This window comes from Nicotiana tomentosiformis, chromosome 11 (assembly GCF_000390325.3).
Source record: "Nicotiana tomentosiformis chromosome 11, ASM39032v3, whole genome shotgun sequence".
In the NCBI taxonomy this organism is placed as follows: Eukaryota; Viridiplantae; Streptophyta; class Magnoliopsida; order Solanales; family Solanaceae; genus Nicotiana; species Nicotiana tomentosiformis.
This window is the reverse complement of record NC_090822.1, coordinates 34186806-34258894: the sequence shown is the minus strand read 5'-3', so window position 1 is coordinate 34258894 and position 72089 is coordinate 34186806. Positions and strand designations below refer to the sequence as shown.

At 38.5% G+C, this 72089-nt stretch overlaps 1 long non-coding RNA gene and 1 other non-coding gene across 2 annotated transcripts; both read right to left on the bottom strand.

Moving 5' to 3' along the window:
• Positions 1-46435: 46435 nt before the first annotated feature.
• LOC117275471 (small nucleolar RNA R71) lies at positions 46436-46542 on the bottom strand. Its single transcript, XR_004505642.1, has one exon. It is a non-coding gene; the product is annotated as a small nucleolar RNA R71 (small nucleolar RNA).
• Positions 46543-53035: 6493 nt separating this feature from the next.
• LOC104091003 (uncharacterized) lies at positions 53036-55888 on the bottom strand. The gene is made up of 2 exons (XR_685034.4): positions 55454-55888; positions 53036-53992 (listed from the first exon to the last, which is right to left on the bottom strand). It is a non-coding gene; the product is annotated as an uncharacterized lncRNA (long non-coding RNA).
• Positions 55889-72089: the final 16201 nt, after the last annotated feature.

Genomic DNA, 72089 nt, shown 5'->3' with positions numbered 1-72089 from the left:
TAGCTCCCAGCTTCTAGTGTCATCGCACTTACGGTGGGGTTGGTCGTAGGTGAAGACTCGCAAAAGCGAGCATTTGGTCACAGGTGCAAAGCTGGCTTAGCCCAGCTGGGATCACAAGTGCAAGGTGAGGGCCGCATCTGCGCATCCGCAGATGCGGAGGTTCAATCGCAGAAGCGAGTGAGGCTAGCCTGGACTAGGGTCGCAGAAGCGGAAGGTTCTCCACAACAGTGGGCTTGCAGGTGCGAGCCCTGGTCCGCATGAGAGGAAATCCTAGCCATAAGTGGAATCCGCACCTGCGATGGTTTTTTCGCAGGTGCGACTGAGGCCTCGTAGAAGCGGTTTAACTGGGAAGAAAAGGCCTAATTTCGAGGGTTTGATCTAACTTTGATTTTTGGACCTAGATAGCTCGATTTATGGCGATGTTTGGAGAGATGTTCAAGGAAATCATTGGGGTAAGAAATTCTCACTCGGTTTTTGCTATATTACACGAATCTATTGTTGTGTTCATCATTTAATTAGTGTTCTTAGTTGGAAATTTGAAGTAAAATTGGAAAAACTTCCTAGACTAGAATTTGGGGACTTGAAAGGCGATTTGAGGTCGGATTTGAGTAATGCTTGTGTGCTTGGACTCGATATCGAATGGGTGTTCGGATTTTATAATTTTAGTCGGGTTCCGAGACATGGGCTCGGGTCGACTTTTTGGGAGAATTTTTCAATTCTTTGCTAAAGTTGTAGATTTATTATTTAAATTAGTTTCTTATAGTTATATTTATAGTATGTAATTACTTTTGCTAGATTCGAGCCGGTCGGAGTTGGAAAGTTGAGGGAAAGGCATTCTTATTGATTGATTGAGCGAGATTTGAGGTAAGTGACTTGTCTAACTTTGTGTGAGGGAAACTCCCCTTAGGATTTGGTACTGTTATGGTATTTGCAATACGTGAAGGCCGTGTATGCGAGGTGACGAGTGCGTACTCGAGTTAAATGTTAAAAATCCAGTTCTTGCTAAGTAGTTTCCTTTTCGATTCCTTAACTGAGTTGCTCTAGCATAAGTAGTCATCATGTTTAGCCTAATGTCGCAGGTCACGTGTCTTAACTCTTACTTCCAATTTGTACAACATGTTTAGTTGAATTACCTGCCTCCTTGATTTTGTATTCAGTCTTTAATTATAGGATTCCTTGTTGTAATTTTGTTGTTCCATTGGTTATGAGTTGGATATTTACTTTTGGGACTACAGGGCGGTACCTCGGAAGCTTGCATATTTACTTTTGGGACTACGAGGAGGTACCTTGGGAACGCCCCTGTTGCATACTTACTTTTGGGACTAGGAGGTAGTACCTCGGAAGCGCCCCTATTGTGTATTTACTTTGGGACTACGAGGTGGTATCTCGGGAGAGCCCATGTTGTTTACCTCTATTTGATGTATTGTTGTTTTTGTTGTTATTTCTTAACTTGTAAGAATCATTTTTTCCTCACATGTTGTAGTTGTCTTCTTAAATCACGTGTTTTTATCTTTCTGTAAATTCTCATTTTTCACTTCTCAGTCATTTCATTATATTATTATATCTTCTGCCTTATTTTCTATTATTTCCAGTAGGGCCCTGACCTGACCTCGTCACTACTATACTAAGGTTAGGATTGGCACTTACTGGGTACCGTTGTGGTGTACTCATACTACACTTCTGCACATTATTTTGTGTTGATCCAGGTACTGCTTACCAGACCAGGTACCAGTGAGCTAGCCTGAAAATGGGGACTTCAAGGTATATCTGTCAGCGTCCTCACACCTCGGAGTCCCCCTCAATCTTTATTATATTGCTTTATTTATTTTCATTAGACTCTGATGTATAGAGATACTTAGCATTTTCTCTTTAGAGCTTGTGACTTATTGATATCGGGTTTTGAGAGTTGTAACTATTTTGAATCGCAATTCTTATTTATTTCAGAGGTTGAGGTTGAGTTTCAGTTTTATATTCAGTTATTCCGCATAATTGTAAGGTTTACCTAGTCTAAGGGACTAGGTGTCGTCATGACATCCTACGGAGGGAAATTGGGGTCGTGACAAGTTGGTATCAGAGCTCTGGGTTCTTAGGTGTTATGGGTCACAAGCATGTTTAGTAAAATCTCGCGGATCGGTACGGAGACGTCTATACTTATCTTCTAGAGGCTATGGAACTGTTAGGAAAAGCTTTACTTCTTTGATTCCTTATTGTGCGAGATTTTGACTTCGGATTCTAAATTTATGTCTTTCTATTCTCCCACGGATGGTGAAGACACATAGATCTGGATCAGATGACCAGACACCCGCGCCCCCTGCTAGAGTCGCGAGAGGTTGGGGCCGGGGTAGAGAGTGAGAACGTCCACGTGGTGCAACCAGAGCACCCGCATGAGCTGCTACAGAAGAGCCACCAGTAGCTCCAGTTGGAGGGCAGGCACCTGAGACGCTTGTTACTGCACCATCCCTCCAGGAGACTCTCGCCTAGTTTTTGATCATGTTCAGTACCTTGGCTCAGGCAGGATTGATACCACTTAGTCCTGCCACATCTCAAGCTATGGAAGGATCACAGACTCCCGGCGCCCGTACCCAGAGCAGTGGGTCCAGGTCGACCAGGTTCCTGAGGTCATACCGATGCAGCTGGTAGCTCCAGTTCAGCCCGAGGATAGGGCAGCAGTTTCTAAGGGGGAGCAACTCGGGCTCAAGAGGTACAAGAAGTACCACCCTCCTACTTTCAGTGGCTTGACGTCAGAGGATGCCTAGGGTTTTCTTGAGGAGTGCCACCGCATCATCCGTACTATGGGTGTTGCGGAGTCTAGTAGGGTTTCTTTAACTACGTTCTAGCTTAGAGGAGCGGTCTATCAGTGGTGGCGAGCATATGAGTTGGGTAGTCCGGCCGAGGCAACTTTACTCACTTGGACTCAGTTCTCAGATATGTTCTTGAGGGAGTATGTTCCCTAGAATCTCATAGATGCATGGCATGCAGAGTTTGAGTAGTTGCATTCTATGATCGTGCCAGAGTATGCGGTCCGGTTCAATGATTTGGCTACGCATGCACCAGCCTTGGTTGCTACTGTTTGAGAGAGGGTTCGTCAGTTTATCGAGGGGCTCAACCTCAGTATCAGATTTAGTATGGCGCGAGAGTTTGAGATGGACGTCGCATACCAGCAGGTAGTGGAGATTGCTAGGAGATTTGAGGGTATGTTGACTCGGAAGAGAGAGAAGAGGGAGGCCAAGAGGTCTCGAGAGTGTGGCACATAATGTGGTACTCGTTCCCCAGCTGTAGCTCATCAGGGTAGGGGCTATGTAGGTCACCCTGTTCATTCAGCACTTCCACCCGCCAGCGGTGCTCCGACCACTCCTAGGCCCCAGGCTCCCTATTATGCACCGCCATTGTCTAGTGTACTTCCTGCATGGGGTACTTTCAGCGGTCAGTCCGGTCGATCAGGCCTGAACCATCCACAGCAACCACGTCCTCCGAGATCTTGTTTTGAGTATGGGGACACTCGTCATGTGGTGAGGGATTTCCCCAGACACTGGAGGTGTGCATCTCCACAGACCACTCAGGCACCGCGTGCTCCACCGGGTGCTCAGGCTATGGTTACAGCACCATCTACCACTCCACCTGCACAACCAACTCGAGGTGGAGGTCGGATAGGTAGAGGTCACCCTAAAGGGGAAGGCCAAGCCAGATATTATGCCCTTCCTGCTAAAACGGAGGCAGTTGCATCATGTTCTGTCATCACATGTATTGTTCCGGTTTGTCATAGAGATGCATCAGTTTTATTTGATCCAGACTCCACTTATTCCTATGTATCATCTTATTTTACTCCGTATTTGGGTGTATTATGTGATTCTCTGAATTCTCCTACCTATGTGTCTACACTTGTGGGTGATTCTATTATTGTTGACCGTGTGTATCGGTCGTGTTTGGTTGTTCTTAGTGATTTTAAGACTAGAGCTGATTTACTGTTGCTCAGTATGGTGGATTTTAATGTTATTTTGGGCATGGACTGGTTGTCGCCCTATCACGCTATCCTTGATTGTCACTCACTCCAAGACGGTGATGTTGGCTATGCCAGGTCTACCGCGGCTGGAGTGGAGAGGTACCTTAGATCATGTTCCTAGCAGGGTTGTCTCATTTCTAAAGGCTCAACGGATGGTTGAGAAGGGGTGTGATGCATATCTAGCATATGTGAGAGATGTTAGTGTTGACACTCCTACCATCAAGTTAGTGTGAATTCTGGCTAGATTTAGTGGTATTTTTGGATCATGTAGTATCTATTGAAGGGATCAAGGTAGATCCGAAGAAGATTGAGGCAGTGCAGTGTTGGTCGAGACCGTCCTCAGCTACGGAGATCTGGAACTTTCTTGGCTTGGCGAGGTATTACCGTCGATTTTTAGAGGGTTTATCGTCTATTGCTGTCACACCTCCTTTTTCCCGAGAGATAGGGGAGTTTTTCCAATTTAAGTGACATTATTCGAAATGAGATTATTTATTTAATTTTAGAGTCGCCACTTGGGATAATTATGGTATCCCAAGTCACCGATTTAATTTAAATCCAAATCGAGGAAAATTTTGACTCTGTCTTAAAGTCTGCGAAACCAGAAGACCGGGCAAGAAATTCTATTAACCCGGGAGAAGGTGTTAGGCATTTTCGAATTTCGTAATTTTAGCACAGTCGGTTTAATCATACTTGGCTTAATTAAATTGTTTAATTACTCATTTTAGAACCTAAGTACATTTATCTTTTTACCGCTTTTTTAAAATATGGCATTTATGGAATTATCTTGAAAATGAGTCACGCGTACGTGTACTTGTCTCGTTTGGTGTGCCAAGAATCATGCCACGCGTACGTGTACACAATTCATAACACTTAATTATTTAAGATTGTTTGGCCAAAGTCGTGCGAACACGTACCTTGATTTATTTTAGGGATCATAGTTATGCCACGCGGACGTGCACATAATCACGATAATAGATTAGAACGTGCCTAAAGCATTCTAAGATGTTCATTAGTATTCGAGTATTAATAAATGTAAAAGAAATAAGCCAACTTATTCTAAATCTTCACGACCCAACAACTAAACGCAAATAAGTAGAAAAATCCTAAGATTGCCTACCCAAATAATGACAGCCTAACATGTTCTTGACGGGTTCTAATACAAAGTATAACAATAAACTAAAGTGGTGCAACATTTAAAGTTCAATTTCTCTTTAGTTTCAGTTAAGATTTGTATCCCACATCCCAACCATAATAATATTTCTTAAGGAACCTGTGATTCCAATGCCGAACCTCGACTCACTAATGTATTCAATGTAAAAATTCACAGACAAAGAATCGTCTTCAATGCAATCAAGTGATTTGAGTAAACTTCAACTCTAACTAATGACAATTAAAGAGAAATATGACACCACTGAAGTTCAAGCATAGTAGCTCTAAAATTAACTCTAAATTCTACAAAGTAATATATGAAACTTACGGAAGCAAACACAATTAATTCCTATTCAATTGTTTCCATTACATATATGACTAAACTAATATTTTATACCTTAACACCAATTGGCAGCAAAATATTAATAGTGAAGCCTTAAATATCTATCTCTTAACTAAGCAGTGTGACATGGAATTTAAAGACTCTTCTAGCCATTAAACCAACCAAACTCAGTATGAGCTAATAGTATATATAAAATAGGATAGCAAATACTAACACATCCTCATCAGAGCAATAAACATTAATCCAAACATTCCATAAAATAGAGAAACAACAGATTAATGGAAGCACGCTGTGAAGTAAAACAGTAAAACAAAGAGGAAATAGACCTGAGTGTGCAAAACCTTTGATTAACCTTTCTTGGAATCAAATACAGAAGGATCCGGCAACGAAATTTTGACGTAACAACAACTAAGAGGCAGGAGCCGCGAACCAAATCGGAACCACGAACAGCAACGGACAACCTACAGCAAACTGGAACGGACGAAGTCCAGATGGAAGCAACTGAATTTTTCTTCTTTTTTTTGTACTTCTCTTTTCGAATAAAAATCAGTGAAGTATGAACACTAAAACTAAACCATAATTTTTCATAAACTTTTCTCCTCTTAATTTTCTGTCCTCTCTACGTTTTTCTACCTATGTGCGTGTATGTTTGAGGGAGATGATCAAGGACTTCTCTTTCTCGTCTCTTGATGCGGCTGAGTCCAGGCAGCTGCTGGACGGTGGGGTGCTGGGCGATGTTTTGAGAAAGAGAGATGAGAGCTTGGTCTTGAGGAAAAGGGAGGGGCGGCAGGTGAAGCTTTTAAAAATTAGTTCAGGGTTTGGGTGAAATATGTATTTTATATGGGAGGGAAAATGAATCTCAACCTTTGGATTGAAAGAGTTTTAATGGCTGAAATTTCGTCTTTATTTCTAAAAGGGCTGATGGGTTAAGCTATTTGGGCACAGGTTTGGCCCAATTTGGGCTATGACTTGGACATTTGATCAAAGCAAGACTTTAGGAGAACTAGTCCAAATTAAATCTTCTTTCTTTTTTTGTGATTTTTAATTTTATCAAATAAAACCTATAAAAAGGTGAAATACAAGCTAAAATACTAAGATTAAATTTAAAAACTATTTAAATACTAAAATCGATAAAAAAATCTAAATATGGTCAAAATTTATGTGCTCACATCATGCCCCTCTTTGCTTGAAAACATGAATGGTTTTCAGGCAAAGACAAGGTGAGTCGTATGACTAATTTTTTGACCATACCATTTATTCAAAAAGGAAGAAACAAAGAAAAGAGAAGAGAGTGCAACCGAGTCCTGGTTTTGGACAGCCTACATATCCCGGGTTATAAGGGAATCAGATCACGTATAGTTCAAGAGAGTGGTGGAATGATGATTCGCTGAGTCGAGTGAGGTTCCGTCGAGGCTCCAGTCCATGGTCATGTTATTACATCAAAATCAAAAGAAGCTAAACATGCCTATCAGTTATGAGTTACAAGATTCTTATCTATAAGTCTTCTAAAACTTGATCTTGAGTCTTGAATAGGTCTTCTTGTAGACTTTTGATTTGAACCTTGATGCTTGCTAGCTGTAGGTGCTCGTTCATTCTTCCACGGCTTTTCTGATCTAAATGGGAGATGCGATGCTCGTGATTTCAGTCATGTCTAGAGCAGTCCACGTCTTTTCATCTGCTTCTGCATTTTGGTTTTTCTTTTTTTTTTTCTTCTGGATTGGGACTTCTTCTTTTGGTCGTCTCGAACCCTGTGCCTCGAGGTAAAACCTGCTCAGACACCAAAACAAACAAACGTATGAAATTTTTCTGCCCCGGTTTGCACTAGAAAAATTTCGTGAGTTATTATCATGATGACTTTTTGTTTTTGGATGGTGTTCCTTTATTGTTAAAAAGATGTCTCAACTAAGGATTGATGTACCTTATGTTTGGAAAATGCGCTCAGGGAATGGTATACCCTATATTGGCAAAGATATTAGGGAGTGGTGGCATTTAAGATCAAATCAACTAGGAAATGGATACCCTATGTTAGAAAGGAGACTAGGGAGTGGAGACCCTATGTCTAAAATAAAATCAATTAGGGAGTGGAGACCCTATGTTGAAAAAAAAGACTAGGGAGTGGAGACCCTATGTTGAAAAAGAAGACTAGAGAGTGGAGACCCTATGTCTAAAAATAAAAATCAATTAGGGAGTGGAGACCCTATGTCTAAAATAAAATCAACTAGGGAGTGAAGACCCTATGTCTAAAATAAAATCAACTAGGGAGTGGAGACCCTATGTCTAAAACGAACCAAGAAGGATTTTTGTATTTTTTAAAGTGGTGGTCAGTTTGTGGCCTTGATGTCTTTGGCAGCTTGGTTTTGGGATCATCCAACTTTGAAAAATCGACTGCGTTGGTAATTGGTTGCAATACTGGGAGACTCTATTGTTGCTTACAAGGGACCTTTACTTTCTGTATCAACTCTGATTGTTTCGCTCCCGGTGTCATTTTCGTTTTGTGGCTCAATCAGCCTTATCCCAATTGGAGATCTTTGCTTAGGTTTCCTTTTCTAATATCTTGAATGACTTCCTACTTTTTGAGCAATTTGTCCGTCAGAGAGAATCACAAATTATCTTTGCTTGCGCCAAGTAGGCTGACAAGAGTCTTTTGGGGGGAGCTTTTGCATGAATCCTCAAGGCATGCTGACAGTAGCAACTGAGTGTGGTGGACAAATTTACTTTGTGCAACTGAAAAACTGGTAGTAGATTTTGAAATCTTTTCTTTCTTGTTTTGACAAGGACGGACTTAGAGTGAAGGACACAATGATGCAAAGAAACAATATTAACAAGAAATGCCCCTGTCGGGAAGCATAGAAGGAAGAGTTTTTTTTTTCAATAACTAGCCTTAATGATTATGACATGCATTTTGGACTCAACGGCCTGATCTATCAAACTGATCTAATCTTTTCTTTTACCATTCTTATGACCTTTGAAGTCGGCTTGTTTGTACCAATTCTTTGCATCGGCCTCACGACTCACTTTCGACTAGTGGTGCCCCGAGGAATTTTCACCAACAAGTCTCTCTCATTTTTCTTTTCTTTTGCTTTCTTGGGTGAGCAACTTGACATTGTTCTATGTCGCGTGACAACCGTGGTCATTGGATACTTCTCTTGGCATTCTTAAAGGCCGATCAGGAGGTCTTTATTTGGAAGGTTTTTGGATAGAGTTGGAAAGAAGGGACGGCATGAGGCTCAAAGTAGACTCAAAATGAGGGAGTTGTAGACTTACAACTCTTGGAATCGACTCTTTCAAAAATGAAATAAAATCTTTGCCCCAGTTTCAGATACTGAGAATTTTTTGGATTTCTTTTTATTTGGTTGGACCGAACCGTATAAGGCTGCCTACGTATCCTTTTTTAAGGAATCAGGTCAAACACAGTTCAAACATCTGACCTAACTATTTTTTTTCTTTGTATTTTTTTTTTTTCTTATTTTATTTTTTTTGACAAACTGCCCCAGCTTTTATTTTCTGGGGGCATGAACCTTTGACAGTTCTTTTTTTCTTTTGTTTTTCACCTTGAACTTTCAATGAGTTGCCCCAGTTTGTGCTCTTGGAGCATGAACTTTTCTTTTCATTTTGTTTGGACTTTTAACTCTAAATTTGATTCCAAAAGAGGGTGGTTAAAGAAAATAACACAGATTCAAAAGGGGTAACAAAGGATATAAAGTGTTTGGGTAGCAGAAAAAGGGCCTCCCAGCCTCAAAAACGCCAAACATAGTATCCATTCGTGCGATCACATCATTGATGAACATGTATGTCTTCTCGGTGTGTCGTGATCGAAAGACACTTTCAATCCATTAAGGTCAAACTTTCCACCAATCTTCAATTACTTCTTCCTCAAACCCGATCTTCACAATGATTTGAAGGTAAAGATCATTAACCTCCACGGGTATAACTATTCTAGTTCCACATGAATTTTGCTCAAGCTTAATTCCAAAGTGTTTTCGATTCTTTATCCATCCTCAAAAGTTTCTTGTTCTCAGTTATCCAATTCAAGCTTAAATCAATTTTCTAAGATCTGGCCAAAAACTCCGCATGCATGTCATGTCACTAGAACTAGCAGAAAAAGGATTAAGCACAGAATGACACAAAAGGACAAACTGTATTTCATTGAGTAAAGGATGGAAAGGTTTAACAATAAGACAAACAATCTAAAATCCGAGTTACGACCCTAAAATAACCCGGATAATGAAAATAGTAACATAACAGATAGACAAGACTCACACAAACAAAATAGAGGGATAGAAAGGTTTGACTCAATAAAACAAATAAAATCTGGATCATAGATTCCTTCCTCGTGAGGAGGGAATGACTTTTTAATTGCTAAGCTTGACATTTAGCCACAAAATTGCTCATCGGAATGACCAGGGCCTTCTCTAATTTCAATGTCATTAACTTCAGTCAGCAAGTTTTCGAGAGGATTCTCATACTCCCTGTCATCACGCATCATCCCCACAAAGTGTGCATCATCATATGCAGGTAAAGGATTCTGCGTGATATTCTGAGTATCACTGTCTTGGATCACAATCAGGTTTTCCTGGATCATCCTTTCTATTTCTCTTTTCAAATCTCGACATCTTTTAACATTGTGCCCCTGGGCATTGGAATGGTATTCACACCTTTTAGAAGGGTCAAAGATTCTTGCACGTGGGTCCGCATGATTTGGAGAAATAGGTGCAATCATGTCATAATGCTTTAATTTCTCAAACAAGCTTGCATAGGACTCTCCTATTGGTGTAAAATTGTTTTTCAACATTTGTTCCCCTCTATACTCCTAGCTTGGATGTGGGTTATAGGACATTTGAAACTTTTGTGGAGGTTGGTGGAGATTTTGCGGTGCTTGTGGAGATTTTGCGGTGTTGGTGCTCGCCTTTTGGGGTGTCTTGGTGGCTGGACAACATACTGAGGTGGAGCAAAAGAGTATTGTGGGTTCTGAGGTGGGTAGTAGTGCTCAGGGGAATCATGGGAAACCAGACGAGGCTGCTCATACCTTCGGGATGTTCTCCTAGGACCTCTTCTTGGCCCTTGCGTCATCATGGTTTCTTCATCCTTATCATCTGTGTCACTAAAATTAACAGATTCAATTTGGACAACCTGAGTTTGCGGCTTTGAGAACTGCTTGACTTATAATTTTGCCTGTCTTAAGGCCATTCTCAACCATTTACCCCATTTTGATTGCTTCCGGGAAGGATTTGCCCACTGCGGACATCATATTTTGAAAATAATCTAGCTCTTGAGCCTGAAGGAAGACAATGATTAGCTTGTGATCATCCATGGGTAGTTTAACTCTAGCTGCTTGCCCTCTCCAATTAATGGCATATTCCCTGAAACTTTCAGTTGGTTTCTTCTTCAGGTTGGAAAGGGAATTGTGGTCTGGAACGATGTCGATGTTGTATTGGAACTGTTTGACAAAGGCCTAGGCCATGTCATCCCAGACATACCAGTGAGATGTGTCTTGATCCATAAACCATTCGGAGGCTACTCCCGTAAGGCTTTCTCCAAAATAAGCCATCAATAATTCTTCCTTTCCTCCCGCACCTCTTAGTTGATTGCAATACATTTTCAGGTGGGCTATGGGTTCTCCATGTCCATCATACTTTTCAAATTTGGGAGTCTTGAAACCAAGTGGCAAATGAACATCAGGGAACATACATAGATCCTTGAAGGCAATATTCTTCTGACCTGCCAACCCTTACATGTTTTTCAACTGTTGTTCTAAGTTTTTTATTCTTTGGGTCATTTCTTCATGTGCCATCTTTCGGGCAGGCTTCTCAATCTTTGCAGGAAGATCAAATAGGTATGAGTGGTACTCAGGAGAGTGGTACTGTTCTTGCTGGGTAACAAATTGTGACTCATGAGTTTTCCTTTGTACCACCGTCGGTTGTGGGATGGTAAAGACGAGCATAACAATAGTGGTTGTCTGATTGGTTGTCAATGGCACACTTTGGGAGCGCGCAACAGAAGTTCTAGTTGTAGTCATACATTTAGGATAAATATTGAACCCGGGTGGATAGGATTGATCAGGCAATGAAACCAAAATGGTAGTAGTCGAAATGGATGTGAACTGTGGGAACCCATGAATAGAAAAAGGAGGTCCTTGGCCATTGGCCCATGCTTGACACATTTCAGTCATTTGTTGCTTCACCACGCTATTTTCCTCAACCATAGTAGACTCTTGTTGAACCCTCTGACCCTGGATCTTGTGTTGTCAGCTTACCACAAACCGACCACCTCAACCTTTCTTTACAATTCAAAACAAGAGACACGTTAGAATGGACTCAGTTGGTCCTTATTATTATCATCATCATTTTTTATTTTTGTAACACTTTTTTTAATGGTCGATCGAACCTGATATGGGTTGCCTACGTATCATGTGGGAACATGAATCAGATCTTGCATAGTTCGGAAAGATCAAGAATAAAGGAAATATAATAACTCTTTTTTTTAATTTGGATTTTGAATTTTTTTATTTTTAAAATTTCCGAAAGAAAGACTTATAAAGAAGAAAGAAAATATTTTTGGATTTCGACTTTTTTGTTTTTCTGAAGTTTCAAAAGAAAAACTTCTAAAGAAGAAAGGAATATTTTTGGATTTTTGGACTTTTATTTTGCATTTATGAAAGAAATACTTCTAAAGAAAAAAAGAAAAAAAAATATAATCTTGAATTTTCTTTTCAATCTTCGAAAGAAGAATGAATATTTTTGGATTTTGAGAATAAATTAAAAGAAAATATTTTTGTATTTTTTTAAAAAATTGGGGTCTAAAAGAAAAACTCTCTAAAGAAGGAATTAAAGGAAAATATTTTTTTTATTTTGTTTTTAAAAATTGTGGGCCGAAACCGATGAGGTCTGCCTGTGTATCTCACATCTGGTGAGAATCAGACCCGCGTAATTCGTCAATTTTAACATAAATGGGAGAACATGATATTGACTCATTTTGAAATTCATTTTTCATTTTCTTTTCTTTTCTTTTTTTTCATAAATTTCGGTAGAGTTTCGGGACACTTCCAAATACCGAGTTTTTCAGAACCGGGTAAATTTTCTCTCCCACCTCACTCTTGGTTTTTCTCTTGATTTTCTTTCCTTAGTCGATCAATATGCAAGCCGAAACAAATAAATGCACAAATAGCACGTATGATGCATCAGGATGGTCTTTTATTTCGGGTACACCTGTCCTAGACGGACCCAACCCCTATGTTGAGTCCCCAAAGTCAAATGCACATGATGCAAACTAACGTTCCTACTAGGGATCCGGCATGCGGCTATGTTGTTCTAGGTTTAAACCTGGGGGTGTATTCTAGACATGGCTTACCCAAGCGGGCAGCTCGAGCCGAGGTGGGGGCAATGTACCGGGAGCACGAAAGTCTACCCGACCTAGTTGTCGATCCAACATCGTTCTATTTGGTACGGCCTCTAACAGAAAAGTGGGTCACGCGTACGTGTGCACCATATGTTTTGAAGACTTAGAAAGGAGACGTAAGAAGACAGTTTAATACAGTTCAAATAATATCAAAGCGGTAAATAAGTGGCAGTTAGCACACTAGGCCAACAAACAGACTAATATCAACAAACAATAAAGCCAAGTACGTATTACATTACAAGCTCGAATTCTGAACCCTAAACCAGAGATTCTGGGTTCTCATCCCTGGCAGAGTCGCCAGAGCTGTCACACCTCCTTTTTCCCAAGGGATAGGGGAGTTTTTCCAATTTAAGTGACATTATTCGAAAAGAGATTATTTATTTAATTTTAGAGTTGCACGTGGGATAATTATGGTGTCCCAAGTCACCAATTTATTTTAAATCCAAATCGAGGAAATGGACCCCCGGAATGCCAACAGGCTTTGAAAGATTTGAAAAGGTACTTGTCAAGCCAATCGTTACTTTCAAAATCGAAGGAAGGTGAAACATTGTTGGTCTACCTCGCAGTCTTAGAAGTAGAGGTAAGTGCAGTTTTAGTCAGTGAGGACGAAGGTATTCAATCTCCCGTTATTATGTTAGTAAAAATTTAACGGGATCATAAACTCGCTACCCGCATTTGGAGAAGCTAGCCTTAGCTCTCATAGTCGCCACACGGAAGTTGAGGCCTTACTTCCAATGTCACCCGATAGCTGTGGTGACCACCTTTCCCCTACAGAACATCCTTCACAAACCCGAACTCTCGGGTAGATTGGACGAATGGTACGTCAAAATGAGTGAATTCGACATAGAATAAAAATCATGGACAACGATTAAGTCACAATTTTTGGCCGACTTTCTGGATTTCAATCCAGGATTGCTGCCTCTAGAAACCACAAAGGTAGTAATGGTGTCAGAATCGACATCGGGAGTTTGGACCTTATTTACGGACGAAGCCTCCAATGTAAAGAGGTCCGGGCTTGGCATAGTATTAACCTTGCCTTCGGGAGAAACCCTAAGGCAAGCCATCAGAATGGTCCCTTTAACTAACAGTGAAGCAGAGTATGGGGCTTTGATTGCAGGACTCGGATTGGTTCGGGGACTAGATTCTAAAGTCATAGAAATCAAATGCGACTTCCAGCTGGTGGTAAATCAGGTCTACAGGATCTTCAAAAAAAACGACGAGTGCATGCAACAATACGTAGTGAAGGTCCAGGCTTTGCTGGCTCAATTTTGGGAGTGGTCGATTACTCATATCCCGAGGGAAGAAAATGTAGAAGCGGATGCACTAGCTAACCTCGGTTCATCAACGAAAATGAAGGGACCGGACTCCGGGATAATAGTACAACTCATGCACTCGGTCGTGGATACAGATAACTACCATGAGATAAATACGACTAATTTGATTTGGTACTAGAGGAATGAGATCATCGATTATCTCGAACACAGGAAATTGCCCGAAGACTCCAAGGCGTCCTGGGCGCTGCACACCAAAGCAGCATGATATAGCATCAAAGAAGGCCAACTGTACAGGAAATCTTTCCAAGGCTCGTTGGCCCGATGCTTGGGAGCGTCCGAAGTTAATTACGTTATACGAAAAGTTCACGAAGTAATATGCAGAAACCATTCGAGCGCAGATTCCTTAGTGCTAAAACTGTCAAGGGCAGGATATTATTGGCTCCGAATGGAAAAAGATGCCAAAGCTTTTATGAAAAAATGCAATAAGTACCAACGCTACTCACCGCTGGTACATCAACCATCAGAACCATTACACTCAGTTATGTTTCCATGGTCGTTCATGAAGTAGGGAATGGACATCGTCGGACCGCTACCGCCGGCCCCCGGTAAGGTAAGGTTACTTTTAATTTTAACTAACTATTTTTCTAAGTGGGTTGAAGCAGGTCCTTATCAGAAGATCAGCAAACGTGAAGTGGTAGATTTCTTATGGGAGAACATAATTTGCAAGTTTGGAATGCCAAAAGAGATAGCATGCGATAATGGGCCACAATTTATTGGCGCGAAGATCATAAAGTTTCTTGAAAATATGAAAATAAAGAGAATCACATCTTCACCCTATCATTCGAGCGCAAATGGTTAAGAGGAATCAACGAACAAAGTGATTATACAAAATCTCAAGAAAAGGTTGGAAGTGGCTAAAGGTAAATGGCCTGAGGAACTACATAGAGTGTTATGGGCATACAGAATGATGGACAAATTGAGCACGGGAGAAACTCCTTTTTCCCTTGTGTACGGAGCAGAAACCCTAATCCCGATGGAAGTATGAGAGCCTACCTTAAGATATTTATAAGCAAGAGATGATATGAACAATGAAGCGATGTTGGTCAACTTGGAGTTACTCGATGAATGCAGGGACTTGGCACATATAATAATGGCAGTCCAGAAGCAGCGAATGGAAAGGTATTATAATCGAAGAGCCAACCTCCGTTATTTTAAAGTGGGAAACATGGTTCTAAGGAAAGTAACTCAAAACACTCGAGAACTCAATGCAAGAAAGCTAGGTCTAACCTAGGAAGGCCCCTACCAGGTTTCAGCTATCACCGGGAAAGGTTCATACGAGTTGGAGAATCAGGATGGAGAAAAGTTGCCAAGTAACTGGAACGTGGCATACCTCAAAAGATATTATTGTTAACAAACATCGCTTGTACTGAAAGTATGTGCTGCAATCTTTTTCCCTTCGTCTAGTTTTTGTCCCAATTGGGTTTTTCTGGTAAGGTTTTTAACGAAGGAGCAACGGAAAGCATACTACGAAGAAAGTTTCAACAAAAGCAATAAGATCTTTAATAGAAAGGCACACAAGCGAAGAACCACTCCGGGGCGGTTAGATAATCTTTGGCTCGATAGCAAAATTCCCACCGGAAAAGTGAGTTTGCTATCAAGCAAAGGTTACCCGACCGTTCACAAGTGCAAACCACTAGAGGATTGTTAGATAAACTTTTGCTCGATAGCATAAATTCCTAAGGGGAAGCAAAGTTTTTTACCGAGCTAAAGATTGTCTAGCAATTCATTAGTGGGATCCTCAAAGGTGCAAGATTTCTAGTATTCCAATTTGCATTCTTCGCATTTGAACACCGGGGGGGGGGGGGGGGATATGAGAATACAGCAGCAATAACTGCCACGTCGAATGGAACACAAAAATCGGGAACATAATTGTATCATCGGGACCGGGTATTGCGCGTCCAGCCCCGTAAAAATAAGTTGTACGAATTAGCCACAAGAAATGGTAATTTTTTTAGCATAACGAATGCTTATGTACTTCTTTGCAAATGGATGGAATAAAGTAAAGTCCTTTTATTTTCCATCTTGTTTCTTGTCTGATCAATGAATTGATTTTATCATTTGAAAGTTAAAACAAGTACTTTAAATGTTAGTATCATAATGAACAGGAGGCGTTCTCTTCAATAGCACAGTAAACATAAGAGGGCCCTCTCTTATAAAAACCCTCATGATATAGGGTTGATTTTGGAAGAATTTGTGCCCGAAATCCAAGTACTTTCAAGGAAAAATATACCCAAGGCTTTACATAATAAGACGCAAACAAAAAAACTTGCGCAAAACACTTAAGCAAAAAAAAAAAAAAGAGAATGCAAAGATTAAAACTTGCATAAATGTTCAAACGAAAGAAAGACTCAAACAATACTTGAGCAAAAGGAGTTCTTTATTTACAATAACGTGCCAAAGCAGCACAGATACAAAAGTTGGAAAAAGAAAATGAAAGCTAAACTGCTGCATCTCCGGAACCCGCAGGAAAAGAAGTGTCCGCGTCCCCAGGGAAGTGGGTAGATCCGCCGATGGCTCAATATTTTGGCCCTCATTAGTTTGGCCTTCAACATCTTCGCCTTCCGTTTCCTCTTCAGTTCCTGAAGTTTCAGAACCGAAACTAGAAGCATCAAGCTCTACTGGGAGACCCCTTTTAGCAGCTAACTCAAGCTCACGGGCCTTAGCAATTTTGGCATCAAGCACAATGATACCCTCTTTAGACTCTTCTAAGGTTTTTCTCCTCATGCGGTACATAACATAAGTTTTCTCAACAACGAGGGAAGTTGTTCGGCGCTTAAGTTCTTCTTTGAGTTGGGTTAACTCGGCAGAAAAGTTTTCCTGGGCGGATCTGAGGCTAACATCAATGTCACTAACTATTGAGCTAAAGAGCCTATTATGCTCAATAGTCTTCCTATACTTCTCCTCCAACTGGGCATGTTTCACCCCCGCAGCAGCAAGCTCTTCAGTTTTGGAGTTCAAGGCTGCCTCTAAGTTGGTTAATCTTTCCGCGGAGGCAGCGTCGCATTCGGTTGCAACAAAAATGGCATTATGGACTTCAGTCCAGTTGGCCATGGCTTCGTCAAATTTAACCCTCAGTGGGCCAATCTCTTGGCTAAGGGTTACCACTTCTTGCTCGCTTTGCTGCAAACGAGTCTCCAATACAACGGCCTCAGCAACTTTGGCATCCAATTCTAAGAGGCGGGCAGCAGTTTGCTCCCGCTCGGCCAAAAGTTGATCTCGTACAGAGGTAAGTTCTTCATTTCCCCGAATCAACCTTTGGAGGCCCTCGGAAGCAAGAAAGTTGGCCTACAAAACAAGAAAGGCAAACTCAGGATATTTTCAAGAAAAAATAGAAGAAATAACAAAAGAAGTAAAGAATGTACCGTTGCGACGTTGTGCATGGCATTGTTCAACAAGCACTCTCCCGAGAGAGCCTGTATCTTTTCCATATCTTTCTTTGAAGACAAAGGCTTCAGATAGTTAGCAAATTCCACCGGCCGGAATAGAAAATTACATCTTGTGGATACCGAGAGAGTAATGTTCCTCCTCCTTTGCGGATCTTCTAAACGGGGAGCATAGTTTTGCCCCAAATTCCCATGAACTGGGGACTGGGGGAGAAGGACACCCTCTTCTCGGGCAGATGCAACCAGTGGAGACGATGTAGCAGTTGCTGGTGGAAGAGTTGACGAAGGTGGAGATGATGTAGTAGTTGCTGGTGTTGGTAAAGATGGAGATGAAGCTGATGGTGTTGAAGGGTGAGAAGAAACTACGACAAACGCAATGCTGGTTGTTAGTTGTTCGTCAACCGAGAAAGGAAGGTACCCGGTACTCAGCCCCAAAATACCAGGCACAGCGACTGCGACCCAAAAGCAGGAGTTGGCATTTTTCACCATTTCATACTCCCCCTAAAGCGCCGAGACATCGTCCTCGGTTGGTGTAACTAACTCAACAGATTGAGTAGTCTGTTGAGTTGAGGAAGGTCATCGTCTTCTATGTAGAGAAGAGGGCTAACATAAGGAAATTTCTCTTTGAAGTCTAGGGGTGATGGTGCTCACTATTGGAGGAGCAGCATCCTCGACTTTGTTCTTGTTCTTTGAGGAACTGGTATTCTTTGAAGAAGAAGCCATTACATGTTATAGAAGAAGGAGAAGCTTTTTCGTTTGAAGAAAGTAAAAGAAAGGTTGAAGAACATGATACAAGTTGAATAAAAAGAGTTTTAGAGAGTTTGGAGAGTTATGGAGCATGAATGAAGGAGGTTGACGTGTATAAGTAATGATTTTAGGCGGCTAAATTCGTGGCCATGATTACCTCGATGACCGGGAAAAGTTATGCTGAATCGTGGGATGATGCGTATTCGGGGCATTAAATATGAAGAGACGTGCGTCTAATCAACCGTTAGAAGCTTTTCAAAAAAGAATCATAGTAATTCCTGCCAAAAAAGTATTTCTACCAACTTTCCGGTGACACAAAGTTATGTCACAGGAAAGCAGGGGGATTATCTGTATAGGATAAAATATGCTATGCTAAGTGGCCGCTTAAGAGAGTGACATGTGGAGCCTAAGGCGAGGGATAGTTAAAACTGAAGGCAATTGTCTTGTTTGTCACCAGAAAGAATGATACTCGTAAAGATGTAATAAATACCCTTCTCCCGGTAGCATTTAATGAAGAATATTTCATAACATTTAGTGTACTGCCCGTTACCGAGAATTTGTCATTTATGTTCACTGTTACACCTTCTTCAATGGCCCTCATAATTGACATTAAAGAAGGGCATGATCCTAGAACCTTGTTCCCTAGGTGCAGCTATAAATAGTGAGATATGTTGTCATTGTAAATGACACGACTTTTCTGACAAACTTACGCTATAATTGATTCAAAGCTTTATATAATTTTATCTTCATATTCCTTGATTTCATTGTTGTTGTGCCCGGAAGCTCTACTCCCGGAATTACTATTTTCGCGATTATATCTTCACTTCAAGGCTAAGTATTGCGTATTTCTTCAATTATTTTATTATTTGAGGATCGAATTAATTCACTTATCTAGAAACCATGTATAAATTTAACTGTACAGTTTTACGGGTAAACAGCAAAACCACAAACATATACCATTAAGCAAAGAATTGGTGTTGCTCCAAAACGCACACATAAGTATACGTGATCGATAAGTAATATAGGATTGTAAGTCCGGATATCGTACCCACATGGACTTGTGATTAACTATTTACTAAATAAAACTAAGACAATTAATTTATTCAAGCGATTTTCTAAAGTGTGATTATTTAACTACAACTAATCTAGAGTAGCAAACAAAGAGATTAAAGGAAACAAGTTGGTAATATTAAAGACGAATTCAATAGGAGAAAATATTCCAGAGTTACGGGTTAACTAACAATCCCGTTGAGTTTTTTACTTAAATTATCTAATTAATTTATTTGATTTATTGATTGACAAGGTTAATATTGCTCGTAGCCTTCTCCCGAAGTACTACTCGTCTATTCAAGCTAACCTAACGCATATATTCCTATAGAATTAGGATTAATAAGAACGCATTATTAATTCATGTATAATGACCAAGCAAGGCGATTAGGTATATTTCTATCTTAACCGCAAATCCGTTCCCGATGCTCTATTCAATCTTATATGCAATCTAAAATTCCCTCTCCCGAGTTCAATCCTAGATTCGTAAATAGTATTTAATTGGTGATCAAGAAATCAAATAATTAAGCGCAAAATTGAATAAATAAACCAATATGATAAAATAATAAGAACAATTCAAACTTCAAACTACAACGTTCATGTAGCATCCAAAACTCTATAACTAATAAACTATGAGGTTAAAGGAAGGGAAGAGAAGAAAAACTAGTTAGAAGCCTTCTCCAAGCGTGGTGTGTGTTCCTCCAAGTGAATTCTCCTTCAAAGTATGTTAGATCTCCTCCAAATTAGGTTTAGAACCTCTTTAATACGAGTTGAGGCCGTGTATGGCCGAAATAACCTTGCCCCGGGTGAAATAGGAGAATCGTGCACCACTGCATCCAGACCAGTGCGTCACGATGGCCTTTAACGCTGAATCTAGTGCGTTTTCACGTTCAAATCCTTCTTGAGTTAGAAGCCTTCATTAATTGTAGCTTATTTCCCTTTTTGGTCTTCAACTTGGGGGACAAACACCCAATGGTGTCTCTCCTTTTTTTTATTCTTTTAATTTTCTTTTTTGTGTTTTCGTATTTTATTCAATTTTGTTCCAAATCTTTTCATCTTCACATCACTTTATTTTTACACAATTAAAATATAATATTAAACACAATGTAATATAATTAATATTCAAAAAATAATTAAAAATATTAAAATATGAGACAACAACGGTTAAATATATATGCATTTTTTGACAAACGTAAATTGTCAAAAGGAAGTGATCAACGTAAATAGCTTTACTTTATTCCTTTAACTTTGCAGAGAATTGCATGTAAACATATGGATTTTCACCTTTTCATTTGTCAAAAGGTACAATCACATCAAGTTGGGATTTAAATAAAGAACAAACGAGATCGATTTCAACCTTAAAACAACGTGATGTGCCAGAGCACTAATCTTGTCTATGCTTGGTTCTTCAAAATTTTCTCTTAACATCAAATCAATTAATCAAAGCAATTGGAGCACTCTTTCGTTCTAAATTATTTGAGATTAATTATATGAATCAACTATAACCAATTTACTCGTGAATTACGCAAAATGATAAGTATATTTTTGTCCACCATTAAATAGCTGGGATCAGTCATGTTTTTGTCGTAACAAAATTGTGCTAATTTTATCCTTATACACTCAACGGACTCAGCTTAAAGAATAATTAATCTCTTAACCCAATGTTACACCAGAAATTTCCACGTTACTCAAAATTAGCCATAACTTTATAGAATATATTTCTACTTTCTCTTCTCCTTCCCCTTCTTTCTCCGCACCACCACTGAGCACCTAGGAAAGATCATCTAGGTTTGATTACGGAGTCTCTAGGAAAGTTTCTTTGGAAGCAGAAGGGTGGCAATCAATTTAAGTATTATAACAAGTGATAGACAATAACTTTTTTTAATAAGTGAGAATTTATTTTCTCAGCGAAAAAATTATTTTCTCCTTTCTAACTAAAATCATTTATTTTTACGAAAATATTTTCAATTATAAAACACTTCCCTAAAACTAATTTAGTATACTTTTTTTTTCTTTTTTTTTAAAATAACATATTTTTATATTAAAATTAATAGCTTTAAACTTCTCATTTCTCTTAATAATATGATTTTTTTTCTTGTCACAAAAATGTTATGAGTGTTATGGAACAATAGTGTGGATGTCAATTTGCATCCACTGCTCTAGACGTATAACTCCTACTACTATTCTATATTGTGTCTCTAATTCATACTATTCACTACTTATGTTCCGTGACTTTCATTATTCATCCATGATTTCAATGGTTAATATCATATTTATTATAATATCCTTTGTATTAACTAGCGAATTTGGAATTGTATACTCTTGGAAGACATAAGAAAGCTCTCTCTTGCTTTCTGCATCTTTTGTCTATATTCTTATTTCTTATTGTTACTTTGAGTTAAATCTCATACCACCATATTTAATTTCAAAAGTTTCAAGATTTTCATTTCTTTCTAAAATCTTATATACAATCAAATGGCGTGCAATATAAAATAAAATAAAAGTACAGCCTCCGTTTCAATTTACCTAATAGAGTATAGCTTGCTTGAATTCCTCACCTTTTAATCTCCTTTCTATTTTCCCTTTCCCTAATTACTATGTATAATTTTTTTTTTAAATGCATAAGTAGACCCTGACCTATAGCCAATTTTTTAACTACACATTTTATCTTTGCGAAAATCTTATTATCCCCCTGAATTTTTTTTAGATGGAATTAGTATACCCTTAGTGTTGACGTGGCAGAAGAGAGTGTGTGTCACCTTCTTTGGGAGAGCAAGAAAGAGAGAGAATATTGACATTTTATTCTTATAATATTTTTATAAAATACTATTTTCCTATTTTTTCTTTTCTCTTGTTTTTAATTTTATTTTATTTTCCTTTCCTTAAGTTTTGTTACTTATAGACTTGGCCGAAAATAAGCTCCGGCATTCTCCATATTTTCCGGCAAGATCGAGTTCAGATTTTATTCTTTATGTTTTATTTGTTGAAGCAAAATTTTGAATAAGGGTTTTATTTTATCAAGTGTACAAGAAAAGACTAAAAAAGAAGAAAGGTTTTGATTGTTGGTTGCAAAATTTATTCTTGTTGCGCTCATCGTTTTCTGATCGGGGTCTTCGGGCTTTCACAACTTCAGATAGTAAGGTGGGGGAGGGATGACATTTTTTTTTAATTAATTAAATTTACATAAAAAAGAGAGAACGAGGTTGATTGTTGATTCCTAAAAAGTTTTTTAGGAGCTCACCTTTTTTTGATATGTCACCAAAATTTATTTTTGCACCGGAAAAAATGAAGTCCTTAAAATTTCGATCACTATTTTTCTGCTTACATTCTTTCTTCTTTCTTTTTCTCTTCCTCCCACACATAATCACACTTTCATGAAAACTTTATACATATATAAAGTAAAACACACTTAGATCTGGATACATAGTTTGCAACCGAAAAAAATTTTCGTGCCGAAAAAAATTGAGTCCTTGAAATTTAGATGACTACCATTTTATGCCGCAGGTGACCAAATGAAAAGAAAGAGTGAAAAAACAAAAAAATAAAAATAATAATAGAATGATAAGAAATAAGAAAATAAGAAAAGAAAAAGAAGAAAGAATTAAAAAAAGTAGTAAATATACATGTGGCGGAGAATGTAGTTCATAACTTGCCAAAAATTTGATTGTCTAGTTTTATGATGATATTTATTTGGTGTGAAAAAAGATTTAGAGGAGTAATAGTCCATGCAAAGATAAAATATGTAATTAAAAATTCAAAACAATATATATAGAGAGAGAGTATTTGTTTTGTAGTGGCCTCCAGCCTGGATTTGGGAAAGGCCCTACCAATAAGGTAAGATATTTATCAAAAAAGGAAAAAACAAAGAAACACAGAAATAATGGATGAAAAAGAAAAGGAGGAGGAGTAGAGCCCATTAGGTTGGACCACCACAATGACAATTGACAATCATGGAACTGCAAAAAAAACTCCGAGAAAAGCTGTCTACTGTTACATATGCCACGTGTACGTTAAGGTGCTTCAACTTCTCACGAGTCTAAAATACTTTTTATTTTTCTGTATTTTAATTTATTGTTTGGGAAAAGATCAACTTAGGTATTCCGAAGTCGGAGGAAATATGACTAATTGGACATTTAGGATTCGTTTGGCAGGGAAATAAATTATTTCAACATTAAATCTCAGGATTAGTTATTTCGGGATTGTTATTCTGTTTATCCGTAAAACGGTACAGTTGAATTTATACATGATTTCTAGACAAATAAATTAATTTGATCCTGAAATAATAAAATAATCGAAGAATTATGCAATATTTAGCCTTAGGATATAGACGAAACAACAGAAGCAACAGTTCCGGGAACAGGATTTCCGGGCACAACAACAACGAAATCAAAAAGTAAGAAGATAAGATTGTATTGAACTTTGTATTGAATGTAGCGTAAGTTTGCCAGAAAATTTGTGTCCTTTACAATGATAACTGAGCTTACTAATTATAATTACGAAGGAGGTCCTAGGATCGTGCCCTTCTTTAATATCAATTATGAGGGACATTGATGAAGATGTAACGGTGAACATAAATGCCAAATTCCCTGTAACGGGTAATTAATCTTAATGCCATGGAATATTCTCTATTAAATGCTACCGGGCGAAGAGCATTTATCACATCTTTATGAGCGTTATTATTTCCGGTGACAAACGAAATAGTTGCCTTCGGTCTTTGGCCATCCCCCCGTCTTGGGTTCCGCATGTCCCTTTTTTGGACGACCACGTGTCATAGCATATTTTACCCTATACAGACAGTCCCCCTGCTTTCCGGTGACATAACTTTGTGTTGCCGGGAAGTTGGAAGAAACACTCTTTTGGCAGAAATTACTATAATTCCCTTTGAAGGTTTCTGACGGTTGATTAGACGCATGTCTCTCCGCATTTAATATCCCGAATACGCGTCATCCCATGATTCAGCACAACTTTTACCGATTATCGAGGTAATCATGGCCATGAATTTAGCCGCCAAAACTTTTACGTATACGTATCAACCTTTTCCCTTATACTTCATGATTTTCAAGCTTCCCTTATCTAACTTGCATCTTGCTCTTCATCTTTTCTCTAATTCTATTCAAACAAAAAACCTTCTCATTCTTCAATACAATGGGTTCTTCCTCAAAGCGTACCGGTTTTTCAAAGAGTAAGAACAAGGCCGAGAACTTTGCTCCTCCAACAGTGGGCTCCATCATCCCTAGAAGTCTTATTACCACAAAAGACTTCGAAGAGAAATTTCCTACAGCTAACTCTCGTACATGGGCTGTCAGTAGGTACCATTCTTCCATACGTCCTTCTAGCATTCCTACTGTGAAGGAAGGCTACCGCTGCCATGACTTGGATATTATTGCTCCTGATCTATCGGAGCGAGTCACCCTACCCAAGGAGGATTTTATATATTTTTACACGTATCCCTTTACTTTTGGTACGTTCTCTTTGAGCGGAGAGCTTGACTATGTGATTGCGGAGTTTTGCCTCCGCTACCAAGTTTGTTTGGCATAAGTAAGTCCTTCTGTGTGGAGGACGGTTGCTTGTCTTCGGTGTTTGTGCCAGGAGACTGTAGAGGAGCTAACCTTAGCTCATATGATGAATCTCTATTCTCCCAAAATCTTCCGCGGGAGAATGATAAACCTCTGCAAATGTGGCCGAGATCAAGTGACTGAAACAATAAAGGCCACAAAACCAACCACCGTTTCAAACTGACAAATTGTTCTTTGTTTGAAAAAACAGGAAACAAGTGCAATCCAAAAGCAACCTTGCAAGAAGTAGGTGCAACCAAAAGGAAATTGCGCAAAGGCTAGAAACAGTTTTGCAGCAACCACTCCAAAAGGGAAGTCTCCTCCAAAAAATTATTTCCCGCATTTACTCATTCTCTGAAATAAAATAAAAATGATGAAAAGAAAGAAAAAGGAAAAAAAAGTTCAAAATCATGCTAGTATAGGGTCTCCAATCCCTAGCTGCATTTTTCCAACATAGGGTCTTCCACCCTAGTTGATTTTATTTTAGATATAGGGTCTTCACTCCCTAGTCTCTTTTCCAACATAGGGTCTCCACTCTCTAGTTGATGAGTTTCCAATATAGGGTCTTCACTCCCTAGTTGATGACATTTTAGACATAGGGTCTCCACTCCCTAGTCTCTTTTCCAACATAGGGTCTCCACTCCCTAGATGATGATTTTCCAATATAGGGTCTCCACTCCCTAGTTGATGATATTTTAGACATAGGGCTTCCACCCCCTAGTCTTCTTTTGCAACATAGGGTCTCCACTCCCTAGTTGATGATTATTTTAGACATAGGATCTCCACTCCCTAGTCTCTTTTTCAACATAAGGTCTCCACTCCCTAGTTGATGATTTTTAGACATAGGGTCTCCACTCCCTAGTAGCATTTCCAACATAGGGTCTCCAGTCCCTAGTTGATGTTATTTTAGACATAAGGTCTCCACTCCCTAGTCGCTTTTCAGACATAGTATCTCCATACCCTAGTTGATATTTTTATACATAGGGTCTCCACTCCCTAGTCGTTTTTCCAACATAGGGTCTCCACTCCCTAATTGATAATTTTTAGACATAGGGTCTCCACTCCCTAGTCGTTTTTTCAACATAGGGTCTCCACTCCCTAGTAACTTTTCCAACATAGGGTCTCCACTCCCTAGTCTCTTTTCCAACATAGGGTCTCTACTCCCTAGTTGATGTTATTTTAGACATAGGGTCTCCACTCCCTAGTCTCTTTTCCAGCATACGGTCTCCACTCTCTAGTTGATGTTATTTCAGACATAGGGTCTCCACTCCCTAGTCTCTTTTCCAACATAGGGTCTCCACTCCCTAGTTGATGTTATTTTAGATATAGGGTATCCACTCCCTCGTCTCCTTTCCAACATAGAGTATCCACTCCTTAGTTGATGTTATTTTAGACAGAGGGTCTCCACTCCCTGGTCTCCTTTCCAACATAGGGTCTCCACTCCCTAGTTGGTTTTTATTTTAGACAGAGGGTCTCCACTTCCTAGTTTATTTTTCAACATAGGCTCTCCACTCCCTAGTTGATGATTTTTTAGACATAGGGTCTCCACTCCCTAGTCTGCTTTTCCAACATGGGGTCTTCACTCCCTAGTTGATGATTTTTAGACATAGGGTCTCCACTTCCTAGTTGATATTTTTTAGACATAGGGTCTCCACTCCCTAGTCTGATTTTCCAACATAGGGTCTCCACTCCCTAGTCTGCTTTTCCAACATATGATCTCCACTCCCTAGTTGATGTTCTTAGACATAGGGTCTCCACTCCCTAGTCACTTTTCCAACATAGGGTCTCCACTCCCTAGTTGATATTTTAGACATATGGTCTCCACTCCTTAGTCGTTTTTCCAACATAGGGTCTCCACTCCCTAGTTGATTTTATTTTAGACATAGGGTCTCCACTCCCTAGTCTCCTTTCCAACATAGAGTATTCACCCCTAGTTGATTTAATCTTAAATGCAGGGTACACCACTCCGTGATATATTTGCCAATATAGGGTATCCCATTCCCTGGCTACATTTTCCCAACATAAGTTACACCAATCCTTAGTTGAGACATACTTTTGACAATACAGGAACACCATCCAAAAAAAAAACATGACTTCTTCGGGGTACACCACTCCCGACCTTTTATTGCTTTCAATAAAGAAGTAGATTAGAATTTTGTTATAATAACTCACGAAATTTTCCCAGTGCAAACTGGGGCAGAAAAATTTTGTTTGTTTGTTTGTTTTGGTGTCTGAGTAGGTTTTACCTCAAGGCACAGGGTTCGAGATGACCAAAAGAAGAAGTCTTAATTCAGAATAAAAGAAAAGAAAAAATAAGTGAATCTAAAATGCAAAAGCAATTGAAAAGATGTGGAATGCTCAAGACATGACTGAAGCCACGAGCATTGGAGTCCCGTTTTGATTAGAAGAAGATATAGAACAATAAACTGGAACCCACAGCTAGTGAGCATCAAGGTTTAGATCAGAGTCTGCATGAAGAATCAGTCAAGACTCAAGATCAAGTTTCAGAAGACTCATAGATAGGAATCTTGCAACTCATAACTGATAGACTTGTTTAGTTTCTTTTTTATTTTGATATAATAGCAGGACAACGGACCGGAGCCTTGACAGAACCTCACCTGACTCCTCAACTCTTCCACCATTCTCCTTGAACTACACGCGACTTGATTCCCCTATAACTTGGGATATGTAGGTTGTCCAAAACCAGGACTCGGTTGCACCCTATCTTTTATATTTTTTTCTTTTGAATAATGGTTTGGTCAAAAATTAGTCAAATGACTCACTTAGTCTTTGCCTGAAAACTCTTCATATTTTCAAGCAAAGAGGGGCAGCTGTGAGCACCTAATTTTTTACTATATTTAAATTTTTATCACCTTCTACTATGTAAATATTTTCAAAAATTTAATATATATATTTTTTAGCTTTGTTATATTTTTTTAGGGTAAAAATTAATAATAATTTAAAAATACAATTATTACAATTAGTATTATTTTTATTTTTATCTTTATTTTAAATTAAATGAATTAAAAAAAGAAAAAAATAAAAATTAGTTAATGATTATTATTTATTTTTTAAAAAACCAAATTTTGGATGGGAATTAAAAAAAATAGTAAAATTAGAAATATAAAATTAAAAAGTAAAAGTAAAAGTAGGTATAAATTGTTTAATAAAAAAAGTAAAAGAAAGTGGAAAATTTTAAAAAATAAAAGTAAAAGAATGTGAAAATTTTAAAAAATAAAAAGTAAAATAAAGTTAGAATTAAAAAATAAAAGTAAGGGTATCTGAATTTTCTTTTTTAATAAAAATAAAAGTAAGTGGAAATTAAAAAAAAGAAAAGTAAAATAAGTGGGAAATAAAAAAAGAAAGTAAAAAAGTGGGATTTTAAATATATTAAAAGTAAAAAAAGTGAGAAATTAAAAAATAAAAGTAAATGAAAGTGGGGAATTATTTTTAAAAAAATAATAAGAAAAAATGGGAAGTGGAAATTCTTTTTAATTAAAAAATAAAACAATAAATAAAAAAATCTGAAAATTCCGAATTTGTTTCTATAAATAGAAGAGAAATGTGAGGAAAAAAAAGAGGGGAGAGAGGAAAAAAAAGGGAGGAGAGAGTTGAGAGAAATTTATTTTCTCTTTTAGGATAAGGGAATTTCTACTTGTGTCATTCGTTTTTCGTCTTTCTTTCGAAAAACTCAGCAGCTTCACCACCCAAAAATAACCTTTAAACCTCTATAGAAAAGCCTTTTTAATACCATAAACTACCATCCAAACCTAGTCGAAACAATGGGGTTTTTAGTTGAGGTCGTCGACGAGTTTCGATGCTCCGTTTAAGGTCTTGCGTGCGGTCTGAATGAGTTTAAGATTCAAAGTTGTAAAACCGTAAAGTTTCAGATTCAACTTTTGGGGTTCACTTCTTATCTTGTTTTTATTAATGATATGAGTTTCTTCTTTTTCTTTTGGTGTTCTTTGGTGTTCATTTATATCTTGAATGAATGAAATTATTCTCTGTAAAACATGCCAATTTTTGAGCTTCCTCTTTGTATATTTATTTTAGTTCATTAGCATGTTCTCTTAAAAAAATGTTCATCCATGAATGGTTTAATGAAATTTTCTAATTGATAAGTGAGTTGTGATTGTTTATAAATAAAAAAAATCTTATTGAAATGGAAGCTCAAGCAAGGTTATGTCTCTATTTGGTTATTTAGTCATTCATGTGTTAATAAATAAGCTTTAGTAGTTCCATCTTTGTTTTAAATTAAACTGTCAATTGTCTAAAGTATAGAGTTAAGTTGTTAAACAAGTTTAACTAGAATTATGTCACCGGTGAAGATCCAATGTTTGGGCCTAGACACATAGGTTGTTGAAGGAAGTGGAGTTGTGAGGTTACTATAAGCAAATGAAGAAAGTTATTTTATTTTTGGGCCAAAACTTGAAATCTGCTAGGCCCATTAATCTCATACAATTGCCCCCTTTTGTAATTCTTGAATAATTAATTTAATCTATTTCATGCTTTTCTACAATGACATACTCTTATGGATTTACAAATCTCAAATTACTTTAAGATAAATAATTCATAAACTTCATAGCTTTCTTTAGGCGCGATTAATAAATTATCGTGGCCATGGGTATGGTTCCCATGGCATGGTCACGATATGTAAATCCCAATTCGAGTGCGCGTTTCACGCGACTTGACCATAACTTCAAATAATAATAATAAACATGTTGTAAATCGCGGGTGCGTTTCACGTGGCGTGATTTGCAATGTGTACCAAACGACAAGTGTACGACATCGTAACTTGTTCAAGAAATAACTCCATAAATACTAAAAATCGATTTAAATACATAATTAAAAGCAGTCAAAGGTAAAATGCACAATAGGTTTAAAATAGGTAATAAATCAGATAATTAAAAAGTAAAAAAAAAATATTTAAAAAATCAGATAATTAAGCCAAGTATTAATTGTTAAGCGACCGTGCTAAAACCACGGAACTCGGCATACCTTCTCCCGAGTTAACAGAATTCCTTACCCGATCTTCTATGTTCGCGAACCATAAATAGAGTCAATTTCCTTGATTTGGGATTTTAAAACAAATCGGTGACTTGGGACACCATGAATTATTCCAAGTGGAGACTCTGAATAAATAAATAATCCCATTTAGAATAATGTCACTTAAATTGGAAAAACTCCCTATCCCCTATTCCCTCGGAAAAAAGGAGGTGTGACACCCTGTTCTTGACTTGGTCGTAGTCCGGTATGCCCATAGAACTCCGGGTAATTCCTCGGGCCAGTTACCCTTAGTTGCTTCCAACCTTTTCTTGAGGTTTTGAATAATCACTTTGTTCGCCGACTCCGCTTGACCGTTTGCGCTCGGATGATAGGGTGAAGAAGTGATCCTCTTTATTTTTAAATCTTGGAGGAACTTTGTAATTTTTGTGCCGATAAATTGTGGCCCATTGTCGCATGCTATCTCTTTTGGTATTCCGAACCTGTAAATTATATTTTTTCACAAGAAATCTACCACTTCGCGTTCTCCGATCTTCTGATAAGGACCTGCTTCCACTCACTTAGAAAAATAGTCAGTTAAAATTAAAAGAAATCTTACCTTTCCAGGAGCCGGTGGTAGTGGTCCGATGATGTCCATCCCCCATTTCATGAACGACCATGGGGACAGAACCTTATGTAAGGGTTTTGCAGTTGATGCCCCAGTGGTGCGTAGCGTTGACACTTATCACATTTTCATACGAAGTCTTTGGCGTCTTGTTCCATGCGGGGCCAATAATATCCTGCCCTTACCAACTTCATCACTAAGGAATCTGCACCTGAGTGGTTGCCGCATATCCCTTCGTGAACCTCTCTCATGACATAGTTTGCTTCGGATGCCCCTAAGCATAGGGCCAGTGGGCCTTGAAAAGATTTTCTATACAATTGGCCTCTCTTGAAGCTATATTGCGCTGCTTTGGCGCGCAACGCCCAGGATAGTTTGGGGTCTTCAGGCATCTTCCTGTTTTTGATATAATCGATGATTTCATTCCTCTAGTCCCAGACCAGATTAGTCGAATTTACCTTATAGTAACCATCCGTATCTAGGACTGAGTTCATCAGTTGTACTACCGTTCTGGACTCCTATCCCTTTATTTCCATGATGATCCTAGGTTTTCCAATGCGTATGCTTCTGCATTATCTTCCCTTGAGATATAAGTAATTGACCATTCTTAGAATCACGCCAACAGAGCCTGAACCTTTACCATGTATTGTTGTATGCGCTCCTCTTTGTTCTTGAAGATCCTGTAGACCTGATTTACCACTAGCTGTGAGTCGTATTTGATTTTGATGACCTCAGAGTCAAGTCCTCATGTCAATTAAAGCCATGCAATCAAAGCTTCATTCACTGCTTCATTGTTAGTTAAATGGACCATCTTGATGGCTTGCCTTAGGGTTTCCCCCGAAGGCATGATTAAGACTATACCAAGCCCGGGCCCTTTTACGTTAGAAGCTCCATCCGTAAATAAGTTCCAAACCCCTATTGTCGATTCCGACACCATTACTGCCTCCTTGGTTGCCAGAGGAAATAATCCCAGACTGAAATCGGCCACGAAGTCATCCAAAACTTGCAACTTAATTGTAGTCCTTGGTTTATATTCTATGTCGAATTCACTCATTTTAGCGGCCCATTTAGCCAATCTACCCGAGAGATCGGGTTTGTGGAGGATATTCCACAAAGGGAAAGTAGTCACCACGGTTATCGGGTGGCATTGGAAGTAGGGACTCAGCTTTCGAGCGGCGACTACGAGAGCTAAGGCCAATTTCTCCAAATGTGGGTAACGCGTTTTTGCTCTTGTTAAAATTTTACTAACATAATAAATGGGATATTGCGTACCTTCATTCTATCGGACTAAAATCGCACTTACCGCAACTTCCGGGACCGCGAGATAAACTGGCCACGTTTCACCTTCTTTTGGTTTTGAAAGAAATGGAGGGCTTGATAAGTATTTCTTTAAATCCCTTAAAGCCTCCTGGCACTCCGGGGTCCATTCGAAATTATTTTTCTTTTTGAGCAGTGCAAAGAAACGATGACACTTTTCCGATGACCGGTAAATGAACATGCTCAAAGCTTCCAATCTCCTTGTAAGCCTTTGGACTTCCTTCACGTTTGATAGTTGGTCCGGGATATCTTCTATGACCTTGATCTTATCAGGGTTTACCTCAATTCCCCTTTGTGATACCAGAAATCCCAGAAACTTACCAGATCTGACCCCGAACACGTATTTCTCGGGATTAAGTTTCATATTATGCTTCCTTAGAATGTCGAAAGTTTCTTTCATATGTTTAAGATGATCACCTGCATTTAAAGACTTAACGAGCATATCATCTATATAAACTTCCATAGTTTTTCCTATTTGATTTTCAAACATCATGTTCACAAGCCGTTGATAAGTGGCTCCGGTGTTTTTCAACCCGAAGGGCATCACATTTTAGCAATATATATCGAAATTCGTTATAAATAAAGTTATTTCCTGATCCTCCGGGTTCATCTTAATTTGGTTGTACCCGGCATAAGCATTGAGAAAACTCATTAACTCATGCCTGGCTGTGGCATCAATCATTTGATCGACGTTTGATAGTGGGAACGAGTCTTCCGGGCATGCCTTGTTAAGATCTTTATAATATACACACATGTGAAACTTATAGTTCTTCTTAGGAACTACTATTACACTGTCTAGCTAGTTTGGATATCTTACCTCTCAGATCGAACCGATATTAAGTAAGCGGGTTACCTCTTCTTTGATGAATTTATTCCTGACTTCGGTAATCGGGCGTTTCTTTTGTCTTACTAGAGGTATGCTGGGATCCAAGCTTAACTTGTGTATGGCTACCTATGTCGGGATGCCTGTCATATCCTCACGCGACCATGCAAAACAATCGGTGCTAGATTTAATGAATTTAATAAAGTCGGACCTGAAATCTGGGTGCAGTCCTGTCCCCAAGTGGAATTTTCTTTTTAGGAATTCTTCGAACAATGCCACTTGCTTCAGCATTCGTGAGTAATACAATTTCTCCCCGGGTTGTCACACTTGCGGGGTTGAATCCGGCGAGGAGCTTTGTGGCCGAAATAATGCTTCCGGTGAGTTTAGCTTGCTCCAATACTCTCCATTGTATGATATTAGTTGAACTTTTTGGTTCCACTAGAACATGTTTAATCTTAAAATCTAGCATATTTAAAGAAATTACCAGTGCGTCGTTGTGTGGTAGCAGCAATACGTATGTGTCCTCCTCCGTAAAAGTGATATCGTCTTCCCGAAGCCTTTTGCTATGCATTATTGATATTTTCATCTTCTTTGCTACAAAAAAGGTGACCCCGTTAATCTTGTTCCCTCCGAAGATCATGTTGATTATTTGACGCGGGAGACCTTCTCCTGCTTTTGAAGGTTCCGCGTTGTCGTTACGACCAAAATTGTTCTTAGCTCGGTCACTCAAGAATTCTCTAAGGTGACCATTCTTCAATAATGTTTCCACTTTTTCACGGAGGTGTCGATAGTCCCCTGTCTGGTGGCCATTCGTCCCGTGGTATTCACACCACAAGTTGGGATCCCTCTGGTTAGTATTAGATCTCATCGGTTTCGGGAACCATGCTTCTTTGATATTTCTCATGGACAACACCAACTCCACTATAATGACGTTGAAGTTGTATTCCGATAAATTGGGGTAAGAAGGATCTCGCGATCCTGACACTACTTTATCCTGCAGTGATTGATTATTCCAACCACGATCAGTCCTTTTGTCAACGGCGAACCTATCCGCTATCTGGAAACATCTGTTGCGACCTTCAATCCGTTCGTAGGGAAAAAACCAGCCCCTAGATGTCCGTCTATCAGCGTCATAATCATTCTTTGATTTTTCTCTGTTCTTTTCTCGTCCTTTGGTCGACAATGGAAAAGTAACATGATCATCTTCGATCCTTATTTTTTATTCGTACCGATTGTGGACATCCGCCCAGGACGTTGCTTGAAACTCGAGTAGGCTTTCCTTCAATTTTCGGGAAGCGTATGTGTCACGCCCCAAAACCGAGGAGCGCGACCGACGCTATATATATATATATATATATATATATATATATATATATATATATATATATATATATATATATATATATATGTATACATACATACATATCTCTTCGTTAGTCAAATAATAAAGTGATCACGTCTGCAATACCATTTCGTTTCCAACAGCTTTATCATTTTTAAAGTCTCAACGGACAAGTAATACAACCACAACATAACATATTTTGTCTTCTCCAACACCAATACACAACCCACACTATGTCTACAGAGCCTCTATAGATAAAGAAGAGTACAATGATAATGCCGGCAACAAGGCCCCAGCTATACCCCAAACAAAATACACAAAGTACAAAGGATTCATGACCCCGGAATGAAGTGGGGCTCACCAAGTCAGCTGGGAAGAAGGTGTACTGCTATCACTGATCAATGTTTCCTGCTGTGGAACCACCTGCATCCATTTAAAGATGCAGCGCCCCCGGCAAAAGGGACGTTAGTACCGTCGAATAGTACTAGTATGAAAACTAAACACCAATTTAAAAATTTAGAAATACAAGATAATTATGATGAACTATTGCGGCAATAAAATAATATAGATAACTGTCTCAACCATAGCAAGCTTATTAAAAGCTATCAACAACATTTATAGGATTTAAGATGAGATCCTATATAACCATCTTCACACAAAGCGGCCCCGCCGCCTCACCCGATGTATGCAGGTGGAGGTGTACGTACAATACCACAACTCTAATCAAGCGGCCCTGCCGCCTCACCCCAATGTATGCGGGTGGATGTATAACCACAGTACCAAGAACTTACACAAGGCGACTATGCCACCTCACCCCAATGTATGCGGGTGGATGTATAACCACAGTACCAAGAACTTACACAAGGCGACTATGCCACCTCACCCCAATGTATGAGGGTGGATATGCATCAACGATACCAATACCAACACAAAGCGGCTATGCCGCCTCACCCCAATGTATGCGGGTGGAAATGCATCAACTATACCAATACCAACACAAAGCGGTGATGCCGCCTCACCCCAATGTATGCGGGTGAAAATGCATCAACGATACCAATACCAACACAAAACGGCTATGCCGCCTTACCCCAATGTATGCGGGTGGTGGTGCCACAACAATACCAAAACTATACACAAAGCGGTCGTACCGACTCACCCCAATGTAAGCGGGTGGAGGTGCAGTCCCACAATACCATAATCCCTAAACAAAGCGGTCATGCCGCCTCACCCTAATATATATGCGGATGGAGGTGTATCACAGTCACAATCTCTATACCATAATCCCCACACAAAGCGGTCATGCCGCCTCACCCCAATGTATGCCGGTGGAGGTGTATCACAATCACAATCTCTACACAACTTGACATAATACCTTTCACATAAATCACGACTAGAAATTATAACATGTGGATATGTAATCCATGGTTTGGGACACACCCTCAATTTATAATGCAATACGATAAGAGCATTTGAAATACGAATTGGACATAAATCTTCATCACAAAACTTATAGGAATACTCAATTTATAATCAACATCTCGGAACTCACAAGGATAATGAGAATTCCAACTCTTAAAGAAGAGTTTAGCCAACATACCTCAAATTCTTCCCTTAATGATACTACAACGATGTACTACACTAATCAACTTCAATCTACAATAACAACATCCAATGAGACCAATATTAGTAACAAATCCAATAGGTTCAATGTATTCATAAATTTCATCGCCAAGATTACCATTCACCTTCTCCCTTATTTTCTCAAAAGTACTATTCATGCCATGAACTAGATTTTTATAATCCAATATTTCAACCCTTAAAACTTGTAACAAATGCTTCAGATACTTCTAAATACTCATATTAAATGAGTTTGAAGCATTGGAATTACCTCTAGTAGATCAATCTTGAAAAATCACGACTTTGGTGATTTTTGTGTTCTTGAGGATTTGATGATAAAACCTTGTATTTGGATGTAAGAATGATGTTAGAACTCATGTATATTGAGTGATAATTAACCCAAAACATCATTAACAACTTACCTTGGTTGATTGGACTTGACTTGAGCTCAAAATCGCCCCTTCATTTCAAGAACCCTAACCCCCAAATACACAAAATACCCTCTTTACCCGACCTTGTATTTATAGGCCCAGATTTTTGGGTTTCGGATGCGGCCCTGGATGCTTCGCATCCCCACTTCACTCCTATTTGAAGGTCGGATGCGGACCTGGACGCTATGGCAGCACTTCACTGCCAGCCTCTCTTTCGGACGCGGCCTCGGATGCTTCGCATCCGCAGGCTCCTTCGCCAACCTTTGGTAATTTGGTCATAACTTCTTGTAGGAATGTCCAAATGACAAACGGTTTAAAGCGTTAGAAAATATACTCAAATATCTTTAATTTGATAGGTCATACACCACATAATGCCTTATATATATATATATATATATATATATATATATATATATATGCTCGTCCAAAGTTTGGTCTTATGCGTACTCATTTGCAACTTTAATCTATCATGAAATTCTCAATTTGACTTGGACTTAGGGATCTGCCTAGACCCCACATCACTTATAATATGACTCGTACACTTATTATCATATCCAATTGATATCCATCCCATTAATAGACCTCGTCTTCACACAAAATAATATAATTAGCGCATTTTGACTTTCTTAATAGCGCTTAAATACTTCAAAAATTTTCAGGGTGTAACTCCTCGGATTCAATCCCTTGGTGAATGCTTCAGCCTCCCATTCATCCGGGACAACCGGGAGCAACATTCTCTCCTTCTGAAATCGGGTAACGAACTCTCGTAGCAGCTCGGACTCTCCTTGCTCAATCCTGAATATGTCAGCCTTTCATGCCTGTACTTTTCTAGTCCCAGCATGAGCCTTGATGAAAGAATCTGCGAGCATTTCAAAGGAGTCTATGGAATGCTCGGGTAATAACGAATACCACGTCAAGACTCCCCTCATGGGGGGTTTCTCCAAATTTCTTTAGCAACATAGATTTATTTTCGTGAGGAGCTAAATCATTTTCCTTTACAGCCGTTGTGTAGGTGGTAATATGCTCCTGGGGGTCTGATGTTCCGTCATACTTTGGCACTTCATGCATTTTGAACCGCTTCGGAATTAACTCATGTTTCGCACTTGGCTTGTATGGCAATTTAGTATACTTTTTTGTGTCCGGACCTTTCAGCACTGGTGGCGCACCAGGGATCTGGTCCATGTGGACGTTCACTTCCCTCATATACCGTAAAAGTTCATTCTTGAAAGGATCATTCTCGTTGTTGAGGCCGAATCAGATCCCCCCTGCCCTATCGGAGCCAATTTCACTCCTGGGAGTGTTGTTGTCGACCCCCTGCGTCGTTTGATTTGTGGGAACCCCGGGAGAAATCGGATCTAGTCTGCTTGTATTATTTGAAGCTCCCAACAGCGCCTGCTTCAACTCCGTCATAACCTTATCCTGTTGCGTGAGGTGGCCTAGAATGATCGCATGTTGCTCTTGCAAGACCCTTACCGCGTCAATGACATTTTTCTCATCAACATCATCGGGAGTGGTCTCCAGAACATGTCGAGAATATTGCCTGTCATGCACCGGTATAGCGTCATTCCCATCATTATGGGTGTCATTGATTGAGCCCTCGAAATGAGATTGATCCCCTCGAATCTCGGGGTTGTGAATGTCGTTAATAGTATTATATGCCATTTCTTATTATTTTTTCTAAGATAAAATAATCAAAATACGTTAGTAAAAATGGCGAGGATCAATTTAATTACACGGTTGTCTAGGCCCTACGGTGGGCGCCAAATTATTTACTCATAAAATGGTACAATTGAATTTATATGTGGTTTCTAGACAAATAAATTAATTTGATCCTGAAATAATAAAATAATCAAAAAATTATGCAATTATTAGCCTTAGGATATAGACGAAACAATAGAAGCAACAGTTCCGGGAACAGAATTTTCGGGCACAACAACAACGAAATCAAAAAGTAAGAAGATAAGATTGTATTGAGCTTTGTATAAAATGTAGCGTAAGTTTGCCAGAAAATTCGTATCCTTTACAATGATAACTAAGCTCACTATTTATAACTATGAAGGAGGTCCTAGGATCGTGCCCTTCTTTAATGTCAATTATGAGGGGCATTGATGAAGATGTAACGGTGACATAAATACCAAATTCCTTGTAAGGGGTAATTGCTGTTAATGCCATGGAATATTCTCTATTAAATGCTACCAGACGAAGAGCATTTATCACATCTTTATGAGCGTTATTCTTTCCGGTGACAAACGAAACAGTTGCGTTCGGTCTTTGGCCATCCCCCGTCTTGGGTTCCACGTGTCCCTTTTTTGGACGGCCACGTGTCATAACATATTTTACCCTATACATATCTTACGATTCTATAAGGATAAAAATAACATTACAATCCCGAGATAACTAATTTCGGGATTAGTTATACCGTGTTATTATCTTAATCAAACGTGTGATAAACTCTTCTCAAATTAAATTTCGAAATTAATTATTCTTTATCTTTCGTACATTATTTTAAACTTGGTGAAGTATGAATGCATTTTATTTCTTTTTTAACGTAAGATTTTTATTGGATTTCAAACTGTTACTAATACTTAAGAATCTTTATTTAATGTTTCAATCAAATGCGTTATAGTCCATAGTTTGGAATTCATATTTACTCGAGACTACATTCTGTATAAAAGCCTAAAAGTTCATGTCCCTAACAATTTTTTTACTTATAATTATTTCTTCCTTTGTTTCAATTTATGTGAACATATTTGACTAGGCACGGAGTTTAAAAAAGTAAGAACACTTTTGAACTTGTGGTGTAAAATGAGGTACATATATTTTGTGTGGCTATGAATCATTGCATAAAGGTAAATTATTTTAAAATAAGGAAAATAGTTATTCTTTTTAACATGGACTAAAAAGGAAATAGATTCACACGGGAAGTAGAGAATTTGTGTTGTTAAAGTATTGGTGAAAGACGATCACAACACGTTGCTTATCCGTACAGTGACATGTAACAAGAACGGTTTGGTACTTGGAAACACAAAAACTAAAGCCGAAAGAATTGAAAAACTATGACCCTTATCATTTATCCGGATCCATAACAAGAATGATCGGAAGGGAGATTCAACAAGCACATTTACATATCTATAAAAGATTTTTCACCCATAGTACCGAACTACGAGATATTCAAGATCTTTCTGAGATCACGTATTCCATCCATTACGCATTTACAGTCATGGCCAGCAAGAATCTCGACACTTATTACTAACGATGCCATTAAGAATTAAGAGATTTAAAGAGTTACCTATCAAATCAGCCATTGTTGTCCAAGCCCATTATGGGGAAAGCAATTATTGTTATACCTGGCTATCTCTGAAGTTTTGATAAGCGCAATAGTAGTGCAGAAAGATCAAGGTACACAATCTCGAATTTATTATTTAAGTAAAACACTGCTAGATACCGATGCTAAGTATCCACACTTAAAGAAATTAACCCCGGCACTCACAATGGCTGCCCAAATACTAAGATCATACTTTCAGTATCATCATATTTTCGTAGTTTTCACGTTCCTATTATGGAGTATCCTACACAAGCCAAAACTCTTGGGATGACTTGCCAAATGGGTAGTTTCATTGAGTGCATATGACATTTCGTATCAATCTCATGTTGTCATCAAGTCACAAGTCCTAACTAACTTCGTTGCTGACTTCAGTACGAGCATATTCCCCGAAACAGAGAAGGAAGAAATCATTGCTTCTCGTATAGTTCTGGGGACCTAGACCCTCTATATGGATGGTTCATTCAACATAAAGGCATCCGAGCTTGTAATATTACTCAGCATACCTACTAGAGAAAAATGTGCGATAATTTATTAAATTTCATTCTATAACTAACAATGAAGTTGAATATCAGGCTGTTGTTATAAGACCATAATTAGCCAGGGGGCTCGGGCCGAGCGTATAGAATTCAAGAGTGACGCTTAGTAATAAAACAAGTACAAGAAACCTATATAGCACGTGAAGCTCGAATGCAGCAATACTTGGCCAAGGTTACACAACTTCAAGATCAATTTCGAAAATGGAAAGCTACTCAATATCCCAAGAAGATAACATAGAAGTGGATGCTTTAGCCAATCTCAGCTTGGCAACAGACATCACTGAGTTCGGAAGTGACTTGGTTGTCCATCTATTTTATTCATCCATTTTCCAGACAAAAATTGAGGTAAATGCAACTAGTCTAACCTGGGAATGGCGCAATAAGTTTGTTAACTATTTGCAGAATGGGCATCACCTGAAGACAAAAAGGTAGCTCGACTACTCAGAGTCGGGGAACAAGTTATTATCTCATCGAAGAGGACTTATATCGAAGAACCTTCAACGGTCTGCCAGCTAAATGCCTAAGACTCGAGGACACACAGTACATAATTTGGGGGGAGGGGGATCCATAAAGAACATGGTGGCAATCATTCCAGCAATAGGCCATAAATTCGTAAGCTGATTAAGGCCACATACTACTATCCTCGAATGGAGCAAGACACAATTTCATCAAAAAATAGGACAAGTGCTAATGATTTGCTCATCGACTACACCAATCGGTCGAACCACTTCATTATGTACATACTTTGTATCCTTTTATGAAGTGAGGAATGTATATAATAGGACTATTATCGCAAGCTATATGCCAAGTAAAGTTTTTGCTAGTTTTGACTGACTACCTTTCCAAGTAGGTGACAACAGACGCATTTGTACAGGTCGGGGAAAAAGAACTTATAGACTTCATTTGAAAAAATATTGTATGTAGATTCGGAGTTCCAAAGAAAATTGCATGCAATAATAGGTTGTAGCTTGCTGGAGCCAAGATATCAAAGCTCCTTAAAGAATGGCATATTAGAAGGATCACTTCTACTCCATATCATCCCGGAGAAAGAGGATAAGTTGAGTCTTCCAACAAAGTCTTTCTTAACAGCTTAAAGAAGAGGTAAGAAGAAGCCAAAGGAATATGGCCAAAAGAGATGCCTAGAGTATTATGGACAAACTCCACGATGATAAAATCGAGCAGAGGAAACCCATTTTCCCCTCATGTGTCTGAAGCACTTATTTGGATTGAGATAGGAGAACCAAACTTGAGGTTTGCTTATGCCATTGAATAATAACACAATGAAGCCTTATCAACCATGTTAGATTTACTAGAAGGGCGACAAAAAATAGTCAGAAGCAAATGATCGAGAATTATTATAATTTCGCCAACCTTTGACACTTCAAAGTGGGAAACTATGTACTTCGGAATGTGTTCTCTTCAACCGAGGAGTCGAATGTAGGAAAACTAGGACCCAATTGGGAAGAACCGTACCGAACAGTCAAGATAATATGCAAAGGTTGTACACACTCTAGGAAATGGATGGTAAGTCCGTATAAGCAAACTAGAACGTAGCTCACCTCAAAAGGTTCTACTTTTGAGAACCACAATGCGTCTTCCTCCTTATCCATGCAATATAATTTATTTTTCTTAAGTTTTACTTACATTTTTATATGATAGGCAATAAGCAGGCCTGACCCGAATGACGACTGTATCGACCTTTGGCAATATTTAAGAACTATAGTAGTTCCCGCCAAGGTCAAAATATCTATCTAAAAAGGATATGACACCGTCTATATTTAAAAATAACACTTCCCCGTCCATTTACTTTATTTTCAGGAATAGGACCATGGGAAGATCAGGTTGAAAAAGGTTGAATGTCCAATTGAAGGAAGTTAGGCTGCCAGTGTTTGAGTCCTCATTCTTTAAACCCAAAACACTGAGGGGACCAGACCATATAAAGTCAATTTTGAAGAATTTCATGAATCTCTATTGCAAAGAGACAGAAGTCGAAGTTTGAAGAAAAAGAAGATTAAAAAAAATACAAATATGTTTAATACATCCGGAATAAAGTCATTCCGAAAGAGACCATTTTAGAGGAAAGGACTTTCTATACTGTCCAAATAATTTTTCGGATTTGTTATCCCCTCTTATTAGTCAAAAAATAATTAAATGATGTAACGGGTTAATCACCTCATCCGAACAAATGAAAAGTTCTATTATTTCGAAAATATTTTCTATTTTACTATCAGCATACGTTATCTACTTTATTTCTAAACTAGTGTCCACTCTCATTGTATCTCTTCAGATTTAGTGTTACGCCTAATGAAGTTGATGCATCATTTTCATGCACGTCGAACAACATAAAAAGGCCCTCATCTATGCACAAGTCAAATGTTCTAAGTTGTGGCTCAAAACTATCGTTCTAAAAATATGAATTAGAAATGGAGAATTGACTTTACGAAAAGTTTTGAGTCTACAAAACTGAATCCGAAAATATTTCTAATTACGAAGTATTTAAAGTAAATACAAAGATCGCAAAGGTTTAACAAAAAAAATTTCATTAATAACAAGGGCTCGATAGTAGGCCTATAGCTTGGATCCGGTGTTGGACTTCGAGGACTAGAAGATGAAGAAACGTCAGAACAACATCAGCTAGAGGGGGCAAAGACTCGGGATGTAGGGAAATATCTTCTTCTTCGTTAGTTTCCCCCGTTCCCTCTGAGTCATCTTCATATAACCTAAGGTTGAACTCCCTTTTATTAGGAGATGGGAGTCCAAACATTCTTTCAATATCTCGCGCCTCACCCTCAAGTACGATGATCTCATTTTCTATATCCGGCTTACCAACATACACTTCAAGAAGGATATTTAGACGAGTCTCTAAGATGGACCAGTTCTAGCCCAACTCCCGCTTTCTTTCGCCCTTGCTGAGTCTCTAATCTAGAGTATCATAAGCTTCCTAGAAAGTAGCCTTGTTGGCATAGTTAGCCCAGCCAATTCATCAATTGCTTCGAGACTGGATATCAACTCCTGCTCCCTGACTTTGAACCGGGGATATTTTTCTCTAAATTGAGCATCCACTCCACCCTTCTTAGATAAACTAGTTTCGAGAAATTTGATTCTATCATTGGTTTTAGCCCGCTTAGTGAGAAAAAAGGCTTCCTTGTCAAGAATAGCTTTTAATCTCCGTTCAGAACTCCTCTCGGCAACTTCATTTCTCGTCAAAATATATTTTCTCGGCCTTGCGGTTCTCAATCTCTATCTTAAATCTGTCATTCTCGAACTTTGGTACCCGTTTGATCTTCACCGCGTCTTTAGCTATAATAATTTCCTCTTGAATTTTCTTCAAAGCTTCTGAGGAGAGGAGGTTAAACTATACAAATAAAGGAGATGAGCGTCAAGATGGACATAACCCCAAAGCAATTGAAAAACAAAAAGTGAAAAGTCTTACCTTAATAAAAGCATAAGCCATTTGGGTAACCATCCCATTTGAATCAATTTCTGCCATCTTTTCCTTCTTCTTAGGGCCCACCAATTTGTGGAGATTAGGAAGTAGCATATCGAAGATCTTTGAAGAGATCAACTTAGCTAGGCATAAAGAGGGAGATAAATCGTTTTTCACTAGTTCCGGCAAAAGGACCAATAGAACTCTTTGGAACTTTCACTAGTACCTCTGTAGTACCTTCTGATTGAACTCCCTCCCGAGTGGGAGGATTTGATTGGATGGTACCTCTGGTTCCCGGGGAAGGTATATGGTCTTTCCCTGAGATGTCGTCATCCAGATAAGTGGAATTCTCCCTTTTGAAATTAACTATATGGCATTTTCCCGAAGGAAGCAGTGTTCTAGAGACCTTCTTCTTCTTCAGAGTCAACTATAACAACAATGTCGTGGCGCTCGAATTCGTCTACTGGGCCACCTTAAACGGCATGAGGATTGGCTTGGGCACTGATACCATCAGCCCCAAGTTGTTTAACTCTCTTTTCAGCTACTCTCTTCCTCTTAGAGGATCCAGAAGAAGACTACACCACATGAGCAGCATTGGTTGCACCCCTTTGTTGTTGTACCAGCAAGTAGCTCTTGAAGTCTTTGAGAGACGGCTGACCCGGAAGCTGGAAGACTGATTGAATGTTAGACTCGGGGCCGGATGGTCGCCTTCTCACCTATGCCTATATAATATTTTAAAAAATCAGCTAAGTTAAGATATGAAACCTACGAAAAAGAAACGTTTTACTTGAACACGTATATTACCATGATATTGATAGTAGGCTATAATCTCATATTTTAGTCGGTTATTGCACTCTCATTTACTGCATTTTATTCGTTTTGAGTTTTAATTAATAGTGTTTTGCACTTATTGTGTATTTTATACCTTGTAGGAGTTATTCCGAGTGATGTAGATGTTATGGAGCTAATTAGAACTATTTGGGGCTTTGAAGTCTGAGTAAAAGCCCAGGGGATTAAGACGGGATCATATTAGGGGGTCGAGGACCAAGTCTGTATGTCAAAAAGCAAGATTCAATCCGTACTCTGAGAAAACTAGCTTGCCGCGCCGTGTGGGGCAATGCGACTGTACAAAATCTGCTACCTAATAGATGTTGAGCTCTCTGGATTTCCCCACTAATGACTCGCATGGCGCGTTGCCTCATGCAGCACGCTTGTGCAATTTTTACAGAGTAAATATCCTATTTCGGCTAGAAAAAAGTGATTTCATCTCGGCCCGACCCTACTTGGTATAAATACATGAAAAAATGTTATTTTCTGGACTTTTGAAACATATTCGACCTAAGGAGGCTAAGGAGGAGTTGGAAGAACACGAGAGGCTAAGGAGGAGTTGGAAGAACACGAGCAAAACGCTTTCATCATTCCTTCCTCACTCAAGACACGAGTTTGGATTGCATTTATATTATCCTATCTTTTAATTATATTTGTGATGAATTAATCCATATCTATGGAGTAGTTCCTTTTAGGGTTTGATGGATTTGATGTATTGATGATTGTTTGTGGATTATAACTCTAGTTTTATGTATTGAAGCATTTTTGGATGATTTAATTATTGCATTTATATTCACTTGTTCATGTAATCGAGAGAGGCATAACTTGTGATATCTTTGCATTATATTGTTGGTTGAGTTCTTTAATTCTTCTTAGCTATCGAAAGAGGCTAGTTGAATTATTGATTAAACCTAGTTAGGAGAATAATCGAAAGAGGTTTTAATAAAGACCAATTCACTACGCATTCTTCTATATCTTCACGTGCTTAAATTGGTTCATTTCATAAGGTTAAGACTTAATCGAGAGAGGAGTCTTTACTGAACCTTTGAACTAATAATTGAGTGAATTCGAGAGACTCACTTGAACATTAGAAGTGAATTACCTAGAGTTAGATCCCAAACAATTATCTTGCACCTATCCTATCAACCTCTATTTTCTCCCATTGATAACTTCCTTGCTTACCTTTGTTGCGACTGTCATTAATCAATAGCTTTAGCTTCTTAGTTAATTGTAGTTAGAAATCATAGGATCTCAATTATTGATTATCTTGGATAGCAACCAAACTAGAAATTATGAGAACATTGTTTAAATCCAATCCATGTGGATACGATATTATAGTATACTATATTTGACTAGCACGCATAATTTAAGTGTGTGTTTCGAGCTCATCAAATATTAGCGCCATTGCGGGGGATTGGCAATCAACAATGTTTGAAATAGTTTGTAGTGCTAATTCAGGATTTTTTTAATTTTATTTTATTATTTCTTTTTACGTTTGGTGGTGTTGATTGTGCGTAGGTTACAGGATTAGATTGGTGCATGATTCGAGCCGCTGCGAAAGAAGTGCTACCATACGAACCAGAAATTGAAAAACAACTGCGACAGATAAGGAAGAAAAGAAATCTCACTGAGACATCAGAAATGGTTAGGCGATCCTCAACCAAAGAACTTATGGCTGGAAATGTGTGGATAATGTAGATTTGGCTGCAAGAGAGGTAGCCCAACAAGAAAAAGCTGCACGGGATGCTGATGAAACAGCTATTAGAGATGCACAGATTATATATGAAGAAGAGAGGGGTCGGAGAATTGCTCAAAATCAACCTTTGGGTGCAGACCAGATCGGAAATATAGCTCCCATGCCTGGGAGACCACTTGGAGATTATGCTAGACCGGTTTACAATCAAGGATTATCAAGTGTGAGACCACCTCCAATTGCAGCTAACAATTTTGAGTTGAAGCAAGGGTTGTTTCAAACCCTTCAGAATTGTTGTGTCTTCAGAGGGAAGCAAAACGAAGATCCAAATACACATCTAATGGACTTCAAGGAGATTATGAACACCTTTCAATATAATGGTGTGTCACAAGATGCAATGTACTTAAGGTAATTCCCTTTCACACTCAAAGATGATGCAAAATAGTGGCTTCGAAACTTGCCCACGGGATCAATTAGAACATGGGAGGAGATCACCAAAAATTTAATTGATAAATATTTCTCCTTAACTAAAATGGGCAGGTTTATAAGAGAAATCCATGAATTCTGCCAGAAAGATACTGAAACTATTTTTGAAGCATGGGAGAGGTTTAAGGAGATAGTTAGAAAGTATCAACATAGCGGAATTGAACTCTGGATGCAACTCCAGGACTTTTGGGATGGATTGACACCGACCTCACGTAGAACATTGAGTAATGCAGCTGGAGGCCCATTGATGAAGAAGACTCCAGAGAACCTAGTTACAATTCTTGATGAGTTATCTGAAGATGCAAATCAGTGGCCCTCTGGGAGAGCTGAAAGAAAAAGATCAACTGGTGTCCACCAAGTTGATGCTACTACTTCTGTTCAGTTACAACTTAATGTTATGGCCAAAGAAATATGGAAGCTGACCTCAGCCTCGATACAAGCCTCATGCAGCTTGTGATATATGTGGAAGAGGACACCCTACTCATGAGTGTCAAGCCTCAATTAAGGAAGTGAATGCTATGGGAAACTATAAGTTCAATGCAATGGGTTAGATGCACCCCGGTTTTTCATGGAGTTCACCTGGGGGTACCGCAAATGCATGGCAACAAAATAACTCTAGACCCCAGGGACAAGGAGCTCCAGCATACCAAAATCAGCAGAGGCAGCAATTTCAGCCTCAACATCCCGTTCATCCTGGTCTAGAGGATCTAATGAATGCCTTCATTATCAAAACAGATGAGAGGCTGGACGCCCATGGAGCAGCTATCAAAGAGTTGGGCACATCTTTTCGAAACCTAGAGAGACGAGTGGGACAGATTGCAACAATATTATATGAGAGGAATCTAGGAACTCTCCATGATGATACTGAGAGAAATCCCAACGAAACAGTGAATGTTGTAATTCTGAGAAATGGGCAAGTGTTGAAAGATCTCACCCCAATCCAAAAAGATATGATACTTGAAAAAAATGTGGGGAGCAGCTGAAAAGTGATATTGATAAAAAGAAGAAGGGACTGATAAAAGCTGAGAAAAAGAAGAAGGGAGAAACTTCGAGAAGGGAGGAACATGATGGGAGAAAGCATATGCCTACTTCACCTTTCCCCCAAAATCTATATAGAGAAAAGATGGACAAGCAGTTTGGGAGATTTTTGGATGTGGTAAACCAGGTTCATGTAAACTTACCATTCACAGAAGTGCTCTCACAAATGCCTGCTTATGCAATATTCTTGAAGGAAATCCTGACAGAGAAGAGGAAGATAAAAGAGACCTCAGTGGTCAAGCTCACATAGCATTGTAGTGCGATCTTACAAAATAAACTCCCACAAAAATGTGGAGATCTAGGGAGTTTTACTATACCTTGCTCTGTAGGAACTATCCATTTTGATAAATCATTATGTGATTCTGGTGCCTCAATTAATTTAATGCCTCTATCTATTTACAGGAAATTAGAGATGGAGATTGGAGAGATAAGGTCTGCAACAATATCGTTATAGCTGGCAGACCAAATGACTTTAATACTTGAGGGGTTAGTGGAAGATGTGTTAGTTCGGGTGGATAAGTTCGTATTTCTTATGGATTTTATAGTGCTGAAAATGGAGAAAAATAAGGAGGTCCCCCTTATCCTAGGAAGACCATTCTTAGCAATGGGTAGAGCAATATTCGATATACACGAGAGAAAACTCATGCTTAGAGTGGCTGAGAAGACTGTGACTTTCAAGATGGATGTAGAAAAGGGGGCACAAAAGGAAAAATCAGCTGTGAGTGTTGAGTGAAAAGTGAAGGGCTCAAAAGAGAAGGCTGCGAAGAGTGAGAAAGATAAGTGTGGTGTGTACCACAAGAAGGCTGATAAGAAGCTGTCTGTATGGATGTGCGCATTAGTTCAAAAGCAAGGAATGGAGCTCGACTTCGACTCAGACCCTGACTAGATGTTCAGGAAAGTTTCCTTTACCTTATGTTTTTTAATTGTGTGTCATGGGGACATGCAACAACTTAAAATGTGGGGTGCGGGATATGTTGTATGTATGTATGTATATTAGTTTTAGTTTTTGTTGTTTTAGTAGCTAGGGATAGAAAATATTGAAAAAACCATAAAAATTGAAAAAAATTCAATTTTGCCCGATGATAGATATCATTCGATCGGTTTCTTGAGGGATTAAAGTCGAAAGAAAAAGGCAAAAAGATTTTCTTTTGTTAGATAGTGTTATAATTCCCCCTTAATTTTTCTTTGTGTCGCGGTTCTTTTTCAAGGGTTTTGTTTGAACCGGGTGTAGTTAGTTTTTATTTTTATATGGAGTAGGAAACATTGTGCTATGATTGGAATTGAAGGCAATATTTCTTAACTCTATTATACATTGAGAATAATGAGTGCTTTAGTATGACACTTAGGCTCAGTTTTTGACGCTTGTATAAGTACCTTAAAGTGAATGATCTAAACTTTGCTTAACTGCTTTGACTAGAGTGTCTTGATAATCCAATCTTGAGTGAGTTATGTGCCATGTGTGTGTGAGGTTTTGGGTTATTTTGTGCATTGCATTTGATATCTAAAACTTGCCCCGTTTGTTTGCAAATCAAAATAGTAGTTTTGTTCAGTCTTGAAAGTGATATATGCATTTTTTTGTTGAGCCAGATATATGATTTTACCCACCTAATTGTTATGTATTGTAGTTAACCCCTTTGAGCCTGTAATCCTGTTTCTTTGGCAACCACATTACAAGCCCTACCCATTTGTTTAGATTGACCTTCTATTTAAGCCTTATACCTATCGTGAGCACTTGAATTTGTTATGAACTTTGTAAAAGTGAAGTGTGGGGTGGTTGGTTTGGCTTTTGAGTGGAACTATTGAACTAAGGAGAAAGGTGCACTGTTTTTTTAAAAAAAGAGCTACTTGAATTGAAAAACAAAGAAAAAATAAGTGTATAATTATGAAAAATACTCTTTGATAGTGGTGACTCTTGATGTAATTATGCTTAAATAAGTATGGAGTTAATGTATATTGATGTGAAGGTGGATTTTTAATTTGACATAAGTGTGGGGTTTTGAACAATGGAATATATGTATTAAAGTGCTTAGGGAGGTGTAGTCACTCTTATATCCAAATGTATCCTACCCTTCCCGCATCGTACATTACAATCATATAAAGTCCTATTTGATCCTTGACTGAATGAGCTCAATTAGTAGAGTAGTACACTACGAGCAAGCCTATGGCGCGTCTTTTGTGGCATATGAATGTTGTTTCTGAAAGTGAGTGAATTCTTTCTATCTTGAGTTCCTAATTGTTCTTAAATTTTATTGTGTACGGAACTACTCTCTATTGTTGTGCGAGGGCACTTGATTCATGAAGGAAAGGTAATGTCGTTGACCTCTATGTTAGATTAAGTGAGCGGGTTATAAATAATGCATGGTGCTTTTGAGTCAATTCTTGAGATTAGGATGTTACTGTATTGTACTTAATCTGTTTTAAATATTCTTGGTGTAATGGGTTATGAGAGTTGTTTAAAAAGGTCGTGTCTATGTGAAGTGTAGTTTGATTGCTCGAGGACGAGCAATGGTTTAAGTGTGGGGTGTTGATGGTAGGCTATAATCTTGTATTTTAGTCGCTTATTGCACTCTAATTTACTGTACTTTATTTGTTTTGAGCTTTAATTGATAGTGTTTTGCACTTATTGTGTGTTTTATGACTTGTAGGAGTGATTCCGAGTGATATAGATGTTATGGAGCTAATTCGAGCTATTTGGAGCTTTGAAGTCTGATTAAAAGCCCAAGGGATTAAGGCGGGATTATGTTCGGGGGTCGAGGACCAAGTTTGGACGTCAAAAAGCAAGATTCAATCCGTACTCTGAGAAAAATGTCTTGCCGCGGTGCGTGAGACGCCACAGCTGTACAAAATCTGCTGCCTGACAAATGTTGAGCTCTTTGGATTTCCCCACCAATGCTCCGCATAGTGCGTCGCCCCATGCGGCGCGCCTATGCAATGTTTACAGAGTAAATATCTTATTTCGGCTAGAAAAAGGTGATTTCGTCTGGGCCCGGCCCTACTTAGTAAATACATAGAAAAATATTATTTTCTGGATTTTTGACACATATTCGACCTAAGGAGGAGTTTGAAGAACACGGGCACAATGATTTCATCATTCCTTCCTCACTCAAGATACGAGTTTGGATTGAATTTATATTTTTCTATCTTTTAATTATATTTGTGATAAATTAATCCATATCTATGGAGTATTGATGATTGGATTTAGTGTATTGATGATTGTTTGTGGATTATAACTCTAGTTTTATGTATTGAAGCATTTTTGGATGATTTAATCGTTACATCTATATTCACTTGTTCATATAATCGAGAGAGGCATAACTTGTGATATCTTTGCATTATATTGTTGGGTGAGTTCTTTAATTCTTCTTAGTAATCGAAAGAGGCTAGTTTAATTATTGATTAAACCTAGTTAGGAGAATAATCGAAAGAGATTTTCCTAAAAACGAATTCACTGCGCATTCTTGCATATCTTCACGTGTTTAAATTGGTTCATCTCGTAAGGTTAAGATGTAATCGAGAGAGAAGATTTTACTGAATGTTTGAACTAATAATTGAGTGAATTCGAGAGACTCACTTGAACATTAGAAGTGAATTATCTAGAGTTAGATCCCAAAAAATGATCTTGCACCTATCCTATCAACCCCTATTTTCTCCCACTGATAACTTTATTTGCTTATTCCATGTTTCGATTGTCATTAGTCAATAGCTTTAGATTCTTAGTTAATTTTAGTTAGAAATCATATAAATCTCAATTGTTGATCATATTGGATAGCAATCAAGCTAGAAACTACGAGAATACTATTTAAATCCAATCCTTATGGATACGATATTATACTATACTATATTTGATTAGCGCTCATAATTTAAGTGTGTGTTTTTAGCTCGTCAAATTTTGGCGCCATTGCCGGGGATATCTTTTAGGGTTTAGAGATATTTAGCCCATAAGATACCTGGCTCGATGGAAATGTTTTTCTACATCCTCGAAGCAGTTGAAGATGTGCTCAAAATCTAGGAGACCCAATCCTCAATGTTAGGGAATCCGTCAATTTCCACCGGGATAGCTGCAGTTCTCGAAGATAATGAATTCAATAAAATTACCAAATCAAGCGAATACAGGTAAAAAATAAAAGGGGACACTTATAATTGAAATTCCATTTCTTTGAAAATAAAACTTTCTCGAATGGAACGAGAAATTATATTTTCACCACTAAATATCTCTAAACCATCTCTAATTGTAATCATCACCACAATTGGTGATCAGAGCCATAGAACCCTAAGAAGCCATGTTGTATACACCCCCACAATCTTAGGGGAATAAAGGTGGCTGAGATGTTGGAAAGTGAAAGGAAAACTGACCTTGAATCAAGTTAGTGGAGGAACACGACTAACCTCCATATTTGGGGACCTATCTAGGCAAGGAAAATATTATACTTTTGGCACATCTCGATGATAATCACATCCACTGAAAGATAAAACCCGATAATGAAGGGGTAGGTGTAGATGAAAGAGTGATCAGGATGGTGACTAGTAAGCCTTTTGTTCTCTTAGAGACAAAAAAGGATAAGGCTTTTGTTGTTAGTCCAACCGCAGTCGAGCCGAACTTAAGGAAGACGATCCCAAGTAATCAGAGATGGGTATCCAATCTCGGGTGTGTTCTGTTATCCAAGCTATTTCTTGATTGTTTTCCCTAACCTTGAAGTTACTCTTTTTATATAACTCATTTGGAACAATACCATAGACCGTTCGTGCCCGCAAAGTTGCAAGATCAATTTTCTTGGAGGACCCGACAACAGAGGTTCTAGTTGCCCTCCTCTTTTTCTCCAATGACAAAGTGTTCTGAGCTGCTACTGCCTTAGCGGCAGTGGTAATAACGACATGAGAACCTCATGTAGTGCCATAAGCAGAGGTGGTGAAAGGGCATTCGTCTGATGAATTGCGGCTCTGATAATGCATTGATGGAGGTTAAGAAGTAAGTGACGGTTTCAAAAAAATTCAAAATAAAGGGGCCGAAATCACTTGCAACGCTAGAAAGAAATTGTAGGAATATAGAAAAAGTAAGGGAGAAGATGAAAATGGCAAGAATTACACCTTTATAGGAAACAAATCATTAGTGTGTTGGTAACCGCTAGTGACACAATCAGATCCAGCTATGCATCTCGAGCATTAAATAGAAAGTACTTTTTTGACATTTCTGATTCAAAATCATGATGTTAGACACAATACATTTTCCTCATGATACTCTTCCACTTCCCGAATACTTCTCGGGACAAACTCAAAAGTGAAAATATTATCCATATAGATGAAATACGCGACATACATAAAAGGTAACATATAGCATAAGATTCAAACGATACTGTAATACTCAAAGTCTTAGAATTCCGGGATAGATAAGAATCGTATTTATTTTTTGAAACCATCCATCCGGGGATGAAAAACTGCTCCTCCAAAATAAAGTATCCAAAATTTTCAAGAGTGCTCAAAAATATCTTTGCCCACCACACCGAATTTTGAGAAGTGCAGGATCATTCTGTTACAAGTATGTCTTCTTTTATTCATTATCCAGAGACTAAAAAAAATTAGTTGCTCGTAGTCATCGTATCAAAATCGTTGAAGCATATTCAAGTCAATGAAACTGAATTGTAAAATGCACTAGCAAGACATCAAAATCGAAGCGAAAAATATTTCTAAGTATGAACGAATGCAGAAATAGAAACTTTATCACTGATACAAGCTTAAAACCTGCAAAAGAGGTGTTCCGATGACTCCATGACTGGTACTAAAGAAAAAGAAAAACTTCCAAAATATTCAAACACTGGTTGTTGGTCACTCCACTTCACTAATCTTTGGATGAAAGAGAAGAATACTGAGTATCTTGAGGATTCAAGTTAGAAGATGGTAGAGAAGAGGAAGAAGAATTAGCTTGAGGAACCGAAAAGTTAGGATGCAGCTCGGTATGTCCCTGCCAGTAGCCTCATCCTGAAGGTCTGGAAGCATCCATCCTTCCGTATAATCTTCTTTTGTAAAGGATGAGTTCATAGCCTATCGGGCTATTTCCACTGCTTGTCTTATTTTCTCGACCACCCTCTCCAGATTAGGAATTCTCGCACAAACAACTTCTAATACTGACAGCTTAAAATCTAGAAAAATGACATTTTGAGCAAGCTCCGATTGATGTTTCAAACTATTATAAGTCGAGATATCATTGTCTCTTTCAGTTCGTAGCTTTTCCTCCTCAAGCTTGAAAGATTCGGTAGTTACTTTTCAAGATCCAAGGGCTTGCTCTAGAAGTCTCCCTTGCTCTCTTGCCCCATTAAGCTCATTTGTGAACTTAGCATATTCATCAGCCAGTTAAATCGAATATGCTTCCTTCTGCGCGAGCAATGCCTTGAGACACCCAATTCTCTCAACATGCTTGTCATTTTGTTCCTTCGTCTTGACGTTCACCATATTCAACTCTTCCATAGCCTACTTGGCTTGAATTTCAAAAGCCTCTTCAAAAAATACCTTCCCCAATCTGGACTCCCAAGCCTTATAGTAAGAACCTCTCCATGATTTGGATTGAAACTAAATTTGCCTTCACCAAAACACAATGCAGTGCTTGATATTAAAAAATAAAAAGAGATTGCAAAAAGAGTAAAAAGTGGAAATTCAAAAGCATACTCGAAGTTTACAATTTAGCACATCATTCATAAGGCTAACGTCAGAATGATTATCCGCTCTATTCTTTTCCAAAAGGTCAACTAAATTCTTTAACCGCATAGACTTCTCATCTAAATACTCTAGAAGAACCACCCCTTTAGGCACCTCGATTATAACTCGGTGTTTTATCAGCGATTGTTGAAGGCTCAATTTGGGAACGTTATGGGATCGAAAGGTCCGTTGAGGGTATAATATTAGGATGAGAACTTCCAAAATGGAATAGCCCATCAAGACCAACCCATGTAGTTACATTTCCTAGGATCATAGTGGAAGTTGTATCTCCTATTGGCTCTTTAGGCCTTTCCACCAAGAACTATATTTCGTCGATATCAATCAAGATGGGATTAGTATTTTGAAGAGGAGTAGACCACGAATTAATTCGGGGGCTTCACTAAATGTTCTCGGACTCCTAATTGAAATTAAACCTAGTTCTTTCCCTTAGAAGACCAGTAAAATCATTTGCCAAAATAGATTTTGATGAACTTTTCTTCCTCTTTAGTGCGGATAGTTGTTGGACTCTTTCTTGAGTAGAATCAATGGTGTTAGGGAGATTAATCATAACTCAAGAAAGAGTTTTCCTTGGTGTAATGCTTACAATGGAGAAAGAAGTATAAGTTATGAAGCATCAAATTAGAAAGACAATTGGTATGAAGATTTATCATGATTCTTAGTCCTCCATCAAATAATTTTAGAAATATGCCTCCAGGACCTCTCGAGGAAAAGAAGATAAGATTTTCGGAAAATGATGATCCTCAGAATGAACCAGCTCTCGGATAGGGATGACAACAAATTGATCATACCATCCTCTATCATAATCATCCTCTATATTCACGAGAGCTTATTCACCTCGATTGACAACAATAACAACACTACCCCAAAAAAGCACTAGGGAGTAAATGTCGAAGACACCAAAGGGTAAAGTCAACCTTAGCTAAATTTGATAAAAAAAAACAAAGACACGTCACTAATCTCAAAACACTTTGGCCGACTTAAGCTAAGCAAATGTCGAAATGTCAATAAAAGTCCAAAATTGCAGGGTCGATTGGGGGAACAAATCCAAGGGTGAATGGATAAATGTACACAAAGGAAAAACCATCCTGGTGGCTGATAATCCGCTCATTCTCTAAAGATACTTGGATGTTAATGTGATCACCCTAGTGGAATTCCTTTTGGACGAGAGGAATGTGATCCAATCGAATAAGGAATCAAAGTTTTCCACGTAAGAATTCCAGTTCCAAGACTGCATCGCTATTTTGTTTCATGACCTTCCATCCACTTCAAAGTCCTACTGTTTTGGTAGAATGTCCAAAACAGAGGGTTTAGTCTCATGCTTTACCTTTTTGCGTTTCGAAGGATTCTGAGTTTTTTCCACTTTTCTCAATGGATAATGAGGATGTGACTTCTAAAGGTTCTTTGATGATACTCACATGACTCAATAGAGTGAGAGTTCTTGAGAATCTATAATAGAGGAGAAAAAAGACTATAGGATCGATGAAGGATTCAATGAAGGTTGTGAAAATAGCAGAGGATTTTCTTAAAATAATTGAAAAGTGAGGAAAGAAAGGCATTTCACGTATATAAAGGTGGGGAACTGAATTTTCAAATCCATCGAACTTGGAAAACATGTCAATTGCAGAGTCAGACATCATAATCTTGGAAACTAATATCAATGGCACAAAAATTTGAAGCTCGCCACATGCCCCGAACAATGAATAAAAGTTGCACGCATCATCTTAATCACAAATCATGTCACTTTATTTTTTGATGCGAATATCGAATGAGATTTCTTTTCCATCAAGAATAGATTTTAGCCAAAATTTTCTCCCACTGAAGATTCTTTATTTCCTTGTCACGACCCAAATTCTACTACAGGGGTCGTGATGGCACTTAATCTCTAAGACTAGGTAAATGTATCACTTATCAATATTAAATCAACAAAATGTGATATAATAAGGCAGGATTTAATATAAAAGAGAAAATAGAGTTAACATAAGGCAAAGAGGCAATACTCAATACATCTTCCCAGAACTAGGTAGTACAGAGTCATAAGCTCTAACTGAATACATACAGAATATTCAAAATATAACACTGTTCGAATGTAAAATTAACAGTATCAATATAAAGGATGAGAATCCAAGGGACTGCGACAACATGCAGCTCTATCTTGAATCCTCACGACCGATGCAAGCTCTCACTCTCAAGATTCGTTGCCTCCAACACCTGGATCTGTTAAATAATATACAAAAGTGTAGTATGAGTACACCACATTCGGTACACAGTAAGTATCAATACCAACTTCGATGAAGTAGTGACGATGTTCTAGTCATATGATACTCACTAGTCAAATAACCTATTCAATACTTGTAACATAATATATAATGGAAAATAATATCAACAATCTCATTAGAACACATGATTATAACTCAATGTAGAAGAGTCAACCTTTGTGAAAAATCATCAAATATAAGTGGGGGCATATGATAGCATGTCAAATTCAACTAAAAACTCATTAAAATGCAGAGATGGTGTTTTAAGAAACATGCATATGATCAAAATATCAACCCTATTTTAACATATAAACAACATCAAGAGAAACACCCCCATATAATTATATAATATCATCAATAATGCCATACTTATTTCGTCGCATGTGCAAATAAAAATAAATGTCATCCTTATTTCACCACATGCGCATATCTCCATCCTTATTTCTCCACGTGGGCACTCCAAGAAAACGCCACCCTTCTTTCTCCCGATGCGCACAACAATAATCACAATTGCATGGCAAAGACCTTGTGAAAATATCTAATCAATCCTCTCAACATGTCCATATGTGCCACAATAATCACAAAAAAGTAATGCCAAAATTTCATCAGAGGTCTAAGCTCATAATTTATCAACAAGGTGTACAAGAAAATAAAAATAGTAAAATGCGGATGGGTGTTTAACATATAAAGCATTACTAGGGCTAACATAATTTAAGTCATCATATTGACGTAGCCATAAAGTGATTAAGTATGTTTCATGTAAAATACAACCTCAAATTAAAGCTTATTAATAGCCTAAGGTCTAATTCAGTCATAAGCCACACATAGCACCCATGCACACGCTCCTCACCTCGTGTGCCCGTCGCTTTTTCACATAACACGAATAAACAATTAAGACCAAATCCTAAGGGATATTCTCTCACACAAGGTTAGACAAGATACTTACCTTAAAGAAACGAAATCAACACTCTAAAAAGCCTTTACCTCTCGAATTAGCCTCCGAACGGGCCATATCTAACCAAAAACAACTCAACAACATCAAATAAAGTTATAGGAATCGATCCAAAGTACTAGAGCTCCAATCTCTAACATATAAAAAAGTCAACTTAGGTCCACTTCTCGGAACCTGACAAAAGTCATAAATCTCGACTACCCATTTGAATACAAGTTTCATCTAAAACTAACTCCAAATCGGGGTTCAACTCTCTATTTTTTACTTTAGATAAGTTTTGTCAAAACCCCTAATTTTCTCCCTAAGATTCACCAATCAAATGACAAATCAAAGATATAATCATGAATAACAATACAATCTGAGTTAAGAATACCTACCCAATCTAAGTGGGTAAAAATTGCTTCAAATATTGCTCCAATCCGAGCTCCCATTTTCAAAATATGTTAAAATGAGCTCAAAGTCCTGAAAATAACAACTTAAAGGTCTGCCTAGTAATACACTTTGCGAACGCGGTCCAAGCCTCGCATTCGCGAAGCACAACCCAACACTGGCCTAAAATTACCCTTCTTGAATGCAGTCGGGCTCCCGCAAATGCGATGCATAACATCTATTTGCCTACACGAACATGGTTGCCCACCCGCGAACGCGAAGGCCAAACGCCTGACGAACCTATCCAACCTTCACTCTACACAAAGATGATGCCTAAGTCGCGAACGCGAAGGCCTCTACTGTCACGACCCAAAATCCGACAGTCGTGATGGCACCTAATCCAACCCGCTAGGTAAGCCAGTTTAACAAAGTCCAATTCAAATGAGATTTACTAAGAGAAGTAATGATAATACAACTGAACTTTTAGACAAAAATCCCAAGGACTGGTAGTACAAATCATGAGATTCTAAGATTTAGAGTTTACAAGACTAATATGAAATAAATACATCATCTGTTTGAAATATACGTGAATAGATTATAAATTCTAAAGCTACCAAGAACAAGAGGCAGTTATGACCGGAACGTAGGTACATCTTCAATTCCAACTCCCTCCATACACAGCAACATCACCATCCAAAATCTGCACGCAAGGTGCAAAAGTGTAGTATTAGTACGACCGACCCCATGTACTCAATAAGTAATAAACCTAACCTTAGGTTGAAAGTAGAGACGAGCTTCGATAATGGTCAGAGTCCAACACCAATAGCCAACAACAACTTATGACACCATAATAAAAATAGTACAAGAAGTAACTCAAGGATATGATGCTCACCTCGTCCACAGTTATAAACAAATAGGCATGTTTTTCAAGTATAACTATAAAACCCAAATCTTTCACCGAAATCATCAAAATATGAGTATGTCAGAAAACCGTAATTTTTCCCAAAAAAACTTTCAACAACCGGTAAAATATTAAAATCTCAGATTGCATGAGGAAAGTACATCTCTATGCCTACATGTCAATGTGCATGTGAAGTCATAAATGTCACAATACCGTGTAGCATGAGGAAATGCATCTCTATGCATGTATGTCAAATATACCTATCAATCCAATGCATCACAATGATGAACTCATATACTCGCACTCTCGAAGTACTCAATATCATTATCTCACCCTCCCACTCATCGCACTCAGTCACTCAGCACACTTAGTCTCTCAGCACTGTACGGTATATGCAGCGGCACACAACCCGATCCACATATAGCCATAAGGCCTATTGCGGCGTGCAACCCGATACACATATATCCATAAGGCATGTTGCGGCGTGCAACCCGATCCATATATAGCCAAAAGGCTTGTTGCGGCATGCAACCCGATCCACATATCTCACTCACCACAAGGCTCTCGAGCCCAACTAAGTCATTAATTTCCAGTCTCTCGGGCTCACAAATCTCATGCCAAGCAGCCCAAACAATGATAACATGTTGTGACAACAAATGATAACAGCGACTGAGATATGATATGCAAATTAATGAATTTGACTGAGTATGTAACTGCAATTTAAGCAAATAACTCAACAGCAGATATGACCTCAGTGGGTCCCAACAGAATAAGAATATAGCCTAAACATAATTTCTAACATGGATCGCAGCTCAATTACTCTAGCACATAGGAATTTCATGAATGAAAACAAGATTGGGTGACTACAGAGTATCACTGAATCAGTCGAGTCATAATTCACACGGTGCATACCCATATGCCCGTCACCTAGCATGTGCGTCACCTCAACACCAAACACATAACACGTATATTCAAGGATTTATACCCTCAGCAACAAGTTTAGAAGTGTTACTTACCTTGAACAAGTCGAATCTATTATCGAGCAAGCCAATAAATACTCTAGAAACACCATCACGCGCGTATCGACTTCCAAACGGCTCGAAACTAGCCAAAAATAACTCAAGAATATCAAATAATGCTAAAGGAACAAACCCAACCGATAAAGGTTGAATCTTTAATCAAAAGCCCAAAGTCAACTAAAAAGTCAAACTCGAGCCCGTACTTCGGAACCCGATAAAGCTCACAAAATCCGATAATCCATTCAATTATGAGTCCAACCATACTAGTTTCATTCAAATCTGATTCCGAATCGATGCTCAAAACTCGAAAATTCGCTTTATAAAATCTTAGACAAACACCCCCAAATTTTCTTTTTGAAATCATCAACCAAATGCCAAAAACGCAACCAAAGAGGATCTTGCCTTGAAGGGCAGTTTCACAAACCAAATGATGTTAAAGTATCTCATATGGAACACCAAGTCTGTGAACACACAACAGGCCTTTCAGAGATTGATCAATATGCAAAGAGAACATAGGTTTTCAATTGTTGCACTAATGAAACCTTTCCAGAATTGCAGACACATCCAAATCTACAGAAGGAGACTAGGAATGGAAATTATTATGTCAAATATCAATAGAAAAATTTGGATGTTCTTTGAGGAAGCTATAGAGTGGGAATTACTTATGGACACTGAGCAACAAGATACTGTAAAGGTTTTCTATTAGGACCTAGGAAAGCATATCATAATGACCTTCGTGCACGCCAAATGTTCACCGCTTGAAAGACTAGAACTGTGGGACTATCTATATTACTTAGCAGCTGATATGGATATGCATTGGATAGTTGGAGGTGATTTCAATGTGGTCTTACAAGAAGATGAAAAGATAGGAGGTCTTCCAGTATACCCCCCTGAATACGAAGACTTTGCCTTCTGTGTGAATTCCTATGGTTTGTTTGACATTGGATATATTGGCAGCCCTTTCACTTGGTGGAATGGTCGACCAAATGACCAATGTATCTTCAAGCGGCTTGACATGATATTTGTTAACCTTTCTTACCAGAATCTCTTCCCAAATCTAGAAGTTCAACATCTGATAAGGATAAGCTCAGATCATGCATCGTTGTTGATGAGTTGTGGACAGGAAACTATGCAATTTTTTAAGCATTTTAAGTTCCTTAACTTCTGGGCTATTCATGACACTTTCACAGAAGTGGTGAGGCAAAACTAAGTGACTGATTTTATTGGTGATCCTTTCTTGATGTTCAAACAGAAATTAAAGAGACTAAAATCAACACTTTCACAATGGAGTAAACTTACTTTTGGGGATATCTTCAAACAACTTGCTATTAGGGAAGATATTGTCAAAGTTAAGGAGATTCTATTTGAGGAGGAATCAACAATTCAAAACAGGATTGTCCTTCAACAAGCACAAGCTGAACTGAAAAAATACTTGAGCATTGAAGAGGCAGGATTGAACTGGTTTGCTGAAGGTGATATAAACACAAGATGTTTTCATAATAATGTCAATGGAAAGCGGCAGAAACTGAAACTCAAAAGGATTCAGAATGAAGATGGGAATTGGCTTGAAAGCCAGGATCTTATGGCTACTACTGCTGTAGAGTTTTTCAAGAACCAATTTACACAAGAAAGTGATACTACATGCTTTGAACTTCTTAACAATGTATCTTCAATGGTGACAACTGATCAGAACTTAGAGCTATGCAGATATCCTACTCTAGAAGAAGTAAAGAAAGCAATTTTTGCATTGTCTGGTGATAGTGCAAGTGGACCTGATGGTTTTACTGGATTATTCTACCAAAAGTGTTGGGACATTGTGGGAGCAGACATATTTATGATGATTCAAGCTATTTATGGAGGGGCTTCACTCCCAAAATCCATAACACACACTACCCTGGTGTTGCTACCTAAGAAACTACAAGTACAAACCTTCTCAGATCTAAGACCCATCAGTCTTAGTAATTTTATCAGCAAGGTCATATCCAAGGTATTACACGACATAATGGAGAAGGTATTACCATCCTTAATTTCTCCAAACCAATATGTCTTTGTGAAAGGAAGGAGTATCTTTGAAAATATCCTGCTCACACAAGAAATCATCACTCATATAAGGATGAGAGGGAAACCACCAAATATGGTAATCAAGCTTGATATGGCAAAGACATATGACAGAGTTAATTGGAAATATTTACTACAGGTTTTGAGGAAAATGGGGTTTGCTGAGCATTTCATCAATATGATAGGAAACTTATTAATCAACAATTGGTATTTAGTGCTAATCAACGGGCAAACATCAGGGTTTTCAAATCTAGTAGAGGAGTGAAGCAAGGAGATCCTTTGTCTCCTGCATTGTTCATTCTATCAGCAGAGGTCCTATCAAGATCACTGAATAAGTTGTTCTCAGACAGGAATTTCATTGGATTTGGAATGCCAAAATGGACATATCCTCTAAACCACTTGTCTTATGTAGATGATATAATAATCTTTTCATCTGCGGACCCATACTCATTACAGAAAGTAATGGAAGTAATCACAAAGTACGAACAGATCTCTGGGAAGCTAATCAACAAATCGAAAGACTCTTACTACATGCATACAAAGGTGGGAAGGAACTTATCTGATTCTGTTGGCTCTATAACTGGTTTCCAAAAGGGGTCCTTCCCATTCACATACTTAGGATGCCTAATGTTCTACACAAGGATAAGGAATGACTACTATAACGATCTCACGAGTAAGGTAAAGGCAAAACTACACTCCTACAAAGGGAAACTACCATCCATTAGGGGTAAGGCTACACCTTATAACCAGTGTGATTCAAAGTTTACCTACACACATTCTGTCAGTCTTGGATCCTCCTGACAATGTTCTACAACACTTACACAAGATGTTCGCTAGATTCTTCTAGAGTACTAATGAAGAAAGAAGAAGTAGGCGCTGGACAAAGTGGCTAAACTTGTGTCTTTCAAGATAGTTGTTTGCAAAATTATAGTGGAATTTCAGAACGATTAAGTCTTTGTGGTCCAATTTCATGTGGAATAAATACTGCAAGAAGGAAATTCCTACATTAGTACAATTCAATAATGGATCACATATTTGGAGGAAAATGTTAATAGCTAGGGAAGAGGTGGAGCATGAAATACTTTAGCAAATAAATAGAGGCTCTACAAATGTCTGGCATGAAAATTGGACTGGTATTGGAGCACTATACCATGTTGTACCTCCAGATTTCAACATCAATGAAGAACTCCATGAGGTGGCACAGTTGAGAACAGAGAATGGATGGGATTATCAGTTGCTGCATCATACATTTCTAGAAGATATAGCAGATCACATAAAGCAAAAAATCTGCTTTGATGATACTAATGCAAAATGGGATACACCTAAATGGATGCCAACGGCTTCAGGTAAATTTACAGTTAGTAGTGCATGGAACATTGTGAGGCATAGGGAACCAACTAATCATGAACAAAATAACCTTTGAGCTAAGGGCCTACCATTAAAAATAAGTTTTTTCTTATGGAGATTATGGAGAGGAAAGATTCCAACAGATGATTTGTGGAGAAGAAATGGTTATCATATGGATTCAAAAGGTTGGTGCTGCTTCCCCCCACAGGAAGAAACTATGAACCATATTTTCCTCACAAGTTCAACTGCATCAAGAAAGTGGAAGGTCTTCTTACAGGCTGCTGGAATTGTGGTCAATTTGATACAGCTTCATCAAGTGATTAGGCATGGCGGAATGATGAATGTTGTCCAAAGTTAAAGCCACTATACCAGGCAACCCCGGCAATTATTTCATGGGAACTATGGAAAAGGAGAAACACAATTAAGCATGGAGAAAAATACTTCATTCAACAGGGTAGTACATGAGGTTAATAATACTCTACATTATCTGGCTAAAGAAAGGTACAATTAGATGCAAAATATACCTTTACAGTGGACATATAAGATTAAGTTTTGTGAAGCTTATAAACCAGTTATTATTACCAAAAGAGTTACCTGGCAGATGCTCGTTGCAAGATGGTTCAAATACAATACTGATGGGGCTTCTCGAGAAAATCCAGGATTAAGCTCCTTCGGTTTTTGCATAAGAGATTCTACAGGGGATGTTATATTTGCGAAGGCGGAGCAGATAAGGTTATCATCAAGTTTGGTCGTTGAGGCAAAGGCATTAATGGAAGGCACATTGTACTGTTTTCAAAATCAGTTGCATCCTATGATAATTGAAACAGACTCACTGGTCTTAAAAAGATTATTGAAGGTCAATGGGCAGTTCCTTGGAGTATCAGCAAAGAACTGAGGAAGATTAATGAAATAAAAGGGCAGTTCAATGTCATTCTTCAGCATGTCTTCAGGGAAGTCAATGCAGTGACGGATTTTCTAGCTAACTTAGTGTTCTCTTTTGTAGGTACACTAGAATTCAAATCTTTCTACGACTTCCCTGCTGCTGGTAGGTCACTAATCAATTACGACAAGAGCCAAATACCACATGTGAGGATTAGAGTGGAAAGAAACAGAGGATTTGTACCATGACATACATTTTCAACATCTGTATCCACCGACTTCATATCTCAGACAACAATCAATAACACTCTGTATTGATATGCCTCCATACAAATTGATATTGGTTTTATTTACTGCACTTTGTGTGGTTGATGCATCGGAGTATTGGATGACACTGTACTTGTTGGTTATAGCTACTAATGCACAACCATATACCAACATATGTCGTCTACTGCTTCTTCCATGGTACTGTTATTACTTCCCCATCATGTTCGTCAAGATGTCAACCAGGCTACACTGCAACAAATGAAATTTTGCTGCTGTGGGTTGGGAGGTATTGTATGATTTTGGGAGTTGCTTGTCTACATACAACTACACCTTACCAACCAGACAGCTTCAGCGGTATTCCATCATTAGTCACAGCACAATCTTCTTCTTCACTTCCAGAAGACAACATTCCTATGTTATACTTACACTATTGAGGTACTCTCAGTGTGTGGTATCATCATTTAAAATGCTAAATCTACTGAGGCGACATCAATTGTCAAAAGCACCAACCAGTTGCAGACAACAAGTGCTTCCTACAAATCAGAAGAACCAGCAAAGAGTGGCTCAGCAGATCACTGAAAGAAATAGAAAACCATGGCTCCTCATCTCATCATTCTCACAAGCTTGCTGCATCTCTATACCAGTTAAATACACACTAGAGAAACCCCAAATACAACATATAATCTTCAGACAGACATCACTCACACAACCACTTTTTCTCAATGCTATAGCTGCTCCAAAATTAACCCCTCAGAAGCATTATGATGCTTCCACCAATGCCCAACTGCTTCCCCTAATCCACCTGAATTATGTCAATATACGTAATTCAAGACAGATGCAACATATACATCATTCTTCCATCACTTATAATCTAGCCCTTGTCAGTGCTCCCAGAACACACAAGAACCTGGGAGAGCAATCTTTCTTCATAACTTGTTTGCTACATTTTGTAGGATCCGTATATAAGCTCATACTTTTGAGGCATCTGCAGTGTTTTTTGAGTTCAGCGGCACAAACTCATAAGACCCTAAAACTGCAACATTGCTTCAACAATTACAATAACAGACCAAAACTTCACAGAATAATCATCATGTACTGCAACAGCTGCAAGAACATTGAAGCCAGAATTCACACCAATATGGATCAGTATTGTTTGTGGACCACACACTACTGCAACTCCTTTTGTTTTGAAGATATTGACTTTCTATCTCTTATTGTATCAATTTCCAATGGTATTAGAATGTTAACATGCTCATTGTGGGGTTTGTTCAACATATTACAACATCAATACTTCAACAGTGAAGATCTTATTTTCCAACAGATTCAAAAAACTAAAAGTTATCCTCACTTTACTCTACATATCTTGGTACATTGTAGGGTATCGCAAGCACTAATAGATATGTATTCATTGAGGACACAACTGCAAGTGAGCTTCTATAACTACATTAACAGAGCAAAACTTCACAGGAAGAACAAGCTTTATTGTATCTGCACAACACCTGACAATTGCCTCTGTTATTTCGAACCTTTCAGTATACAACAGAGGGATATTCATTCACTGGATGCGCTGGACATCTTATGGCACTTCAATGGATATCTGGATAAGAGTCATTTCCACGTAGTTGGGATATTTGTCAAAATATACCACAGTAAACTGGATCTAAAGCAAAGAAATATCAAATGCAAGTGTTCTGTATCAACAATGCCACTGGAGGACTTCAGCCCCAAAGTGAAGGTGTCTGAAATGCTTTGTTTTACAACTTGTGGATTTGTACATACCTACTCTTTTGGATTGCAACAAATGGCTCATGGTGAGAGCTTTGTAGGTGCTACAACAAATTATTTGCAATTAGTGTGTGAATTTATTTTCATCGGCAACATTTGGACGTTTCAAATTAGTACCTTTGTACTTTCCATCTCTATTTACGCTACTGCTATATTGTATTTGGTAGCTATTGGCATTGGTTTCTTTTTCATTTTCTTTTGTGTGTTTTATTTGAACAATGTGTAAGTTTGACCCAATTTGGGAATTTTTTAATATAAAAACTACTAGGTAGCATGCCTGGTGGTCTATTTGCTAAATGATAAATGCCAAAAATGAGGATAGAGTCATGAAATATAATCAAAACTGAGTAGAAAACACTTACCCCGATCCATATGGTGAAAATCGCTTCAAAAATCGTCTCAATCCGAGCTCCATAGCTCCTATGCAAAACAATGGTCGAAACCTCCGAAATATAGTACTTTATATTCACTGGATGAATTAATGAACCGCGATTGCGGAAATACCATCCTAAACACTAAGAAGAAAAATGCACTGCCCAGAAATACTCTATGCGATCACGGAACAACCTCCGCATTCACGAAGAACAAAAGCCACTGCCACCAAAATGCATTACGCGTTCGCGATACTAGCCACGCGAACGTGATGACCAATGATGTCAAAGCTCCGCAAATGGGACTCAAATAACATGATCGCGTTAAAGAATTCTCCAACTCTCAGTTGCCTAGTCTCAACACTACGCGACTGCAATTCCTCATCTGCGAACACGGACTGTAACACACACAACCCTATGCGAACACGGTCATCAAATCGCGATCGCGATGAAGAGAGTTCCCAGCTCCAAATTTCCTCTACGCAATCGCATCCCCATGTTCGCGATCGCGAAGGACAATCGAGGCAACAGAAACCAATAGCAACCAGCAGTGAAAAGATGAAGAAAAATGATCTGAAATCAATTCGAAACATGCCCTAGCCCCTCGGGACCCCGTCCGAACATATCAACAAGTCCCATAACCTAACACGGACCTACTCGAGGCCTCAAATATTAACATCAAAACCATGAATCATCGATCAAGATCAATTTCTTAAGTTCAGAAACTTCTAACTTCGAATCAAGCGTCTGATTCAAGCCTAACCAATCCGAAATGAATCCAAATTTTGCATACATGTTCCAAATGACATAACGAACCTATTCCAACTCCCAGAACAACAATTCAAACCCGATATCATCAAAGTCAAATCTCGGTCAAACTTATGAACTTTCCAAACCTTTAAATTTACAACTTTTACCAATAAGTACTGAAACCTTCTAGAAATACCCAAATGAGATTCGAGCATATGCCCAAGTCCAAAATCATCATCCGGACCTAACGGAATCATCAAAACTCTGATCCAATGTCAAGTACTGAAAAGTCAAATTTGGTTAACTCTTCTGACTTAAAGCTTCCTAGTTGAGAATTATTCTTCCAAATCAATTTCGAATAATCTGAAAACCAAAACCGACGATTCACACAAGTCATAATACATAGTACGAAGCTACTCAACACTTCAAATGGCTGAAAAAAATGCATATGGTCAAAACGACCAGTCGAGTCGTTACATTCTCCCCCACTTACAGATACGTTCATCCTCGAACATGCCAAAAGTTGTTCCTAAGCCATCAAACCACCGTGTAACATTACCATGCACATACCCGAGGGTGATCCCATGTCACCCTGTTCCATATAGGCCCGACGACATAACATAACTGAAGATCATTACTTCAACCTTAGTCCGTAAACCTCAGAATTTGATATCCAACATTCGAAATTTCCTATAAGACCTGAATCTCGCATCTACACGCTGTATAAGTCTGAACAAGATGTATCAATCCATAACCATAGCCCAAGATGCAATCACATGGTATACCACATAGCCTAGAGGCTCACAGCAATAACTTCTGACCATAGTAGCTGCTAAAAAAAAAACCAATACGGTAATAAACCTCATATCAAGTAAAACCTCATTCAAAACCTTTGTACACTACCGATGATGAAAGAAACATATCGAAACTCATAACCACTCATCAAATCAACAAGTCATGGAGCCCTCTCTCATCCGACAAGAACCAAAGCCAAATCCTAAGCCAACTTCCGATATTATTCCTTCATAACTACCGTAACTAAATCTGATAGTACCCATTCTAGGTCCAGTTATCTCATCTCATCAAACACAACCATTCTATTGATATGCAACACCAATACAACCTAAAGCCATAAACCGTGCAATCCGTGCACCAATAAGCAACAATTCAAATGTACTCAATCATGGAAAGTGACTCAAATAAGAGAACCGTCCCGCAAGCTCAACAAGTATCACCATAACGCAATGCTATGAGCCTATCATACATAGTAGAACCAAGACACACGAATCTAAAATGAAGGATCATATCCCAACATAGCCCGCTGCAATACGTAACCCATCAAAACACCGGTCCAGATGAAATACCTCAAGCCACCATGCTCAAAATCGACAACTACACGCAATTCGACAGCAAATACACGAAGTGCATGACCATAAACATGGAGAGAAAGATAACACAATATACCACAACTCGGAGAGAACATAACCAAGGCGCAATCAACCATTCAACACCCCAATAACCATCTAGCTCAAATTCCCTACAAGGCCCGAATAGAACCACATCATGTGCGCATATAACCAACAAATCACAACCCCTTATATCATAGAAGAGTAACACATAGAACATATCAGAACACGAACAAGGTCAACTCTAACCGAGTGACTCACCCCTCAACACTAACAGTTTTGAGTAAACAAATCCGACCCAATGTAGAATGCACATCCCCTTCGGGCCTACTAATGGGTCCCAAATCAACTCTGGTCATCCCTAAATGGATACATAGCCCTCCAACAGTCCACGCGAATTTAACCATAACATGTACCACCATCTGGCTAATTTTGGCCACATCTTCACAGTCCACAACCACGAAATATTCTGCTTCTCCTCCCATTCTCCAAATTCATAGAACACATGAATCATCATAGTTGATCCCAACTCCAGCACTCGAATGTCTAACACATCTCTCATGCACGATCATCCCACGAGAAATACTTATATAATTCTTTCGTGCCACATAGAAAAAATCTGAATATCAGCAGTCGATCAGTCAGGCGAGTATCGCAATACCAACGAAGCATCCGTAAGTCAAAATGCAGTGCGCCTTCTGAATGTACACTCTCCTTAGGCAATACCAAGTAGTAATAACATTCGTCTAGTCATTTGAAATCATCCATGTTGCCTAAGAATTCATGACCTTCCCTTCAATATTGACTCGTGACCTTGCACTTGCAAATCTCAATCCAACACACCACACCACATCTATCATGCCATCATATGAAAAGTATGAGAATCTAATAATCAACTCTGAGTCACAAGCAAACTACATACTCAATTAGCCAGGAACCTTTCACATGATCCCATCCAGTAGAAAATCAAAATACTCAACATGCTCCTTATGTCGGTAGGAAATATCCGTCTCAAATCATGGTAGAAATCATCGAGAAAACTTTGAAATCCATTTGCACATAACCAAGCTATCAGAACTTAATACCTCTAACTCAACCAAGCCACACAGGTCACCAAATCCAAGAGTATTGCCACAAAACACCAGTAAAGCCTCACCTCATCATAAGAATCAAAAGAACCGAGCATACCATTACCATATTGATCCAACCTACTACCAAGTTGTCGTATTTCTTTCGAGTTTTTTTTTCTGAATTTCCTTCAAGTTGATACTTCTCCTCGCCATAATACCACGATCCTCAACCAAAACTCACCACACAAGACCCTAGCATAAAACCACACTACCCTAAGGCCCATAAGCCACTGAATTTTCTCTTAAGCACTCCAAAAGTACCACAACCGAGATACCCACTCTGAAGAGACCTTATGTGAATCTAAAGACGTTTCCTTCACCTTCCCGATACTAAAATGTATAATCCATAATGATATAGAAATACCGTAAGTCTCAACACTATCCAATGTAAATCTCAGATTCTAGCCATATACAAATCCAAAAATTTCTCAATTGCTACATTTAAATCTTGAATCCATGAGAACCTTCTCGAGAGTCATCCACTCTACTCAGATCTCAATTGCACCGCCAAAACGGGCCGAACAACCTATGCCACATTAGCATGACAACTCCTAAAGAAGTAACCCCGCCTTAACGCAACCAAGTAAAGTCTACTCCATGCGCACTACATCTTGCACGAATAACAATCAATCATTCCATGATTCCCATATACCCATCAAGTGTAATACACCATACATCCAGAAATTATCTTGCTTAAGTCATCCTCAAAACTAGCCTTTGCAAGTCATAACTGATCCACAAGTATGCCTCAGGCCGAAACAAATATAATACATAAACATGCAATCAAATCACCGATAGCAGACTCCCCCACTTGGCTCAAAGTCATAGATTAAAACACTCGATAACTCACAATGCCCATACCCTATTACTGCCATAATACCGCAGTGAGATTCAACTAAATCCTTCCTAAGCTCATGTAACACAAACCATATATACCTCAAATCATCTTCTAAGCTTGTATTCATCCTCGTGACGGTCAGGTCAACTTTCTCAACCAATCCAAACTCAAATCGCAACACTTATAACCCACCGGTAGAAAACAAACCCTCCACACAATATCATAAGGATCACACATTCGTAGATTATCCCGCAGGTGATAACCCACCTGCTTAGCCTCAAATTGGCATCTTTCTATACCCTTTCGCAACCACAATTTACTACGCAATCACTTAATCTTCCTGAGTCTGAACTCATCAACAAGACATGAAAATCTACTTCGTTCCACCAATAAACAACATGACAGATCCCTCAACACGATCATAACTTGAGACTGTACAACACATCGAGACAGAATTCAAGCATCCAATAGTCCTTTTCACATCTCAAGCAAACTCTTCCTGTCATATTCAAACCATCTGGACACATCCCGCAGTCACATCCTACTCATCATATAGCCATCCAGCCACTCACCGAGCTGCCAGTACCACTCATAGAAACACCATTGGACATAGAAATCCAAAAGCACATGCTCACACAACTGAAACTACCGAGCCTAAGCTGCGGTCCAAACTAGGCCTCAAGTCCTCCAGACTGGTCCATCACCAAAACACAGAAAACATATCTTGCACCTCATCCATGAAATCCACAAGGCGTCGATGTACAACTGATACCGAGCGCTCACATGCGCAAACAAGTGAGTGGAAGAAATTCAAAGATATACGCTTCAAGCTGAATTAATGCAGCACGATAAGGAAAGAAAGATGGGAAGTTTATCCTAAATGACATGTAGCCTCTCGAAGATAGGTATGAACGTCATCATAACGATCCGCAAGATTCTACTAGACACTTGCTCATGACTTGTAGAACCTATGAAACTAGAGCTCTAATACTAACTTGTCACGACCCAAAATCTGACTAATCGTGATTCCACCTAACCCAAGCCAGTTTAACAAAGTCCAATTCAAATGAGATTTATTAAGAGAAGTAATGATAATACAACTGAACTTTTATACAAAAATCCCAAGTACTAGTAGTACAAATCATGAGCTCTTAAGATTTAGAGTTTACAAGACTGATATGAAATAAATACATCATCTGTTTGAAATATACGTGAACTGATTAAAAATTCTAAAGCTACCAAGAACAAGAGGCAGTTATGACCGAAATACAGGTTCATCTTCAATTCCAGCTTTCTCCATACACAGCAACATCAGCATCCAAAATCTGCCCGCAAGGTGCAGAAGTGTAGTATGAGTACAACCGACCCTATGTACTCAATAAGTAACAAAACCTAACCTTAGGTTGCAATCCGTGACCAGCTTCGACAACGGTCAGAGTCCAACACCATTAGCCAACAACAACTTATAACAGCATAATAAAAATTGAACAAGAAGTAACTCAAGCATATGATGCTCAACTCGTCCACAGTTATGGAAAAATATTCATGCTTTTCAAGTATAACAGTAAAACCCAAATCTTTCACCGAAATCACCAAAATATGAGTATGTCAGAAAACCATGATTTTTCCCAAA